Source organism: Carassius gibelio, chromosome A22 (genome assembly GCF_023724105.1).
Source record: "Carassius gibelio isolate Cgi1373 ecotype wild population from Czech Republic chromosome A22, carGib1.2-hapl.c, whole genome shotgun sequence".
In the NCBI taxonomy this organism is placed as follows: Eukaryota; Metazoa; Chordata; class Actinopteri; order Cypriniformes; family Cyprinidae; genus Carassius; species Carassius gibelio.
Window position 1 is genome coordinate 19,380,071 of NC_068392.1, and position 72,089 is coordinate 19,452,159.

General features: G+C 36.1%; 4 protein-coding genes and 2 non-coding genes across 8 annotated transcripts; 2 read left to right on the top strand and 4 right to left on the bottom strand.

Annotated features, from left to right (window-relative positions):
• The first annotated feature begins 1,372 nt into the window (after positions 1-1,372).
• On the top strand, positions 1,373-33,319 carry LOC127942406 (lisH domain-containing protein ARMC9). The gene is made up of 25 exons (XM_052538101.1): positions 1,373-1,457; positions 1,544-1,669; positions 2,543-2,713; positions 2,959-3,114; positions 3,363-3,455; positions 4,389-4,413; positions 6,788-6,945; positions 7,041-7,139; positions 8,788-8,823; positions 10,911-10,945; positions 11,534-11,645; positions 11,812-11,904; positions 12,385-12,475; positions 13,699-13,822; positions 14,092-14,231; positions 14,427-14,503; positions 16,427-16,501; positions 17,233-17,323; positions 17,692-17,759; positions 17,900-17,998; positions 18,721-18,830; positions 20,550-20,662; positions 23,161-23,269; positions 24,828-25,009; positions 32,464-33,319. Exons 1-25 carry the CDS (start codon positions 1,407-1,409, stop codon positions 32,493-32,495), a joined length of 2,466 nt encoding a protein of 821 aa, XP_052394061.1. The 5' UTR covers positions 1,373-1,406; the 3' UTR covers positions 32,496-33,319.
• A 4,530-nt stretch (positions 33,320-37,849) lies between these two features.
• LOC127942588 (UDP-GlcNAc:betaGal beta-1,3-N-acetylglucosaminyltransferase 7-like) lies at positions 37,850-41,189 on the top strand. The gene is made up of 2 exons (XM_052538410.1): positions 37,850-38,039; positions 39,079-41,189. Coding segments are annotated over exons 1-2 (1,206 nt in total). The 5' UTR covers positions 37,850-38,037; the 3' UTR covers positions 40,283-41,189.
• Positions 41,190-44,393: 3,204 nt separating this feature from the next.
• Positions 44,394-51,575, bottom strand: LOC127943057 (nucleolin). Of its 3 annotated transcripts, none has more exons than XM_052539172.1 (17): positions 51,409-51,575; positions 49,956-50,057; positions 49,757-49,877; positions 49,561-49,665; positions 49,335-49,475; positions 49,100-49,231; positions 48,875-48,988; positions 48,388-48,477; positions 48,083-48,206; positions 47,856-47,992; positions 47,547-47,673; positions 47,334-47,464; positions 47,109-47,238; positions 46,229-46,377; positions 46,010-46,136; positions 45,456-45,775; positions 44,394-45,042 (listed from the first exon to the last, which is right to left on the bottom strand). In XM_052539172.1, the coding sequence occupies exons 1-17, from the start codon at positions 51,424-51,426 to the stop codon at positions 44,984-44,986; spliced, it is 2,127 nt and encodes a 708-aa protein (XP_052395132.1). In that variant the 5' UTR covers positions 51,427-51,575; the 3' UTR covers positions 44,394-44,983. The 3 variants fall into 3 exon arrangements, with proteins under 3 accessions (XP_052395132.1, XP_052395133.1, XP_052395131.1); XM_052539173.1 differs by having other exon boundaries at positions 45,525-45,775; positions 48,875-48,991; XM_052539171.1 differs by having other exon boundaries at positions 48,875-48,991.
• Positions 45,849-45,978, bottom strand: LOC127943748 (small nucleolar RNA SNORA75). The gene has a single exon (XR_008149897.1). It is a non-coding gene; the product is annotated as a small nucleolar RNA SNORA75 (small nucleolar RNA).
• Positions 48,272-48,347, bottom strand: LOC127943749 (small nucleolar RNA SNORD82). Its single transcript, XR_008149898.1, has one exon. It is a non-coding gene; the product is annotated as a small nucleolar RNA SNORD82 (small nucleolar RNA).
• A 13,344-nt stretch (positions 51,576-64,919) lies between the features above and the next one.
• Positions 64,920-67,936, bottom strand: nppc (natriuretic peptide C). Its single transcript, XM_052539748.1, has 3 exons — positions 67,781-67,936; positions 66,586-66,884; positions 64,920-65,353 (listed from the first exon to the last, which is right to left on the bottom strand). Coding segments are annotated over exons 1-3 (393 nt in total). The 5' UTR covers positions 67,874-67,936; the 3' UTR covers positions 64,920-65,352.
• Between the last annotated feature and the right edge of the window lie 4,153 nt (positions 67,937-72,089).

Sequence of the window (72,089 nt, forward strand, 5' to 3'; positions counted from 1 at the left end):
TTTAAACTTAACTTTTAGTAATGTTTTAATTTGACTACTGTGCCTTTACTGTTTTTAAAGTGATCATAAAGAAGTAAATTTCTACTTCAGTGATGGATAATTTAAAGAAAAATAAATGAATAAAAAAAAAATACCCTCAATATTTCCTATTAAAGCATTTACATAATAAAACAAGTAAAACCAAAAATATCAATATTCAATTAATATTCCTCAATATTTAACATAAACTCTGTTCAGATGTAAAACCACGAATATTATGGAAATGTTTCATGCAGCCTCTCTCTAACACTACCGTTAATATCATGGGCAGCAGTTAATTGTGTTTTAAATGAGCGATTTCAGCAAATATGATATGCTTTCTCCAGATATAATGCGCGCAGGATCGTTCCAGTTAAAAATACAAAATGACAGACATGTATGTGTGCTTGTAAGAAATGAGTAAACAAGACTTCGAAGTAAAATTACAACAAATACAATCAAAAATAAATAAATTAATTTCTGCTTATGTTTTGCATGAATTATATAGTTATCTGCCTATATTCACGCAACATTTTATATGAGGCTTTAATGTTTTAAAATTGATTATATTAACATTAACAATAAGACAAAAACGCAATACATTTAAAAAAAAAAAGCAATAAAATTGATTAATAAAAGTATGTCGTGTTCTTAACTTCGTTTAAGAATTCTTGAAAGAAATTGATGATTATGATAATTTCGCACTCAAAGAAACAAACAAATAATTTAAAACTCTAACGTCAAAAGGACTACACTTCAGCTTACATAAAACTACATTTCTTTACGACACATATATCCGGCAACCGGCGGTTCCGTTGCGGTTGCTAGGAGAAAGCGTCTTCCTCATGGTTACCGACCGTCGCAGTTAGCCAAACAGCTCGTGTTATCGTCTGGAATAGCGTGCATATCTCTACAGGTTTGACAGAAAACACATCAAACATGTTCAGCGACGGCTGTACGTCAAATATTGTTAGTGAGGTGAGTTTCTATTATTATTATTTTTCGAGTATCGAGTACACGCACGCCTGTTTTCATAGATGTTATAACGTAAATGTTTGTTCAATTCATTATTATTTACGAACAAACACGTGTAGTGTTTTTAGCTGCACATATGAGCCGCTTTATCTTATTTCTGCATAACCAGTTTGTTTTGGCCTCGAGCTGAAGATGGAAAAAAAGGCTCTCAAGTGACTTATTTGTAAAGCAAAATATATTTGTGTCGATTTCCACTGAGCCAATATGCTTTTAACTTGTAATATTAGTATTTGGCAGTGATAGCATCATCTTGTGACCTGATGTTTTCTGTCACAGTATCCCAGTATTAAAATCAAGTTTTTTTTTTTTTTTTTTTAGTTTGTTTATCAGTGAGCTCCAGAAAGTCTGTAAAGATGGGTGAGGATCTTGCAAGTGAAAGTGATCTGCTGTCAGTGATCAACGAGGTCTGCTTCCAAGACTCTGATCACTCTATTTAAATAACATTTCACAAATATAAACAGACAATGACAACTAATGTAACTCTTTACAGTATCTGAGGTTCGCTGAGTTTGAAGAGACTGCGAGAGTGTTTGAAAAGGAGCTCAAGGGCAAAGGCAAACCTGCCCTCAGAAGTGCAGGACACTCCCGGAGAGACTCCAAAACCATCAGCAGTCACGTGAGACTGACCTCCATTATTCACGAAAAAAATTACAATGTTTTTATTAGATTCCCTTGCTTGGATATAATTCTAATAAAAACATTTCTGAAAGTTAACTTTTAAGTTGTCTCTTTAATTACATTTTCCTGTTTTGTTAGTGTTATTAGCCAGAAGTGCCCTATTTAGAAAGCGTAAAATTTGATATATGTAACATTTTTACATCACAGAATCAGTCTGTTGTACGCCTAGTGTGTTTTTTTTTTACAGATTAGCTTGCTTTATTACAATCTTATTATAAACATATCAACGAAAGTTTATTTAACTTTTTAAATAGTGTCTTTTATTTTTAATTATTTATTAGTTTTTAGCTGTAATTCCAAAACCTTTTACACTTTTCAAGAGAAATCATATTTTTAATCATGTACAATTTATAATATACCATTATTAATACAAAATCAGTGTACCCAACACCGCTTATTAACCTTATTCCCCTTCACCTTCATTTTAGTGTAGTTATACACACATAATGTATTTGGATCGTATATATAATTTAAAATATATTACTATTTTAATAAAAATAAATAAATGATGATCTGAGAAAATCTCTGTCGTTACCAAATATCTCAGTATTTGTAATTTTTCATTTAATTAAAAAGATTGAAAAATAAAAAGCAACTGAAATGCTCAGTTTTTATAAATTACTTGACAATTATATGATTTACACAAATTATATATATATATATATTATTTGTATATATGTGGGTGTGTTATACATTTACAGTTATAAAATGTTTACATGTAGATCAGAAAAAGCATTTATTTATTTAGATTTAAAAATGAAAAGCGACTGAAAAGTTAATTGTTAATTCATAACTTGTTTTTTCCCTACAGGATGATCTGCTCAGCTCTTTTAATGATGGCGACTATAAGGTATTCTCTGAGCTGTGGGCTAAAAATATTCCTGCGGAGATTCGGGATTTTGATCCAGTAGCTCAGAAACTGGAATTTTACTTACAAATTCATTTTACAATATACCCACTGAAATCCCCTGTAGGAAGACAAGTAAGTGCATTTTACTGTTGGCAATACCAATAAAATTACCTTTTTTTTTTATTAATTGAGTAGACAAGTCTACGATGCATGTATTCTGTTTGACCAACAGATGTCCTCATAAACTAAAACATTCAGGCAAACCTCTCCTTCAGTCAAATACATGACTTGAATCAGTATTTTAATGGTGTAGTATTAGCTTTCAGTCAAAATGCAAACTCTCTATTTTTTATGTGAAATGTGTTTGCGTAATACAGGATAAAGGAGAGTTTGACGGCAGGATCACACATTTCAGGCACTATCTGGAGACCAGAGGGGCGACACTCAGCCAGACCACTGAATTCCTGCCGTTCTACGCCCTGCCGTTCGTGCCCAATCCCACCGTACACCCGTCCTTCCAGGAGCTTTTCCAGGTACAACATACCAATCCCCAAAACACCAGCTGATTAAAAGTCATTGCACAACAAAACAAAAACCCTCTGAAAACTGAGGTTAGTTCTTAGAAACAGGATATACTGGGGAACACTTTCTTATAGGTACGTCATATTGTTGCATACTGAAAAATCATATTATTCTGTCTGATAAACCTCATGTACACTGAGCACTTGCGTGATGCAGAAGAGGTTTTACAGTGTTGTCATTGTTGTTTACCGGATCATAGGATTCCTGGATGCCGGAGTTGAGAGAAAGGCTGGAGAAGTTTCTCTCAGTGACTCTGAAAGCTTCAAACACACCGAGGCTTCTGACTTTATATGTATCCTTTTTGTGTATACTGTGAGGAAGTATAAAGTAAATAAAACATTTAAATAGGAATGAAGTGTAATATAAAACTATGTGGAGTGTAAAAAAAAAAAAAGTTGTGAAGCCCTGCTATAGAGGAAGCAGCTTTACTCCTGAATCTCCAGTCACATTGTAAATCTTGATCACACATTTCTGTGGGTAATAATTAAATGTGTCACATCTTAAAGATATTTTCTCAATTGAAATGATTAACATTTATTGAATCATTAAGCCTTATTGTAATGTTGCAGTTCACTGCAAAAGCTTCTTTATGTGTCTTTTCTTTAGTTGACATCCATGCATATGAAAAAGGGGAAGTAAAAGCTTTCAAGGTAGAAATGTAAAGCTAAAATATTGTGAACAATTTGAAGATGCATTTCAAAGTGTTTACAGCTGGACATAACAGTAGCCTTTAATGCATAAAAGTGTTAGAGCATGGAGGTAACATATTGCATAAGGATTCAGAAGTTTCATAAAACACAAATGCTAAATTATATTATTATAATATTCAGTATTTTTCTATAGTGTGTGTTTACACGAGCGTTTAAAAGTTGGAGGTGAGTAAATTGGAACAGGAACAGTGCACCTTGGAATTTTGATATCAAACAATTGGAACTTTACAAAAAACTCACCTCACCTATTAATGTCTGAATCTCTTTTGTAAAATAAGAAAGCCTGAGGATTGTAGTTGCGTAATAATTACATATCGCAAGGGCCAAAATGCATTGTTCATTATCATTAAATGTACATGTTCTAATGTTATGTCAGAACAATGGGCTGTGATTGTTGTTTTTGAAGAGCAGACTGGGATGTTTTGCTTGATGTAGTTTGATGGACACTCGTTGACATTAAACAATCAAGATGAACAATGACTTTTTGGCATAACTCCTGAACACCACGAAACCAGAACGAAGGTGGAAAGGGCAACAAAGGTGAATTATTCTGATGCCGCTCCTAAATGTATAATAGTAGATAATAATTAACTAAATAATTGATTAAAATGTGTATATTTTTGTCCCTAATAATTTGATTATTTAGCTGTTTTTATTGCATATTAAACAACAACAGTCACAGAAACATTACAGTTTTGCTCCAAATACTTGATATTTAATGATTTTTGAAAATAATCATAAAGATAATTCATAGATTCTTCTATGGATAATATGCATTGCTAAGTATTTAATTTGGACAAATTTTAAGGCAATTTTCTCAATATTTAGATTTTTTGCACCCTCAGATTCCAGATTTTCAGTCAGTTGTATCTCGGACAAATATTGTCCAATCATAACAAACCATACATCAGTGGAAATATAATTTATTCAACTTTCAGACTGTGTTTCGAGAAAATAAAGTATATATATATGTATATATATATTACACTTAAGACTGGTTTGTTTTCCAGGGTCACAAATATTTATCAGTAATTACCAACTACTTTAAAAGTCATAAAAAAATCATTGGGTGTGTAAAGTAGCATTATTTTCAAATACTATAATGTTATAATTTAATTAATTATTTAAATAAACAATTCAAATATACAGTATATATTGATGACATAATGTGATATAAATGAAATAATGATTTTTGAAAATAATAAATCATAAAATTTAGTAACAATGAGTAAAGTATAAAGTAACAATGAGAACATGATATTTAAGTTAAATCATTGGTCAGAAAAGGGGTAATAATATTGGAAAATAATGTAATATAATCCAAGTTGTTTAAATAATTACAATATTTATAATTGTATCCCTAATAATAGTATTATTTAGACCAGTGGTTCCCAACCTTTTTCAACTCGCGGCCCACACAACCAAACACATATGTTTGCGCGGCCCACTTCAAAAAAATTAACTGACCCCGCTATTGTTGGGTTAATAACTTAGTACTCAGAAGCTAGATTTTAAACCATATTTATTGAATAAACTAGGGCTGTGCGATATGGACAAAAAAAAAAAAAAACTATCGCGATTTTTTTGATCAATTTTGCAATTGTGCTTTTACAGTCATAAATGCATTCAGGATTAATTTGAAACATATTTCCAAAAGAAAACCAATCAGAGCTTTATCAAAAAGTTGTAACATCTCTAGAACAGACATAAGTCAAAATTATCACTATAGTGAAGATGTAAAAAAATGTATAGACTTATATAAATTTCTGTATACAGGGACTTTTTTTTCTTTTTTGCCATGCATTGTTCATAGAGCATAGATTAATTGTAGCGGTGCCTCAGGTGTTTGCAGTGTGTATACAGTATGTGTATGCGGCCAGCAGTGAGAGCGCATAAATATAACGCGAAAGCACATTAAAATAATGCATGAGTGCGAATCTCTCTGTTCGCAGCAGATTTCCTTTGCTCTGTCACAAAACCGGTCGTGCTTGCTCAGATACACGCTGCTTTGCGAGGAGAGAGTGTGCACACTTAAAACGTGTCTCCTCTCACTTAAACTGCATCCTGTTCACTAACAAATTCACTCTATGCTCATGTGTTAGACATGAATTATTTTCGCACATTTTTATTTCTAGCCTTTTACCGCAGTGAGAACGCTCTGATCCGTCAACATTGGCTCAGAAAAAAGGCGCATCACAGACAGTGTGTGAACCTGGAGTTAGGCATATGCGCACGCTCAAATCGTGATTTTAGGACGTTTTCTTTTAATCGCACAGCCCTAGAATGGACTAGAAATGAACAGAAAATAATTGGCGGCCCACCTGCAATACCACCGCGGCCCACTAGGGGGCCGCGGACCACAGGTTGAAAACCACTGATTTAGACGTTTTATTAACATATGTCTTTGTTACCGCTTATACAAATGTTATGGTTTTGTTGTAAATAGTTTTATCTTGAAGGCATAATAGGAAATAAATTATATAATGTAACAGAATAAAAGTGTAAAAATTTTTCACAAAATAAGGGAAGTAGATTTAATCCTGAATCTCCAGTCACATTGTAAATCATGATAACACATTACTGTGGATAATAATTCAATTTGATTTATCTTAATATAATAACAGATAATAGTGTGTAATTTAATAATTTAAATAAGGTATGTATAATTTTGTCCCTAATAAGCTAAGATTAATGAACGTTTTTTTTTTTCCTTGCAAATGACCATCAAACAAAAATATACTTTTTGTTCTAAGTATTGTCATGTTAAGAACATAACCTGAGGAAAATCAGATGCTGGTGTACCTTATGGACCCCGATTATAGGTTAAATGTACCGTATTGTGGCTATATGGCTCTTCTGCATCGTGAGTGTTCACCAGCCCCTTATTTGACTCTGTGTGTGTTTGGTCTCCCAGAAGCAATTCAGCAAATGCAGCTCCATCTGACCGAGGCAGAAAGGAGGTTGGCCATCTGCATGAGGAGATTCGCTGAGCTGCAGGCCGACCATCACAGCCTCATCGGCGTCACGGCCGAGCTGGTGGATTCGCTGGAGGCCACAGTCTGTGGAAAGATGGCAAGCAAACATCAACTCACACATTATCTGGACAATGCCAGCAATGCAGAAAATTCTGCCCAAAGTGCTCAGGGGATATGTCTGATGTTTTGCAGATCTCCCCGGAGTACCTGCAGGGTGTGTGCATGCGGCTCTTCAGCGGTCACATGAGACAGAGTGCTGCTGAGAGCGTGGACTTCACCAGACCTGGCACTGTGAGTCACTGCCTTCACAGAAACTGACTATATATTCATGTGCATTTGGCTTTTTAAAGCATCTACACTCCACTATTTCTTTCTTATTTTGCAAATATACAGTACAATAAAAAAGGTAATTGCAACATTTTATCTCACATTTCACTGAGAGTTTATGTATCATAATTCATATCTTTCTTCTCAGAAGTCTCACAGTTCTGCGTTTGTATCTCACAGTTCTCACTTTTAGTTTTTTTTCTTAGAATAAAAATAAGGATTGTGAAATGACCTCACAATTACCTTTTTCTTTTATTTCGTGGTGGAATTTTTCTTCCATAGAAATATGACTCAGACATCGAAACTCAAAAGCAGCTGTCATTTTTAAAAGCAGACAAACTGGGAAATGTCCGACATGATGAATCTTGTTTGACTCAATTTAAATTCACTCCCTCATTGCGTGAGCATTGCATATGGTCTTGCATACATGTAACATGTACAACGCACTGGGGCTCATTTCTAATCAGATTTGTGAAGTGAAAGTGAAGTGAAGTGACATTCAGCCAAGTATGGTGACCCATACTCAGAATTTGTGCTCTGCATTTAACCCATCCGAAATGCACACACACAGAGCAGTGAACACACACACACACACTGTGAGCACACACCCGGAGCAGTGGGCAGCCATTTATGCTGCGGCGCCCGGGGCAGCCCCAGACTAGAACCCACAACCCTTCGATTTGGAGTCCAACCCTCTAACCATTAGGCCACGACTTCCCCCGTGGAATTTGAATTTGAATTCATTTTCAAAGCACTTGCAAGTGTGAATTTGTTTCACATGGTTTTCTGCTTTGTCATTTGTCAAAAAAAAAAAAAAAAAAAAGCATTTACTTTCCTGTCTGAACAAAGCCTTCACACAGAACAAGTTTTGCATTCCAAAGAGTTTTTTTTTTTTTTTTTGTTTTTTTTTTTTTTTTTGGGACATGTTAGAAGAACACGTTTGACCACTGTTCTGCATGTTTTTGCATTAAAAAATTGTCATTACTCTCAATGGCGATTCATTACTGCAACAATATAAAAAAAATTGTTTGTGTGTGTGTTGATTAAAATCAGCAAAATTTAAAGTGACAAACTACCATAGTTTGTCATTTTCAATTATTTTGGTTATGACCATTTTGATATATCAAGACAATGCATTTTTGTAACAATGAGATTTTTATAGATTATGACATTTGCTAAAATGTCATAAATATAATGTCATATTGGCAAAAATCTAAAATAAGCTTTATTTTAAGCACAATATGATTTTTCTTATTTTTCTTGACATTTTATTTTGTGTGTTTCACATTTTTTTTAAAACATAAGAAACATTTGAATTGCTTTTCTAGTTTGCAATTAATCAATGAATTTTTGTTGCTGGATTTTTTTTTATTTTATTTTTTTTATGGATTTTGTGTCTTATTTTCAGTTTCTATCATGGTTTAGTAACTTAAAGCCACCCAAAATGTTTTGGTTTGCAACATTTTCCTTACAAAACCCATCATTTTTCACATTGGGACCCTATAAAGAGTCACATAGCGGTGGATTATGCTGTTTAAACATGCCTTTCCAGCTAGCGTGTCCTCAGTCATATATATCTTCTGTGTGTTTGTGTGATCATCTGTTCATGAAGGGATATCACTCTATGAGTCCTTACGATGATGGATATGTGAGTTGCTGAATGTTTCATCATCTTTCTTCCTGCCTCCCTGGTCTTGCCTTTATAACCATGGGCCCTGCCTGTCCTCTTCCTCCCTTGTATTTCATCCCAAAGCCCTCTACTTCCTCTAGTTCCCATTAGATCGCCCTAGTGTCACGGGACTAATGTCCTTGTTCACTCTTAAGAATGCTGTGCTTTGTCCGACTCATGTACATTGTAGCAGAATCCCAAAGGAAACACATAGCACAGATTACTTTGAAGACCGTGTTTCACTTGACTTCGGTGAGCAGTAGACATACAAAACTGTCACAGTAAGAACATATACACATACACTCGGTATGGGTCATGTGATTGAATATCTTAAATTGTATTTTACATGTTTTCCTTTTATAAATAATCTGCGACTTCCTGGTGTCAGATTAAAAACACAGGAATGCCTACATTTACATATCAATGTGCCAATGTGTTGTTCAGAAACTTGAGCCACTGGGCCATGGAGAAGGAAGAAGGAAAAACTTTGCCCTTTGCACAGAATTCAATCAATAATACATCAAAAATTAATAATTTGCTGCTTATGTGTTCAACTCTTCAAAACAAGTCTTTTTTAGTTTATTTTTTTAATAAAGGTTTTTGTAAACAATATCAGTGTAAAAGCCTTTTTTGATAATAAGACTTGTTTTCACAAAGTGAATGAATTTGAATCACAATGAATTTGAATTGGGATACATCATAGCCAATTATTATTTATTTTATGTGTGTGTATTATTTGTTATTCTGTGCAAAGTTTTTCCTTCTTCCTGTTTCTGAACAAAAAGTTGCCATGCTAATATGTAAATGTAGGCGGGTGTGTGTGTGTGTGTGTGTTTATATCTGATGCCAGGAAGTCACAGTTTATTTAAAGAGCGGGGAACAATATGATAATATAATACATTTATTGCAATAATAATCATGTATTTATTATAAAAAAAAAAAAAAAAAAAACTTTTAAATGGCAATATGTCACGTTTTCCCAAATAATCAAACAACAAAAATAGTTTTCAGCATTGATAATAATCAGAAATATTTATTGAGCAGCAAATCAGTATATAATAATGATTTCTGAAGATCATGTGACACTGAAGACTGGAGGAATGATGCTGAAAAAACACATACTCAAGTAGAAAGTAGTTACTTTAACTTATATTTTACAATATTACTGTATTTTTTATCAAATAAATACAGCCTTGGTGAGCAGCAGAGACTTCTTTCAAGAACATTTTCAAATAGTTATGATTCCAAACTTTTAATTGGTAGTGTTTAAATGGCTTTATTTATTTAAAAAGATGACAGTGAATCAGCCCTGGACCAGGATACTCTCGTAAAGTTCAACCCCTTGTCATTGTGAAATCCACATACGCCTACAAACTGCAAATATTTAGAGCAAACACTTAAGATTGGCCAAACTTGAGAATGTTGGTGTACATAATGGCGTCTATCGGGAACATTTCCTCAAACCAGTTTGAAGTTAATCTAGCATGACTCACTCAGCCCTTCAGAGAAGGATGTTTATATTTGACAGGAAATTTGGCTTCACATAACTTACCCATAAACTTGAAATCAGACTGATATCACCATTTCTCACACTCCCAATAATGGGGACCACTCTCCTGAGTTTGTGCTCACATGATCCGTCTTCCCGCAGGTTTCGGTGTAAGCCTCCCCCAAGGAATGGCTTCTGATTGCATATTTGAGATGCCTGAATTTGCCGCGCTCTTAAGCTTAGTTGGAAATTAGACCGTGCAGGTGCAGCACAGTAAATGAGCGTAGGGAATTACTTTCACTAACATCCCTCCCTGCTTTGTGAAAGCAGGGTATTCACTGTTTCAGGTCAATCATTGCGTGCCGTGTATCTGCACACATAACCCCACCGCACTGCATGCATTGTATTGCAGAACACATGCTAGTTAATACCGCAAAAGCATGAATACTCACATACTTTAGAGTAACCAACTATAATAAATAACATTTCATTAACACACAGGCATTTTATTTTCATTGGCAAGCCAATATTTCAACAGATTCCAATGACGTACATTTTTTTTTTTTTTTTCGTTTAGGCTTCCTCAATGCTGCGGGCATCGGTCACACCTCAGTAAGTATTTGTTTGTGTGTTTGTTTTTTGATTGATTGATTGATTAAAACAATTTGTAGAAAATCTATTCTTGCCTAGCAGGTCTCTGGATTTTTTTCTTCTAATTACGATACATTTACAGTGTCTTGTTATATATTTGTAGAATATATTTAAAAAATAAAATAAAATAAATAACAATTCAGAAGAAACCTGAACAATAAAGTGTCCTTGTTAATTGGTTTTATTTTATTCACAATAATCCATAAATTCATAATATCCAGATTTATTTATTTATGTAAGATATGCTTTGAATAGAATTAAATAATGGCATTTTAGAGTCTTTAGAAATCAGGGTAAAAGTGTAATTATCTTTTCTTTTTTTACTTTTTTTGAACATTTTTAAACATAAATAATTAATATCTTACATAGCGTGTTAACTTTAGCATCTTATACTTGTCAGGTCATTCAAAAAGATAAATTTCTATAAATGCAAACAAACCAGACTATGGAAACATGACTCTGATCCCAGAGATATAAATATTCCCATCAGTAACCTGATGAGCAGGATCTTGTGCGCCGATTCATCATCCTTTTATTTCCTGCTGTCAGGAGGCCCAAAGACGTGCCATTGTTGCCTTCCCTTGACTACGAGAAGCTGAAGAAAGACCTAGTGAATGGATCAGATCGACTGAAGGCTTTGCTGCTTCAAGCTTTGCGCTGGGTAACTCAGAATTACTGTTAGGAAGCTAAACACATCACTGATGTATCCCATTATATTTTGTTGTTTTATCTCCAACTTTGAAGTATTTCCTGCCCTTTAGAATACACATTGAGACACATACATTGGTTTTCACCTTACATGTCATTTTATTGTTGTTATTGTCCAGAGGTTAACCAGATCTCTGCAAGGTGAGCAAAGAGACATGGTTTTGCAAGCCTTCATCAGTAATGATCTTCTGGAGCGCTACAGTCCCAAACAGGTACATTACAATATATTTACATTGCATTTCTATCCAGATTTTGATACATTTTTGTTTTGCGGTTCAGAATGAGTACACTTACATCAAAACGATTAAAACATTTAAAACGACTTGTGCTGTCTGTGACCTGGTCCTTTTCTAAAAAGTGATTGCCATCAGTCTTTTTCAGGTGTTTAGAATGAACCTGAATGTGGCAGATCAGGTTTAAGCAGATAACATGACATCTTGACTCATAATTTCCAATCATTGTCAGCAAGTTCCTTAAAGCAGTTGAGTCACACATGCTTTTAGGTCACCTTTCAGTTTTTGTGCAGACTGAAAGACAATAGATCATGTTACTTAAATCCAGAATAAACTTAGAAGGAAGACAAAATAGGCCTTTTCACAGTAAGGAACAACTAATTGGGCCAAAAGCAATATGAAACAGCAAGAAAAAATACAAAATAAAATACAACATTTTTGTTGTTGTTTACTTTACAGAAAACCGTTCTTCATCTGATGAAATCCAAAAATGGGATTGTCAGACAGTATATGGCTCGACTGATCAATGCCTTTGCCTCTTTGTGTGGTGGTAAGTGAAAATGTCTTCGCTTCAAGCAGAGAAGTCTGGTTTTGTTTGTTCCAGTCTTCTTCTTTTTCTTCCTTAAACCAGTTTGTGTGTCAGAGGCCGTAAACAAACTTGATAGGATGGCCCCAAATCCCATCCATTCATCATAAATACACATCCCTCCGACGCTCTAGGTGGCGCTATAATGTGCAAGATATTTGTATAACAGGCTAGAATTTAAATTCTGTCACTGAATCAGTTGTGCAGGTGGATTTTTATTTCCACTTCAAACTTTTTGGGGCATTTAACATTTTATGAATACCTACTTTTTCAAAGTGAAGGTGTGATTATTCAGTGAATTCTCACAGAATAAATCTATCTCAACAGGAATTCTCACGATTCCACACAAGATCAAGTTGGTCATGTGGATTGGTCACATTGATCTCTACACTACATTCAGTGCATTGATCGCTCTATTTGCCACTGTGGACCAGGTTATTTCGGTAGGAATTAACAGAAGGGCAAAAGAATTCCACACAATGTCAAGTTGTGGATTTGCACATTGAATGTTACACTACATTCAGCGGATTGATGGCTATGTTCAATAAACAATTGAGAAGAGTCAATGGATTATTCATAATTCATAATAATAGTACATTGCTAATGTGACCTTTATGTGTATCAGAGAATAAACAAACTTGATGGGATAAGATCTCACTCGTTAATCATAAAAACACACCAATCTCCAATACTCTAGGTGGCACTATAATATGCAAAATGTTGCATAACTTCCAAAATGTATAGGCTAGAATAAAAAAATTTGAACCCTACATCAAACTCTGTTTTATTGTTGTTTGGTCAAATTATGTAGATTGTATTTAGAAGTTTTGCCTAAGGGCGAAAGAATTCCCCACGAGTTCATATTGGCCACATGGATTTGTCGCATTGAACGCTACACTACATTCGTCATTTTGATGTCACTTTTGACAGCAGACCCTTCGTGCTGTTACATTTTAATATAAATTTTGCTTATGTGACCCCCACCTTTATTCTGTTTGGCAGATATGAGCAATTAATGAGTTATTAATTGATAATTGATATTGTTTTAAGAAAAATGTCAATCTCTCTTCTGGTTCTCATTTCTCAAATTCTTGGAGCAGAATTTTCACAAAATTGCCATTGTGTAAAAATCATTCTTTACTTCTGAAATGTGTTTTCCATGGACTCATACACTATTGCACACCCAGGACGTATGTACCTGTCTCAGATACCTTCTTTACTGAGGTTTCTGCTCGACTGTCTGAAGACTGAAGACAAAGAGTCTGTAACTCGAGAAAATGTCCTTGGAGCACTGCAAAAACTCAGCCTCAGGTACGTCTTTTGTTCATATATGTTAATAAACCTACAAACTGTAATAATGTGTTTTCAGTTGCGGATTAAAATAATTTAAATTAAATTAATTGCTAACTAAAACTAGACAAGAAGTTTGAATCCAAGTTTTGGTGAAAAGATACCACAATGAGAAATTTATGAGCTGATTTTTGACTGGGGAATGCCAAATGAGGTAAAGGATTTCCAACACGGCACATTTTAAATGGCTCAAAAATACCAAGTGTTTTTGCATATTCTGCTGTGTGCAGGCGAGCACAACAGTCTGCCATGATCAGAGACGGTCTGATTGTCTGGTTGGTAAAAGAGCTCCATGACTTCGACTGTCTGTCTGACTACACGCTTGAATATGCCATCTCCCTCCTCATGAACCTCTGTCTGCGCACTCAAGGTACCAGATACACCACCACAATGATATAGTAATCAATACTTATCAAAGAAATAAAGATATGTGTAAACAATTGCATTGTTGCTAATCATCCTCTATTTAGCCTGTTACAACTTTTTTGTTAGATTTTCTAAAGTAAACAGATGTAAATGGACTATAAGGAGTGCATTGTTTATTGTTGTATGTCTTACATTTCAGGAAAGAAGAAATGCGCAGAGGCGGCCAAGCATGTCCTAAAAGTCCTGACGGAGCTCCTGGGACATGAGAACCATGAGGTAAAACAGTAATTGCATAACCGCTTTATGCACAAACAAGGTGTGTTATTTGAGTTTGTTTACCGCCTTCCTAAATACAGTGACAGTGAATACTAAAGGCGTCAATTAGCTTAGTCCTTTTTACGTCAGACAATTCTCAAAAAAGAACGCTTTTGTCTGCTTTGGATTTTAAAAGTTTGTCTTGCAAATGTACCATAAAGATTTCTCTCCTTTTGTGAAATGTTTGAAATGGATAATCAAGCCTACACTATTATATTCCATACTGAATTTGCTCAGCACCTCAAAACATTTTTTTTTTTAAGATTAAAATTTTCTTTTGAAAAATTTGGATAATTGTTTTATTTCCTTAATTTTTTTTATATATTTTTTTTTTAAATCAGTCATTTTTAATATTAATTGAAAAACTAAAACTTAGTGCAATCAACTATTAATAATAATCATATTTTAAACAATGTTAAAGTTAATACTTTTTTTATGTAAATTAGAACTGAGCAAGACAATTGTTACAACAATGAAACATTTAGTTTATTAAAGAAACATTTAACATGTGGTCAAACATACAATAAATTACAAATGCATTTCTTTAGCACATTTAAAACAACTGGCGTTGACTGAAGTGAATAATAAAAACCATAATAAGTACAACATAAACAATACAAACATCTATGCAAAATAATTAAATCCTGTTCACTCTAATCAGATCTAAGATTTTAAATGCATGGAAGAGAGTTCGACAAGTGAGCAGCAACCACAGAAAAAGTCCCTTAAAAACCCAGCCCTGTACAAGTTCATTAAATGATTAGGAGCCTTTTGGATCAATTGGAATTAATTAATGAGTAACATATGTGTATAGATGATACATAATATTGTATTTACAAAAAAACTGAGCCATAATGGGCACATATACTATGTAAATAAAATAGGGCCGAGTAAAGAGCCCTGTGGCACACCACTATGTAAGTTAGTTGATGTAGAACACAAATTCCCAATTCAATCTGAAAAAGACCTATCCTTTGAATATGACTTAAACCAATCTGAGGCTGTACCCTTAATACCAACAACATCTGCCCAATCACCACAAATAAAATGCCATGATCAGTGGTATCATAAGCAGCTGTGAGATCAAGTGGAATAATGCCGGTTTTCCACCAAAATTACCCAGAACATTTGTACCAGGAACTTTTTTCCCCCAGACCTGTTTCCACCGCGGTTGATTTTGGACATGCATCCTCGGTAGTTCGGACTTTGCACATTCGACTCGGGAGTGTGATGTCCGCAACGACGCAAATCCGGTAATTCTGCAAACAGCAGCGTACTTGATAACATCCGATAACAGCCTTAGCTACTGCAATTTTCCTCTCTGTATAGTTACAATAAAACAAATTATGATATCAAATACCTCTGCCCCCTTTCGTTTTCATTTAAACATAATAACAGCTGTAGAAATGTACTTGGTTCAGGGAAATGTGTATATATACAGTCATTACAAACAAACAAACCAACAAACAAAAAATCATGTAATTTTTGTCTCTGCTGCATTATATAATACAGATTGTTTCAAAACAGCTTCACAGTGATAAACCAAAAAATAAGTGTCAATGCTGGAAAATTCATCAGATATAAAACAATTTACAAAGAAACAAATGTAAGTTCTGCTTTAAAGCAGCTCTGCAGAATACAATAGTGCTATTATTTAGATCAGTTACTTCAGTTCTGATTTAAGTCAGTTCAATCAACAATGCAAAGTTAATCAAATATGAAACAAAGTGTCGTAATTGTGTACAAAGCTTTTATAACCATACAGTTGAAGTTTAGTCGAAAATTATTTTAAGATGCGTGTTTAAACTTCGGCTGGTAGTGGATGAAAGTGTTTCAGATGCAAAGTTTCAAATGGTCATTACATGTTTGGGTTCCTGTTTATAGATTCGGTACTATGTGAACGGAGCTTTATATAGCATCCTGTCCGTGCCAGAGATACGAGAGGAAGCTAAACAGATGGTAAGAGTAATAAAAATCATTCATTGCATTTTTGCGATAACATTTAAAACTTTCAAAGTTAAACAGTGATATATGACGCAACAAATGAGAAGGTTACTGTTTGAGAAAGAAAAAGTTTTATTCGTTTGTTTAAAAATCCTAGAGGAAACACTACTCAACACATAGCTAATCCTTAAGTTAAATAAAAAAAAGTCACTGTCAAACAAAACTACACTCCCTACACTTATTATATAATCAGTAAATTTTATATAAATTATTATATAATTTACCAAGGATGCATTAAATTGATAAAAAATTACAGTAAATGCATTTATAGTATAATAAAAAATATATATTTTAAATAAATAATGTTCTATTAATCACAGAAATGTGTATTACCGTTTCCACAAAAATCTTAAATAGCACAACTGTTTTCAACATTGATAATAATCAGAAAAGTTTCTTTATCAAATCAGCGTGTTATTTTCTGAAGGGTCATGTGGAAACAAAGACTGCATTTTTTAAATTTTTTTACTGCATTTTTGATCAAATAAATGCATCCTGAGCAGAAGAAATAAAAAAAAAAATGTATATATATATATATATATATATATATATATATATATATATATATATATATATATATATTATTGCTATGGAGAAAATTCCTGCAGGAAACAAAGACTATTGGATGAAAAAGTAATTAGTCTCTGTTGTGTTGCGTAATGTGAGGACTTTGTTGTTGTGATTAGAGTATGGAGGAGATCTTACGCTGTTACAGTAAAGAAGAAAATACTGAACTCAACAGACAAATTGAATTCATCATCAGGCAGCTTAACTCAGGTAAGACAAGTAAGAAATATTTACCTGAAAATTGATAAGCAAATGAATAAATCTGTCATCACCCTGTTTAAGCCACATCACTTTTTTCTTCCATGGAGAAAACTACTTTTTCAGTAAAATGAAAGTGAGTGAGAACCAGGTTATCAGATTAAAAGGGAATGGAAAAGCACCTTAAAATATCATAAACTTGGTCTGTATGATGTGAAATAGAGTCATTTGAATTGTTTTTTAATTGCATTTATGATGGTTGTCTATGTTGTTCACAAGTTCACTGAATTGCAAAGAGTTGCTAGGATGTTCTTCAAAAATGTTTCTCATATTTGTCATATTTCATCTTTTATATTCATTAATGATTCTGCCATAAACAGCGGACATCCCTGAACATGATCCTGAGTCAGATGATGAAGAGGAGGATGACGACGACGACGATGATGAGGTAGTTCACTTTGATCATGTCTTGTGAGAAATGATTTCACATAATCTGTGTGAAAGGCTATCGCTGCGACATGCATTTTATTGGCAGGTTTTAAAAGATTTACCACACAGTCCTTTGATCGAACTCTTTTATCTTAACAGGAAGATGTGATGGAGGCAGACCTAGATAAAGAGGAAGTCCTGCAGCCTGAGCCGAAAGAGCTCAGCGGAGAATCTTTGCTGACAGCAGAGTATCTCGGGGTAAACAGTACATCACAGTACACAAGTCTGGCCCAAAACTTCACACACAGGGGTACTGTAGGTCAAGGCCTGTAAAGGATTAATATAAGAAGAATGATCAAAGTCCATTTAAAGGGATAGTGCACTGAAAATGTAAATTACCCCATGATTTACACACCCTCAGGCCGTCCAACATGTAGTTGCTTTTTTTTATTCAGTATACAGTAAAGAAGATTTTTAGCTGAAACTGCGGTCTTTGGTTCATTTTCATTTGAGAGTTAAAAAAGCATATACAGGCAACACAAAATGAATCCCTGTGGCTCCTGATCTTATGAAGAGAAATGATCAGTCTCTGCAAGAAAATAAACCATTATTATCTGTAATCCAGAGCCTCAGGTAGAAGGGTAAGGCAGATTATTTTCAGCAAACTGGTTTGTTTGAACGGTTTGTTTCAATAAACTGGTTTAAATAACCGATTAACCAAATACACAATTATATTATTAAAGCACCTGATAATGGTGTTATGCTATTTCGACTCATTTTGAGCTGAAGTGGCTGGCAGGTGTCTGAAAGTGAGTTTTGATTGAGTAACTTGTGGATCTTGCTGCTCGAGACATAAACTGTTCAGATGCTTCAGTCCAATCTTTTAGTTCACTAAAAAGAACCAGTTCAAAAGAAACGATTCACTTGCGAACAGTGTGTTTGGACAATCAGATGATACGTGTCTCTCTGGGGCTTTGTAGATAATGACCAACACGGTGAAGATGAAGAGAAGATGGTATCCTCCGTCAACACGCAGCACAGACGAGCCACTCCAGAGGCCCGTTACGCCCAGTTCACACAAAAACACCATGTAAGAACCTCTTTCTGAACGCCTGTTACTTTAAGATGAATTTTTGGTGTTATTTTAGCAACAGTTTGTGACTTAAATGTTGAAAAAATTGTTTATCACTACAAAATTTGTTAACATAGTGGAATGGTTTTATATTACGGAAGTTCTAGGCGGCCATGCATTATAATTTTTTTTCTTCTTGTTTTCTCGTTATAACAACTTAATTTTCTCGTTATCTCGACATAACGAAGGTCGTTTTCTCGTTATAACGACTTAATTTTCTTATTATCTCGACATAACGAAGTTCGTTTTCTCGTTATAACGACTTAATTTTCTCGTTTTCTCTACATAACGAAGTTCGTTTTCTCGTTATAACAACTTAGTTTTCTCTAAGAAGTTACAAAACTGCGCCAGCAGGTGGAACTATAGACCTGAATATAACTGATGGGGTGTTGTATACTATCCACTTTACTGTACGCGGACCTTCCTCGTGATCGCTACAATTTGTGCAGTTTTGTTTATTGCTGACATTTAATTAATTCATAAATGTTAAAAGTCAAAAAAATTGTTTAAAATTACTTACAATTTGTTAACAAAGTGGAATGGTTTTATAGAGTCACACCAAGGAATCTATTAATTCAAACTATCTTCTAAGTCATGTGACTTTTAAAATGGAGTTTAGAAACATTCTAACATTAGTATCATTCCAAAATCTTCCTCTCTCGGTCAGAATTCTTATAGAATTAACAAATGCTGAAATTCTGTTAACATGTAACCGGATGTGGTTCATGTGCATGTCGTGTTATTTTAAGTGCAGGTGTACTAGTTTGATTCCTTGTTGGTACAGTAACCACTAATTGTGTATTCTTTTTTTACTTAATGAAGTGTTAAATATTAATTTGTGATGATTATATAAGATACTACACTATACTCACTCTCGCCCACAGCAGAAATGCAAATGCGTCTTTATTCATATTGTTCTTGTCGTCAATGCTGGGGAAAAGTCAATAGTTCTGCCCTCAAGTCAAATAATGTTAAAGTGCAAGCAGGATGTAAGCCTCCATCCTCAGTTGGATATATCCTCATTGTTTCTACTGAAGCCTTTGGATCAGTGATGGCAACGAGTACAGACAATTGATTGCGTGACTCTCGCTACTTTGACCTTGGTGCTTTAAAGTGCTATGAATGAAAGAATATAACATTGTGATCAGGCGCCAACTTATTTGAGCATTTGGATGTATCATTTATCCAAGCTTTGGTTTATATAATAATTTGATAATAATTGGATAAGATAATCTATATATACTACAGTGTCCAAAGGAAGTTTGGAGTAGACAAAGTAAGAATGAATGGCATTTCAAGCTGGGGGGAATGCAGGTGAGTTATGTAATAATAGATGTATTTGTTTTACCTTTTTTTCCAGTCAGAGGAATCAATTTGCCATCACATACCGCTAAAACATATATACACACACTCAATTATCACAAGGAAAAGTTGATATATACAAACAAAACGATATGTATAAGCATCAATAATTACCTAGTTTTAAAATAAAATGTTGGATCACATAAAAAAGCCATACTGAGTCTTTTGTGACAAGCATAGTGTTAGACTGAACAATAATGTTTGTGGAATATCTAAATAACTTAAATAACTTTAATTTTCAGTGTTTTAGCAGTTGAATTAAAACACGCCTGGCCATGGTAATGTACATGTGTGTATGTGTATTTGCCTACACAGAGCTGGAGGTGATGGAGTCTACGCTGTTACCCGACAGAGAAGGGAAGATAGCCCCGCCCACTCTCTATTTAGTTCCCGCCCCAGCACTGCTGAATCCATTCACCAAACCCTGGGTACGTGTGCACTGACAAATATTAATTGAACTCTGGAATGTCTTCATTTTTTTTTTTTATTGTATACAAATTGACTGACTTCCATTTCACATCCACCTTAAAAGTTGAGTTGTTTTGTTTAGTTTGTTTGCCTTTTTTTATTGTCCGATGTCATTGTTTTCTAACCCTTCATAAAGATGAAATTACAGTTTTATCTTTAATAAATATTACATTTTTCTCTGAAATGATTCAATTTCCGAGGGCCTTAGACTGTGCTTTCATGGTCCTCTCACTACTGCTCCAAATGCACAGCCTGATGGGATCACTGTGATGCAGTTTTCTGTGCCTGCAGGCCAGGGTTTGTCTGAGTGTGCTTCCATCCAAGCATGAGATATATACATACATATATGACATACAGTGGGGCTCGAAAGTTTGGGCACCCCTTGCAGAATCTGTGAAAATGCGAGTAATTTTCAAAAAATAAGAGAGATCATACTAAATGCATGTTATTTTTTATTTAGTACTGTCCTGAGTAAGATATTGTACATTAGAGATATTAACATTTAGTGCACAGGACAAAAAAAATTGCTGAAATTATTAAAATAACCCCACTCAAAAGTTTGGGAACCCTTGGTTCTTAGTACTGTGTTCTGTTACCTGATGATCCTCGACTGTCTTTCTGTTTTGTGATGGTTGTGCATGAGTCCCTTGTTTTTTCTGAACAGTTAAACTGAGCAGCGATCTTCAGAAAAATCTTTAAGCTCCTGCAGATTCTTCAGTTTTCCAGCATCTTTGCATATTTGAACCCTTTCCAGCAGTGACTTAATGATTTTGAGATAAATGTTTTCACATTAAGGACAACTGAGGCACTCCAACACAACTATTAAAAAAGATTCAAACATTTACTGATGCTCCAGAAGGAAACAAGATGCATTAAGAGCTGGGGGTGAAAACTTTTGAACACGATGAAGATGGCCAAATTTTCTTATTTTGTTGAAATATATTTTTCTTTCCATTTTAGTTCTGCCCTTCGTAAGCAACAGAAGATACTTGTATGTTTCCCGGTACACAAATTAAGTACAATTTACCTTGATCTTCAAATTCCAAAAGTTTTCACCCCCCAGCTCTTAATTCATTTTGTTATGCAAAATTGGGAAACCTATATAGAGTTTAAAACCTCAATTTGGGTGATTGCAATTATATTTTTAAAATGTAGTAATAATAGTAAATGATAAAAAGTCAATGATTTATAAAAATAAAATGAGCTCAAATGGGTAACAGGGTTGCAGATATAGTTATTGTTTAGAAGGACTTTATTAGTAAATGTTGATATGCTTAAAATTCACATAAATTAAAGAGGGAGGGGATAATTTTGCTAACATTTGAATGTTTGGTCATTTTTTTAACATTTGGTAAATGTTGAATGTTTGATTGTTTTAATAACTCAGGTAATGGCTGAGTATTTGATGTTTAATTTTAATCAACTGGGTTATATGTTAATTTTAATAACTTTTTTTTAGTAAGTTTGGTAACAGGTTGAGTATTTGATCTATTAATGGCTTTTATACAGGGCTGAACGTTTGATTGTTTTAATAACTTTTGGTAACAGGGTTGAATGGTTGAACTTGGTCAGTGGAAAAAGTACAAATGTGATGGCTTTATATATATTGTTATAAAAAAGCTACACAAGATATCAGTCTAAAACCCCCAATCTATAAATTGGCACTTTTTTAAGCAATTGTCTGCAAGCTATGTTAAATCGTCAAAATTATAGGGCAACTGTTTAATATATCTCTCAAGCCCCTTTCACATTGCACGTCGGACATATTGCCGGGTCGCCTTCTGTGTGAAAGCAAACACGTCCCGGGATTGATTCCAGCACTGAATCCGGGTCGGGGGCCTAGTAACATTGCCGGGTTCAATCCCAGGACGAGCGCTGTGTGAACAAAAGCCAGATCTAATGCCGTGTTGTAGTGATGACGCGCAACTCTTTTATCGGCTGTTTTGAAGGAAGATCAACGTTCGCGATGAAAAAATATGTGCAAACTGTAATGAAGCAGAGATCAGTTAGTTCCTCACTATTGGCGCTGACGCCGAGATCGTTCGCTTGCTTCAGTGAAAGTATAACGTGCCTTATGTTTTCGACTCGTACATTACACGTCACGCCCTGATGTCACGTGTCGTTACGGGATCTTTACTGGTTGTGTGTGAAAGCACACACATATCCCGGGTAATCACTGGCAGTGTGAAAGTGCAAAATCTAGCAACCCGGGAACAAATGCTAGAACACTTTACCCCTGTATTTACCGGAATTGCAGTGTGAAAGGGGCTCCACTGACTTTCTCTGTTATCAGCTATTCCTGAATTTCCATATGAACAGAAACGATATAGCACGTCTCCTAGAGCACTTTGCAGTTCCTTGTGAAAGTGATAAACCCTCTGTTCATCACGGTGTGTGTTAATGATGTCAGCCACGTGTGAGGTGTGTGTGTGACATCTTTTGGTCTTTCTCCAATCAGCCTCAGATTCAGAATGCTGGCGTTCCTCTGTGGAATCGGGACTCACGGGGTCCCCGGAAAGACCTGTACCTCTGCCAGGCCAGAACGACACCAGTGGCCACTCGTACAGGTGGGTATGCTGCCCAATCCGTGTATTTTTAGCCCAACATTTCCCATCTCAGGATCTTCCACATAAGTGTTACGTTAACAAGAGGTTTAAGGATCTGGGTGCAACATTCCATGCTCACTGTGGCAAGACATATCTAAAATGTAAGGGTCCGCAGGATCCAGTGTTATCAAGTGTGTCATAGGCTGTAACTTGGCTTTGGAAGGCAGCGAGCTGGAGAGAGACCAGAGGAATTTGGGGGTATCGAACCATGAGTCAGCAATGGCACAGGACAGACATTTCATGAGAATCAAACAACTGCTAAACAAAGGGCTGATTCAGCTCCCTTCCTTCCTATATCCCTGTCCCACCTGACTCCTGGAGGCCCGTGGATGTAATAACCCTGTGAACACACATGTATCACATTTTCTTCTATAAATCTATAATGTCACCCTCATCCAGCAGAAAAACTCCCAAATCGAGTGTGTGAGCTAAATCCTCCATCGTCTTATTTATTCTGTGAGGCTGGAACCATGCAAATACAAGAACGCAAACTTGTCTAAGGTGTTGTTCACAGAGAAAACATTTGTCTTTTAAAAAAAATTTATATATATATATATATAATTTGGGTTTAACAGAAAACTGTTTGGAATAGGAGGAATACTGTTAGCATAGTATAGAAAGCTACAAATAATATATTTCTCACCTCATTCTTTGAAAACAGTTCCACATGGAATCAGTTAAATTAAGTTTTTTTATATATATTTTTTAATTATTATTTTTTTTTACACTCAGTAGGTTCTTGAAGTATATTTTAACCTGTTGAATGTCACCCCGTCCCGTATACGGGACGCCTACGTTGACTATACTATATTACAATCAAATCTAATCTAATCTTGACAACCTATATATCGTTGGAAAGGTGTAAGACTCCTAAATATATATTTTACCAATATTTTTTGTTAAAAATTATGTAGGAAAAGTAATAGATGAATTTATGACAAGAGTGCACCCTCAGAAGTCTACATTACAAAAGGAGCTTTGACTTTAAAAAAAGACTTCCTCGTTGCCTTTTTCTCTATCACATTTTAGAAATCATCAGAAGTTATATATCACTTATATATAAAAGAAACATAAAATCTCAAAATACATCCTTCAAAACCCATTTTAAAATCAGACATTGCATTACCATGTAAATGGTACATCAAAATAATGTTGCAAAATGTTTTCAGTCATGAATTATAAAAATGTAGGTTTGAATCATGCACTTTCATCTCTATCTTCAAAAACGTGAGTGATAGTTAACAGGTTAAGTAGCCAGAAATTTAACTTGTGTACATTTTCTAAACTAAGATGCCATTCGGTATTTTTCGCTTAACTTTCTATACAAACAAAAGAGCCCTAAAAATATTCTTGATAGGAAATTTTGTTTTGTTTCAGAGTTAAATGTAAAAAAAAAAATAAAAATAAAAAAACTTTAACTAGATATATTTGGATTGAAAACAACTGAAGTAATGAGTGGCACTGGATGAAGCCAAATTTTAGATACAAAGTAGTATTTCTTTCGTTCTTTCCTTTATAGTGGCCAAAACGTAGGCTTTGCAAACCATGCAAAGATTCCTCGCACCCCTGACAGTGACGCAGGCAGGACCGGCAGGCCTCGTCTTCCCCCCCTGGCCCCCCAGTTCTCCAACAGTGAGCCCCAGCAGAGCAGCAGCAGGCCCGGTTCTTCAGGGGGCTCCGGCGGGCGGCCCAGCCAACACAGTGAGTACTCCACCTCCCCATCGAAAGTGACACTCTCAAACAAAACATGTCTTTATCTTATTCACACACCAATCCCACCCATGTTTGAAGACTATCTTTGCGAATCCCTTTTAAATTTAAATGTGATGGATGAGTGACATTTTGTTTGCGTGCGGTTTAAATACATATACATTTATTATCATCGTCATGTGTACCGTACGCTGTGTGTCATCATGGTGGGCTCTTATCTATAAAGCAAATACACAATGACAGGCCATTCCTACAGTGATTTTACTATGACTGAAGTTAATGGTTACGGTTCAGATTACTCTCCAAGTAGGGCAATTACTGATTCTTTTAGTACTTAAAGAGGAAAAAAATAAATAATGTATATATATATTTTTATTTATAAAATGATTTTCTGACATTTATAAAGCTAAACAGAGCTAATAAACAACATAAAAGATTAAAATTGTATTAATAAACAAAAAAAAATACATACACATTGATGAATAAAGTACTTTTTAGATGCAAAATAAATGGAATCCAGTGACTCACCTTAACAATACATTAAATAATTAATAATTAATAAAACCAATTTAACAATACAAAAATTGCAGTAGCATATTTCATTTAATTTTATTAAATACTACAGTCAAAATAATCATAATGTGCATCATTTGCACATAAGTTGCAACGTAGGGTTGCCAGGTTTGAGTAACAAAACCAACCCAACTGGTATTCAGAACTAGCCCAATCACATTCCAGGGGGGTCAAAACCTCCTTCCTGGGGTTCCACTGCTGTCGAAAGTGCATTCCAGGCCGGGTGGGGTATTTGGCATCAACCCATGGACAAAAAAAAGGTAAATCAGGACTACCATGGTCTGATGTATGTATTTGATTCACTAAAAAGAACCAGATACTAAGATTCGTTGTTTCAGGAATCAGACTACACTGATGCTGCTGTATGTTTTTGATTCACTAGAGAGAGTCAAAATAAGAGTCATTCTTTCAGATATCATACTACACTGATTGTTGTGTTTACCTTTGATTCATTGGGGTAGTTTATATATATATATATATATATATATATATATATATATATATATATATATATATATATATATATATATATACAGTAGATATGCAACAGACGCGCATTGAAGTTCATTAATGGCAGTGTTGGTGTATTTTTTCGTGCCACTACTGTGGCAATGTCTCAAAACAGTCAAAACCTCAATTTTTTTCTTGTCAGGTATTTTTTGTGTCTCATGTTCTTCATGAAACTTGATGTACTTGTAAGTGATCTCTATATAAATCACATCTGAACAATGAAAGGAATCGGTTTAATGGAAATCTTGTCGTTTAGTTAAACCGGTGTTCCCAGAGTATTGGATTCCACAAGGAAAAGCTTTGATTACAGAAGTAGTTAACAGTTTTAAGCTTTTATTTAATTTTTTTTACATAAAGTGATGATTCAACAAAAATTATGAACTGTAAATAATAGAGCGAAGTAGATTTTTATAAATAGTAATGTAATCTCAATGTCTTTAGGACAGTCAATGGAGATAAAATGTCATAAAAAAAAGAAATCACTATAAATACAAATATGAAGAAATTTGACATGAGACAAGGGAACACTTTAATGTGTCTTTATTTGTTGACTCTCTCATTCAGTGGTTTGTCCTTGTTTTTTAATGGAACAGATGTCAAACAGTATGAAGAACAGCTGCAGGACAGCTGAGTGTTTCGTGACGTCAAACCATGGTGTCTAGAGGTTAACTAAGACATCTTTAACATTTAATTTAAATAACCTGATGTGAAGGGTACCTGGTTTAAAATATTACACTTATACTGTTATTACACAAGTTATATAAGCAAGCGATAATTTCTTTCTAATCAGACTTGAGTTCAATATAATATGATAAATCAATTATCATAATTTGGACACATTTTAAAGACACTTATCCAAAGCAACTGGCAAATAAGGAACATAAATGTGTTTTCTTCTGGATGTAAATTAGATTTCCTGATAATCTCATTTGTACCAATTCTCTTTGGTCATCTGGTGATTGATAGGGTGTTATGAGCAGGTATTTGGATGGTCTGGTTAGTTGTTACAGTTTTTGGGTGGTTGCTAGGATGTTCTGGAATGTTTTAGGTGTTATGGAGTTCTGAGTGATTGAAAGGTTGTTGCTGTGGTATTTTAGGTGTTCTGCTACAGTGTTAATGCAGTTGCTAAGTTGTTGGTACAGTGTTTTATGTGGTTGCTTGGTAGTTCTAGTTTATTGTTACAGTTTTTTGGGTGGTTGCTAGGATTTTCTGGAATGTTTTAGGTGTTATGGTGTTCTGAGTGATTGAAAGGTTGTTGCTGTGGTATTTTAGGTGTTCTGCTACAGTGTTAATGCAGTTGCTAAGTTGTTGGTACAGTGTTTTATGTGGTTGCTTGGTAGTTCTAGTTTGTTGTTACAGTTTTTTGGGTGGTTGCTAGGATGTTCTGGAATGTTTTAGGTGTTAGGGTGTTCTGAGTGATTGAAAGGTTGTTGCTGTGGTGTTTTAGGCGCTCTGCTACAGTGTTGATGCAGTTGCTAGGTTGTTGGTACAGTGTTTTATGTGGTTGCTTGGTAGATTATGGTTTGTTTTTACAGTTTTTTGGGTGGTTGCTATGATGTCCTGGAATGTTTTAGGTGTTAGGGTGTTCTGAGTGATTGAAAGGTTGTTGCTGTGGTGTTTTAGGTGTTCTGCTACAGTGTTAATGCAGTTGCTAAGTTGTTGGTACAGTGTTTTATGTGGTTGCTTGGTAGTTCTAGTTTGTTGTTACAGTTTTTTGGGTGGTTGCTAGGATGTTCTGGAATGTTTTAGGTGTTAGGGTGTTCTGAGTGATTGAAAGGTTGTTGCTGTGGTGTTTTAGGCGCTCTGCTACAGTGTTGATGCAGTTGCTAGGTTGTTGGTACAGTGTTTTATGTGGTTGCTTGGTAGATTATGGTTTGTTTTTACAGTTTTCTGGGTGGTTGCTATATCCTGGAATGTTTTAGGTGTTAGGGTGTTCTGAGTGATTGAAAGGTTGTCGCTGTGGTGTTTTAGGTGTTCTGCTACAGTGTTGATGTGGTTGCTAGGTTGTTGGTACAGTGTTTTATATGGTTGTTTGGTAGTTCTGGTTTGTTGTTACAGTTTTTTGGGTGGTTGCTAGGATGTTCTGGAATGTTTTAGGTGTTTAGGGTGTTCTGAGTGATTGAAAGGTTGTTGCTGTGGTGTTTTAGGTGTTCTGCTACAGTGTTGATGTGGTTGCTAGGTTGTTGGTACAGTGTTGTGTGTGTGGTTGCTTGGTAGTTCTGGTTTGTTGTTACAGATTTTTGGGTGGTTGCTATGATGTCCTGGAATGTTTTAGGTGTTAGGGTGTTCTGAGTGATTGAAAGGTTGTTGCTGTGGTGTTTTAGGTGTTCTGCTACAGTGTTAATGCAGTTGCTAAGTTGTTGGTACAGTGTTTTATGTGGTTGCTTGGTAGTTCTAGTTTGTTGTTACAGTTTTTTGGGTGGTTGCTAGGATGTTCTGGAATGTTTTAGGTGTTAGGGTGTTCTGAGTGATTGAAAGGTTGTTGCTGTGGTGTTTTAGGCGCTCTGCTACAGTGTTGATGCAGTTGCTAGGTTGTTGGTACAGTGTTTTATGTGGTTGCTTGGTAGATTATGGTTTGTTTTTACAGTTTTCTGGGTGGTTGCTATGATGTCCTGGAATGTTTTAGGTGTTAGGGTGTTCTGAGTGATTGAAAGGTTGTCGCTGTGGTGTTTTAGGTGTTCTGCTACAGTGTTGATGTGGTTGCTAGGTTGTTGGTACAGTGTTTTATATGGTTGTTTGGTAGTTCTGGTTTGTTGTTACAGTTTTTTGGGTGGTTGCTAGGATGTCCTTGAATGTTTTAGGTGTTAGGGTGTTCTGAGTGATTGAAAGGTTGTTGCTGTGGTGTTTTAGGCGTTCTGCTACAGTGTTTGTGTGCTTGCTAGGATATTATGGCTTGTCGCTACCTAGTTTTGATTGGTTGCTGGGGTTTTCTGGGTGGTTAGGGTGTGCTGGTGATTTATAGGGTGTTCTGGGCAGTTATTTGGATGTGCTGGGTTGATGTTACAATGTTCTTGGTGTCTGGAAGGGTGTTTAGTTTGTTGTTAGGGTGGTTTTCTGAGAAGTTACTAAGGTGTTATTGGTTGTTGTAAATGGTGTTCTGGGTCCTTGCAAGGCTGTTGTTGTGCTATTTTATTTCAAAAGTTATCGGGGTTGTTGCTACAGTGCGTTGGGTGGTTGCTTGGGTGTTCTGGAATGTGTTTGGGTGTTTGATTGGGGATTCTGGGTGGTTGGTAGGATGATTTGTTTCTTCCAATGTGGTTGATAGGACATTCTTGGTAATTCATACGGTGTCATGGTGTTTTGGGTGGTTGCTAAGGTGTTCTGTGTTGTTGCTGGGGTGTTCCGATTGTTTCATATGGTTTTCCAGGTGGTTTTTAAGGTGTTCTAGTTTGTTGTTTACTGGGTTACTCTGAGTGGTTGCTAGAGCGTTGCAAGTGGTTGTTAAGGTGGTACAGGTTTTTTTTATATAAATATACAGCAGTGGTTCTGTGCATTTGATGGCTGAAGTAACATAATAAAAGTCATTATGACTTGATATTTACAATGTCAACATTTACTGTATTAATTTAATAGTCAATATTATAATCAGACAATGAAAGAAAAGTTTACATTCATTTCATCACATTTACTGATTATATGTTCTCTTATTTGTTCCTGTTCTCAATGTCTCAAATAATGATTTTTATATCAGTCCACTGTTAGTTCGGTCTGTCTCAGAAACCAAAATGACTTTGCAGGTTCATTACTGGAAAATCGATTTTCCTCTATAATGCACACATACTTAATATTTACTTCCTGTTATGCGATCCAACATCTTTTCTATCTCACTGATTATAATGTTACAAACAGGAAAGTGCACCCAGTGTGTCTGTTCAGACCACTATCTGATTAGTCACAAGCACTGAAAATATGTCCATTGTCCATCATGAGATCATGAAGGTGAATCTCAGCAAACATGTCAAAAATATGTACGGCACTTATTTAAACTCAAATTAATGACAAATAATTGATATAATATCTTATTTTTAATTAATACGGATATATATCATTGACAATTGAGAAAAATCATTACATAGACAATATTAAAATAAAAGTTAAAAACAATCCAAAAAAAGTACTTTTTTTAAACTTTTTTTATTGTTCCAATTGTAGTAACATTTCCATTACATATTTTAATGTACAAACCAAAATACATAACTATACATTTAAAAACTATTTAACTATAACAAATGTGACATTGACAAATGAAATACGCCCAAAAATTAGCCATTGTTGCTAGGGCTGCTCTGATCATGATCGGCCGATCGTTTAATGTGCATCTCGTCAGTAAGGCCTGTTCTGTAATCAGCCGTTAATTCCATCAGGTGCGTGATTTCACATAGAGCAGCTGTTACTACACAGAGCTGTTGTTAACTGAGAAAATTCGCAAATAAACGCTGAAAATGAAGTGGATTTGCGCAGTTTCTCTGTTAACACCAACCACCCCTAATTGCTGCATTATTTTCATGTCAATTACACTAATTTCTCCCAATGAGAATTTTGGTGAAATAGTTCCACAATGATAATCTCAATTATCTTAAAACTAACATTTTCCACTATGGAACATGAAAATTCTTTGTTATTTTTGATTGTGGATCTTTCTTAATGTGTGTTGTATTTCACCATATAATCCTGATGTTATGCTGCTGTGTCTGTGCCGCAATTTAATAGGTGCATATTATGTATCTGGTATCTGAATCGCTTTCTGAAATATGATGATGATTGATCTCTTCAAATCGCTGTCTTAAGGTTTATCTGGAAATGCAATAATATTTTACAGTGTCTGACTAATTATGTTCTTATTGGAGCAAAAAAATATATATCTTTATGGATAGGGATAAACAGGTTAACCACTAATTAGAGTGACTAAACCAGTTTTAAACATGCCACGCTTGCTTATGATATTCCATACCTTCTTTTCACCTTCTAGGCAGCCAATCACATAGAAAGTGAAAAAAGAGGATCTTTCAGCTGGAGAATCCTATCGCCAGAGGAGCATCCTACTTCCTGTAACATCATCCAAGTCTCTTATCACAGTCAGGCCAACAGAGATGCCCGAGGGCCTGTGGAACAAAGCTGAGGATTGTGGTTTCGGAGGGCCTTTCAGCCCCTGCCACAGAGTGCCTCTGTAACACAACACACACAAGCAATAATCACAACAAGTACTTTCATTGTCCCACAACCTCCCAAACACCTGGCGCTCCGCTCCTGCTTTGTTACTCTTGAACCTCGACCACCCTCGCTCAGCTGAAGCAGAGAGATTTCAAATCATACAAGAATTAAGTTGTTTTCGGTCTTGCTCTTGTGATTTGATGCCGTTTTATTGTTGTCGCCATTTTTTGTGTACATTTTAGTCATAAAACTTCATATTGACCTGTAGTGCTGTGTGAAATAGGCCTGATGGAAGAAACTAATGCTGGTAACTTTGAATATTCAGATTAACGTTTACACCTGTAGGTTGCAATTGTAGGTTTGGTTTGTGCAATGAAGTGTTTTAAAGTCATGAATTGTGTGAGTGAATATTTTTCATAAAAAATATATTTTAGTCATATAACAAAATAAAACCAACAAAAAGCTAGGGGAAATACTTCTGGTGATCTTTTAAAACGATTTGATTTTATAAGTAAAATTGATATTTTTGTTTTATGCATATTGCTTAAATCTTTGTTTTATTTTTTTTAATCGAAACTGGCAAAAGATGAGAAGTTCTCGTGTCTTTCCCCAGTCGGCCTGGACATCTGCACGAATGAAGCTCAACAGTTTTGAAATCTTAAGTGAACACATGTTGATACACATCTGTAATGCTTCTATTTCAGGTCCTTAATCCTCTTTCTTTTGATTGTTCTCTCATTTCTCATATGTTTGTCTCAAATATCTCATGTTTGTGAGGCGTGAGTTCCAGAAGTACTTGGAAAAAGCATTTGAATAGATGGTAAATGAATGTAAAGTACCTTCTCTAGAAGGCCAAATCAGCAGCAGGTCAAAATGTCCATAGCAATGTGTTAAAAAACTGATCAGAACACCATCACAGTGCCCCAAAACAACCAATCGGACCATGCTTGCAAATTCAAATTGATGTGGTGAAAAGGATCAGAACAATATTAAAGACATATTAGAACACATTAACAACCGACTAGATATTGACTGAAAAAAAAAAACAACAACACTGTAACCGCCATTGCAAAATGTTAAAAACCGACCCCAACAATCATATTGCAATGTGCTGAAAACTGACCAAAACACTCCAACCAAACCTAGCCACTGGAAAGTTTTCTTCAGTAAATGTAGTTTAACTTAAGTGAATAATGTGTTTAATTTGGCAGGTGTTGTGCCATCTACCAGTCAACAGTTCTGACGACAGCACCGTTTCTCCAGCTTCCTGGATGGTGCGCTACAACAACGGCACACAAAAACAGCCCTGCAAAACAGGAATTATTTCATCTAACTTCAGCTGCATCCCACAATCCTCTCTTCCTTTCGTTCTCTCTCCATATCCTGCTTTATTCCAGCTGTCATGGTCTGTCCATGTGCATCCTGCGCTCCAGGGGGATTTTTCCTGTTTCCCCTACCTTTGGCCTGAGAGTGTAGCATGGTTGGACCATAAGTCCCTCTGTTTCTGTCACCTAAAACAACACCACCTTTGCAGCCAACTCTTGGTAGACATGAGTGTGCCCTGCAGATTGTGTTGCCCAATCGGCCCCTCGGGAATGAGGAAGTCCAAAGAAAACCATCAAAGAGCAAGTTATCTGTTGTTAAAGATGGACGAAGCTGGGCTTGTCTTAGTAGATCCCAAAGCATGGTTGGAGAGTTACTAGATCATGTCGAGTTCTTCTGGCAGAAAGTGTCCTGTTTACGGGACGCTGTGCTCTTTGGAACAGAACTCCTGGTGAGGTTAGACCTGTCCACAGGGGACGAGCTCTGGGGATATGTTTTTATGACTCAAGCTGAGCTGTTTTGAGCTCGGTATGATGGAGTACCAAACATCTGAGTCCTCAGCTGTGTTGTACCTCGCGTTTGCAGATTTCCTGCAGGCCTTGGCGTTGTGACAACCCTGCGGACAAATGCTAAAAAAGAAAAAGCAGCTGAATCCATGTTCAACCTTTGTGTTTATGTAAAACCTTACGTAGCGATTAATGTTACCTCATACCATATTAATAAAAAAATAGTTTTACACTAAGAGTGGAATCGCACCTTGCGTTGTTTACCCAGCAGTTTCAAGCTAATTACTAACTTTTATTACTTGTTGTTTAATACGCTATTTTTATATTTTTGTACAAATGTCATGGTAATGTCACAATATGCTTTGAAGTACCTTGGTATATAATGTAGCTTCCTTAAAAGGAAGCCAAAGGAAAGTTCCCGTGTCTATGTTCTGCCTTGTGACTGTGTAATTCAGGCATCACCACACAGGTGGTATGTCCAAATACCAACATTTGTTGTTTTGGTCATGTGAGAGCATGTGCACACAACAGGAAGTGCATGCACAAAACTGTCACAGGTCTTAAAAACGCAGTGCCCTTGATGCCCATCCACGTATTCAAGGCTAAGTCTATCCAATCATGCATAATTTGCAGGAACTCGCGTGCCCTGAAATGACATGATATCCAGGAAACATTTCACGTTACGTTAAGTTAATAAGATATTAATTTGGTAGTAAAGCATAAATTGCTGTATATTTTACTGGTGCAAATATGAGTATGTGTATTTTGGACATAATTTATAACTTATCACTTAATTAGAAGCAACACAATAACTAATTGTGTTGTCCGTTATAGACATTTAGAAGTTTATTTGAAAAGTACAAAGTATGAAATGACTAAAGTTCTTTGAAAATATAACCTAGATTTTTACAACACTATCCCTGCGTTCCATTCGGAAGCTTATGCTCTAACCCCTTCAAAGGTTTACCCTCCTCAGTGAGAACTTCAAACTTATTTGTTTAACGTCATTTTTATTTTTAGTTTATTGCACCAAGTCCCAATGGTATTGCTTCATAAACAATTGGTTTTAAATGGACACATTTTGCTTGTGCATCATTCATGCCATGGTTAAACTTTATGCCATACAACTTATGTCAAATACACATAAAAACGCCAAACAACTTCTGTTTGTAAAGGATCATGGGGGTCTGAAGTGTCCATTAGTTGTGCTCTTCGAAATCCTTAAACATGAAGGGCCATTTGAAACTGGCTAGTCTTGAACACTTCGGTTTGGAAGGGCCCTTCAATATGGCAGCCATGATTGTTTTCACCTCGAAGTGCCCTTTGAAGGGAGATATATTGTTGTAAGTGTGACCAATTGGATAATGAAAAGTTACACTAAAAGTGGAACACTAAACATTTACAAAAGTATACTTCCCATGTCCATGTTCCACTCAGCCTCAGTAAGTGTTATGCAAACTCATGTCTGCGCACAATGTCTGCATGCCGCCTGGATTTTGTTTCCTCACGGACAACAGCGCAAGCACAGGTGATTTGAATGTTAGAAAACAAAGGTTAACTGGATAGTGCACTTTTGCCGAATACGTCAGTCTGTACTCAAGTTCCCATGTTTAAATTCACGTCTGTACAGTAGAGGACGCAAACAAACCTTCCAGCTGTGCTGCTATTCTGGATTGCATGAAGAATCGGACGCAGGAAAAGAAAGTTCAACACTTTTCAGCAAGAAAAATGCGGAGCCCCACACATGGCATGTAAGGAAAATAGCAGTCTAAATTGAGCATAATTTATAAATAAAGAGAACTAATTAGTAAATTGTGCGCATGATTTATTTTTTTCTTGCATGTCATGTGCGGGGCTCAGTAGAATATCAAAGACTACTAGGCAACTAGGGTAAGGGCACATGTGCCCAATGTGTCAGTCTGCAGTCATTGTCAGTGGACTGTGTCCTTTGAATGGCTTTCACACTCAACTATTTGTTAGATGTAGTGGAAAAGCGAACAGATGTTTACTTCCTATGTCCATGTTCGAGTCTGGCTGATTTCCATGCACACCATCCAGGGACAAACATCCTCCTGGACAACAGCGCATGCACGGCTGATTTGAGTGCACCAGTCTGACCTCACATTTGGTGGACTGTGCTTTAAATGGCTTGCCCACTTGACTGTGCACTAAACTGACTGAGCTAAACTCAGAAAATGAAGTGTACCTGTACCGATGAGGAGGCATGTGAACTAAAATTGAAGTTCTGAAGTGAACGATTTGAAGCACTGTACATAGATGGCAACTCTGTGTGTCATAGAAATGGCGCTCCTCACGAGAAGTGGCTTGACTCCAATTAGGTTTATTGTTAGCATTGATAGTTTGGTTTAAGGATGGAGCTTAATGCTGCTTTTCTCAAAATAACTTACATTTTCATTCAAATCACATCATGAATAATGAATTCATTAACTTTACATAAACGTAAAACAGTAAGCTTTTCCCCCAAGAGCAGGTTTGAGGGCCACTGATCAGCTTTCAGGTTCGTTAAGGCTTGACACATGTTCAGATCTCATTTGTTAGCAGGAGATTAGCAGTCATTTGTTTTCTGAATTACTGAATTAATGTTCTCAGATCACGTGTTTTGTACAATAACATGCTGTGGGGGAAATTTTTGGAATAATATTTTGGCTGATTATGTCTTGTTAAGGCTGATTTCATAACATGCTAATAGAGTTTTAAAGATGCACAATTAATTTAATGGGTCTGGGACAAGGGTAAAACCATACAATCTACACATGACACATAAATCAAGGAGTTTAATGAACATCATATAACAGAAAGAAAATCTTCCGAAGGACATAAAAGCTCCCAAAGATAAATGACACACACACACACACCTCTTCCAGAAAGTGAGTGTGTGTTGGGACAGAAGGGAAGGGGAAGTGCTGGCTCTACATGACAGCGTCTGTTATCAGTAAAGCACACCGCCGTCTCCAGATAAACACGGCTGATGGAGTGACAGCGAGCCCGGTGACATGATCTCAAACTTGCCTCTGTACTTCAAAGGATACACTTCAATGACTTCAAGTGAATAAAAAACAGATTACTGCTGGATGTTGTGCTCTGCTGCCGACTCTCACTGCTCTGGTTTGTTTTCATGACACTTGTTTCTAGTCCTTGTTTCTTTCCACGGCCATGCCATGCAACTCTAGACCACCTGCACAGTGACTCATTTTGTCATGTGCTGCTGGTTTCCTCATATTGTCTTTGACTTCATTCTGTGATGGTCAATCAGTAAGCAGCACAGCCAAACACACTTCATGCACTAGGGAGGTGAAACTTTATTAAACAATGTTTAAACCGAGCCATTAACCTTAGCATTTAAAATGACCAATGTTCACAAGCATTACTACAAGGGTAGCTACTTTAAGGAAAATTTGATTTTTCTGGTATGAAAATATATGATCAATAATAATAATAATAAAAATATGCATATAAATTAATATATATGAATGCATTTATATGCATGTAATATTAATGCAAAATCATTTTAACAGCACTAATTTTATTAATGCAACGATTAATGGTTCCATGGGTCCTTAAAAAGTCTTTATTTTTTTAAGGCCATAAAAAAAGTCTTAAATGGTAGGCTACAAGAAAGTCTTAATTATGATTTCAAGAGGTCTTAAATTTGGGGAGGGAAAGACAAGAATTATTATATGGCTTAATGTGACGATTAAACGTCAAAAGGAGATGATTTTATTGAATTAATATGATTGCTGCACATTTCAGAGTCTGCGCTGCTTTGTTTACAGTCAGAGAAACCTGCTTCTGCATTCTTTATGTTCTATGTTGAGTATGGTTTCACTAATAACAAACAAACATTTGCATAAAGCATCCATATTTGTCCACACCCATGTTGATTAGAGTATTAAAAACTTGAAGAGTATTAAAGGTACACTTAGAACAGATAAAGATGTGTTATCTCAATTATGCAATTTATCATGATTAAATATTTTAAAATATTGACAGCCAATATATTAGTTAATATTGATTAACCAATATATATATATATATATATATATATATATATATATATATATATATATATATATATATATATATATATATATATATTAAAAAGATTTTAATAAAACTATATTTTTAGTTAATAATAAAACTTTTTTTATTCAATGAAAGAAAAAATAATAATTATAAGAGTTATAAATCCTGTTTTAAATGAGCCACAAAATGACGCAGGTTTTTGCCTCAATCCCAATTCTTTTTCTGTTGATTCAAACGTGGTAGTATTAAAACACACAAGGAGTGTTTGAGGAACAACCTTTTGGTAATTGACACACCCTCATAAAATAAAATCTGACGACAACGGATATTAGAGAAAACATTCATAGATCATATCAGACTGCTAAAGTAAATTTTCCACTGGTTTAGATAAAAAAAAAAAAAAAGTAAATTAAAATCAGATGTGTGAACATTTTTGCAGTTGATTGAGTATTATATTAGCTTACTAAATTACCGATGAAATACACGCAAACATATGAAAATAGGTTATTATTGTACAGAATTAACTTCTTTAGTTCCATTGTGAGCTAGTAGTCCATTCGTGACTGCTGTGAAAGCAACAATACTTTAATTGTTAAATGTAACAGCTCGTGTAACACGGAAAGGCTCGCTTCACGTTGGGCGTGTGCGTGGGCGTGCGGTGGGCGTGGTCATCCATACGCTCATTTGCATATGAGTCACGCTCGCTTTATAAGAAGCTGACGGACGTTTCAGGGACGGTTTTCACAACTTCAAGAGAAACTCCGTGCTTCGCGGTTCTAATGCACGTTTCTTTTCATTGTTCTGGTTCAGTTATGAGCAGGATCATCTAAAGACACCCCTTCATTCATCTGAAGAGCAGAAGACCGCTTTCACATTACTTCTAGAAGATAAAACCGTCAAGGCACTCTCAAAATGTGAGTATACATTTTGTGCGTGTTAGTTTCGTTATATTCTAATCTTTTAGAGTAAAAAGGATTTTATTTTTATTTTATTATATTATTAATTTCATTAGTATTTATATTACCCACATACTACTGGAAGCTTGGTGACATATACATATATATATATATATATATATATATATATATATAAAACAATGTAATAAAAAATCTCTAATAGTCCATGGGTTAGCAACAGCACCTGTGGTTTGTAATCTTTAAATCCTCACCTCATTCGGTTGAAACATCCATTATTGTGAAATAATATGACAAGTAGATACTTCATTGTGACGCGGTCATAAAGATATATTTCCATAATCCTATTAGTAAAAAACATTCAAATAACTGCTTTGTATATACTGTAAACAAGATATGAATGTCATCTTCGTCTATATAAATAGATATATAATTTTTCAATAAAACTGCTATATTTTTCCATATTCACCTTGATTTGATGGCATCATGATCAAATAATCACTTTTGACTACAACCTTTATGTATTGTTATGATACCTTTTACTCTGCAGTCTTATATGTATCTGTAGTAAGACTGAAACTATCTAAATTGTGTTTGTATTGTTATGTATTGTATTTACAAAAAATAATCTATTCCATGTAAAATAAATGAAACAAACTCCTGCTGCAACGCAGCCCACTCGATTATGCAAAGCGGAGATACAAAACTTCACATTTTTATAAGTAAAACCACATTTGAATTTAATTCTTTACAGTTTGTTTTAAAGTTTTGGTCACACTTTAGTTTGAAGACCAATTCTCACTATTAACTGCAACTTTTGCCTCCATAAACTCCCAACTTGCTGCTTGTTAATAGTTAATACGGCAGTTGTTAAGTAGGATTTATCTATTCGATTTATATCTATTCGACGTCCAAACTAGGTCCACTATCTCGACGTCCAACCATGACCCAACTTGGACATTTTTTTAAGTTTTTAATATTGCTGAAGTGGTTTGTTCACGAGTTCACATTTCGCTCTTCTCTCGTTTTTCTTACCTAGGATGACTGCCAGAGAGCGATGGCGAGTTTACAAGCGCATCAGCTTCATGTTCTTCCTGGCTGTGGTCGCACTTACTGTGGTTCACAGAGGAAACATCACCTCCATGCAAGCTGGGATCGAGAGACAGGCACGGATGGAGCTCATGGTGGAGGGCGGGAAAAAGGACCTGATTAGTGTCAGCTTCTGGAAGAGCGTTCAAAGATCCACCACAGAAAGTCCGGGAATAACCCAAACGCAAGGCCCCAAGAGCTGGGACGTCACCATCTCCAACTGCAGCGTCAACCTCAACTTCTCTTCCTCGGAGTGGTTCACGGGTCTGGAAGACAACTTCAAGCAGTTCCTGCTCTACAGACACTGCAGGTACTTCCCCATCCTCATGAATCACCCAGAGAAGTGCGCCGGAGACGTAGACTTATTGATGGTCATCAAGTCGGTAATAACACAGTACGATCGACGGGAGGTCATCCGGCAAACTTGGGGCAAAGAACAAGTGGTCGACGGGAAAAGAATCAAGACGCTCTTCCTTCTGGGAACATCTTCCAATGAGGAGGAACGGGCGAACCATCAGAAGCTCCTGGAATTCGAGGATTACATCTACGGAGACATCCTGCAATGGGACTTCATGGACAGCTTCTTCAACCTCACCCTCAAAGAGATCCACTTCCTCAAGTGGTTCTCCACCTACTGCGGAAACACCAGCTACGTCTTCAAAGGCGACGACGACGTGTTCGTCAACGTTCCCAACATCTTTGAGTATCTGGAAGACAGCAGAGACTTGAAGGACCTCTTCGTCGGCGACGTTCTCTTCAAAGCCAAGCCCATTCGCAAAAAGCAGAACAAGTATTACATCCCGCAAGCCTTGTATAATAAGACGCTCTACCCGCCGTACGCCGGCGGAGGCGGTTTCCTGATGGACGGACCGCTGGCTCGGAAACTCTACGGGGCTTGCGAAACTCTGGAGCTCTATCCCATCGACGATGTGTTTCTTGGGATGTGTCTGGAGGTGCTTCAGGTGACCCCAATAAGGCACGACGCTTTCAAAACCTTCGGGCTGGTGAAGAATAAGACCAGTCGACTCAACAGGGAGCCGTGCTTCTATAAGAGCCTGATAGTGGTGCATAAACTGCTCCCGCCGGATTTGATAGACATGTGGAAACTGGTCAACAGCGACTTGATCTGTTCGCAGAAAACGGACTTCTTGTAGTCCAAGACTTTGAGAGGGTTTCTGAATCCAAAACATGTCAGGATTCATTCATAGATGAAGGAAACAAAATGAAGGATCTGCGGAGAGGACTTTGAGGTTCCTCAAAGATAACAAGCTCTCCTTTTTTGAGGAGATTTCTGAACAATATTTTAACTTAATTTATGTACCAAATGACATGGTATAATAACGTGAATAGGGTTCATGTTATGCTGGTTTTTGGGAACATTAAGGCTACAAAACTAGAAATTTCATCCCAAATGAAAATAATCTACTCGTCATCATGTTCATCATTAAAGTCAAAGTGGTCTTGTTGTTTTGGACCCCGATGACTTCAACTGTATAGACAAGATGAAAATCATGGCAGATTATTAATTTGAGTGAAGTATGACTGTATGTCACAAGACAAAATGCGATTGTCCCAAACAGAAGGAAATGAGTCTCTACCTCACCATTTTTGTTTAACTCTGCCCCTCTGTGGACGAATGTTACCTTAAAAGGTTTGTAAAGTGCATTCATCAAACAAGACCATGTTATTTCTGCTGCAATGACATACATTCATGAAGTTACAGTATATATTTGAATGATCAAGAGGTTTTATCTCTTAGAGCTTTTATTTTATTTATTTGCCCATAGATTTGAGATGGATTTGGTAGAGGGTTTACTTTAAAACTGTGAAAAAAAAAAAATCACACTGTCTGGTACATGTAAATGTTGACTTAATTTATGAAATATCTCCTTGGATCGGAGCAGGCGGAGTCTGGTGTAGGATATTTAATTGTACTTGAACGTTACGCAAAACAAGGACATTTGTAATCCAAACTACACGGTCTGAATGTGTAAAAAATGACTACACTGACTGAACAATGGATTAGTATTTGTAAATAAAAAATTCTTCAAAGCGACAAAAGTGTTTGATTATTCCTGATTACATTATACCTTGTAACAAGAATTCAAGCAAAAGAACAAAAATGAGCATCTTATTTGAAAAAATAAATAAAATAATCCTTATTTTTACGTATGTGTACACATTTTATTTCATTTCTACAGTAAGGTTTTGTGTTCTGATGTTTATGATGAAATTTCACTGTATAATAATATGCACATAATGAAGAAAGTATCATTTTATATATAAAATGTACAGTATGTTGTCTCGGGGGGAAAGTCTAAATTTAACAATGAATATATTTCAATAATTCAAATATACATAATTTATAACAAGTTTTTATGATATCTCAGCTACAAAATACAAACTATTTTGTTTCAGATTTGATTTCAACATGTCATATAATTTGCATATAAAATAAATGATAAATACTAAAACTAAATACAGTGTTAAAGTAGATACATATCAAATACTATGTTGTTTTGAATACTAATATCACTGATAAAGTTGACTATAAATGGTGTATGATTTCTTGTTCAATGTTCTTTTCTTTTTTTTTGGGGGGGGGGGGGGGGTCTTTGTTTAAAGTCAAAATGCTGCTGAAATACAAAAAGGGAAAACTGAAAAAAATAAAAACAATTGTATTCTAAAAACTGCAAAAGATAGACATCTTGACATCTGACACCAGGATTCAGTAATCCTTTATTTGACTATAGACTTGTATGCGGTATCTATGAAAGGCAGTTCCGTAAACTGAGATCAGGTTATGCACGAGAGCTCAAAGCCACACGTCACATGACCGTGCATTCATAAGATCAATGGATCAAGCGGTCCAAGTTTGACAGTTAACCTAAATCTCAAGAGATAAAATAAGATGTGTGACTCCACTGTAAACTCATGTCTTATTATCAGGTTTGGCAATGCCTTTTCATTCCAGAACGAATGTTCAAATGGCAATAACATTCTTGAGAAATGGGTTTTCACATTTCTGTCAACATTGTGAATAGAGCTCAAAGCGATGATCATACAATGTCTGGTTTGAAAAATAAATAAATAAAAAAAAAACATGGATTTTTAACATGAGCTACCAAGTTTTTAACATAAAAAGTTGAAAACCGCTCCAAAATCCTAAACACTGTTAAGACAACACGGTCTCACTCCAACTCCTCATATATTGACACTTGGGTCAGGACAGCTTGGCATCACTGTTTGACACATAGGGTACCCCTTTAACATCATTTTTAGAAGCAAAGGGTCCTTCATTGTTTTCGGTTGTTTACCATAATTTAGTGGTTTTCATGCATTTGTATTAAATATAAATAATTGTATATAAATGTATACTTTCACTGGAGCACGTACCCCCACCCCTACCCTTACCCTAAACCTACCCACTTCTGAACAATATAAAACAAGTAACACAGGCAAATAAGAGTACAGTCACAGGTATTTTTTTTCAAAAGCCCACCCATAAACCAACAGTGTAAACCATTACAAACACGTGGTGTTGTATTCCAGTCTTCTGAAGCCATACCATACCTTTATGTGAAGTAGAGGGTAAAACTTAAGGAACAGCATTTATTTGAAACCGAAACGTCTTTACAGTTCACTTTTGATCAGTTAAATGCATTAATGATGATTAAAAGTATTATTATTACATTTTATGGATCTTAAACCTTTGAACAGTAGTTTATATACATTTTTTTTCATAAATGTCGAATTTAAAATCAATAATTTGATTGACTTTGTGAACCAGACAGGCTTTTGAAGCTGAAACACTCTGCAAGAGAGATCTTAAAAAGATATGATACAAAGATGTGATCAATGAAAGAGTAGAAACAGGGTCAAATATTCACACGGAGCCTCTTCAAACCTGCTGAACGATCGCCTCTGGGAAAATCTGACCGGTTTCGTCCCATAGAAATGCTGGAAATCCTGTCTACTAACAGTCAAACTCGACTAACACGAGCAGAATGGAGGAAATCATCGGCTCAGAGTGACTTATGTCAGCCGAGGATACATGAAACCTTCTTTGCAGTTTGCGTGTGTTTATCTAATGGTTAGAAATATTAGTTAGGACCGAACAGAGCTTCAACGTTAACACTATAAAGCCAAGATGTTTAACCGCATTACACAACATTTTGCATTTTGGCGCCAACACTTAAGAGGCGAACTCGAGGCGGCCGCGTGCTCTCACAAATAGACATGAGGTTAATAAACTGAGGGGAAAAGCGGGAAAAATTAGTTAATTTACCTTCCACACAAGGAGCTGAGATCGCAACGCGCCCTTTCTGCAGTGTTTCAGTCGTCTTTCTTGAGGAGTCTGCCATCATCTGGCAACCACTGACATTACAGCAGGGGATTATGGGTAAGAAGATCGGAAAATCTTCAGAAAACAAAAGTTATTCCCCTATGGTTATTACTTTCTTTTTGAGGGTCATTTAATCTACATTACTCAAGAACAAAAAAACTGCCAGTAATCGTGCTTCGATCAACAGAAGCGCAATTTACAAGTAGTTGTTTCTGATTACAAATTACATGACAAATTCTTTAAGATTTGACTCAACTCCTTTATCCCATTAATTTAAATATATTGTGTAATATATTGTAGCATACGGATATAAAGATAAGATAAAGAAAATGTATTAAATTAGTTGTGATCTATAAACAGCATTAATCATTACACTAAGGTTTCCGGCTAGTAAAGTAACTGCAGGGGATTTATGAGTTTAATGAAAGGTTAGTTAAATCGAGATAAATGTCAAATGAAAATATAACATTTTAAAATCGCATTAATCGAAATAAAACACTTTATGATTGTATATGGTATATATTTGTTCACCTGCATGGCATGTGACCATTAACCAACGTCACAGAACCGCGAACATGCAAATTAGAATATTTTAAATTCTCAGGGGAAGTTCAAATAAATACATCAGTTGAATGAGGTTCAGCTGACCAAAAAGGATTGGGAATCCCTGCTTTTCATGTAAGAAACAAGAATTTGTGCAGTTTATTTGGAAAGACCAAAGCAGTTACATTAAGGCGTTCATTAGTTAAGTTACACACTGAAGGACTGAATAATATTAATTCACTACATGCACTCACTATAGGGTTAGGATTTGGCTTATGGTTACTCACATCCAAGTATGCATAATTATAATAGTTTGTTTCATTTGTAAAACAAATATCTCAAAACACACAGACTTATAAGAATCACAACAAACCAGAGAGTTTAAAAACCATGTTTAATCAAAATGGTTCTTTACATTATGAAAAATCTGAACTGGAAAAGAGCAAAACCCTCAGTCACAAGCCAAATTTGGTTCATACATCTGACGTTAGCCTTACAACACACTTGTTATCCATCTTAATCCCATTCAAATATTTCATATACATTTACACCTCTAAATACTAAATCGGCGTCAATTCCATGTATATGTTACAATATGCTTTGCACATTAAAAAAGGTACAGCACATTAAACTAGCATCTAAAGCAAACTTAAACAGAATAGTGAAAATTAAATAAAATTTAGAGGTGAAAGGAAGGGTGGGGAGAGAAACCGCATAAAAAAACTAAACAAAAATAAAACAAACGACAACAACCTGTTGCATGTACAACATGTACCTAAACCAGCAGAGCATAATTACAACATTCACATTTAATCTTCACGTGGATGGCTGGGACATTTCAGAATCACACAGTTAAGAGGGAGTGAGGGGTCAGGGGTCACTGTACAGTTACTGATGATTCCTGGAATGTCCTAGAAACGCTCTGACAAAGTGGATTTAAGCAAATGGAAACAGTTCAGTTACAGACTTAATCATCAAACTTGATCTTCTTCCCTTGTGGTCGGTCCCCGAATCCACCTCGTCCACCTGAAAAATAAAAGACCACAGGTTAAATTTATAGAGTTCACTTAAAACCTAAAATCTTGACCTTCAAAATGGCTCACTGCCAAATCAGTAATGATTTGCGTTTGCATTCACTAGTGTAAATCCTCAACAAATAGAAATACAAGAAAAAGAAAAAAAAAGTAATAAATACAGAGGTATCATTAACATTAGATTTAACTAACAAGGAGACATGATAAAAGTTGATGCAACTAAACTCACATATAGAAATAAACTTACAATAAAACTGAGATTTAATTGAAATACTAGATTTAAAACTAGACAAACTATAGGCAAAAAAAAAAACATTTATAGAATACAGTAACAAAAACTAAACCCACCCCCAATTAAAATACAGTATAGATTGGTATTGGTCTACATCACTAAATGACACCCACCGCCTCTTCCTCCACCAAAGCCGCCGCCTCTTCCTCCTCCGAAGCCACCTCCTCTTCCTCCGAAACCACCGCCTCTTCCTCCTCGTCCTCCCCTGAAGCCACCACCTCTTCCTCCTCCGAAACCACCGCCCCCTCGTCCTCCGAAACCACCTCGTCCACCACCACGTCCTCCGAAACCACCTCCGAAACCTCCTCGGCCGCCCTCGCCCTTGGGCTTGGCGTAGTCCAGAGTGACTCTGTTCCCGTCGATCTCTCCGTCATCCATGGCTTCTTTGGCTGCCTTGCAGTCTCCTTCGCTGTCGAAGTCTACGAAGCCAAACCTGGAGTGGGAAGAAACAGTTTTCAGTAAAAATCCCAAAGGAAAAGCATCAGCAGTTTACACATCAAACAGCATCATGTCTCACATCAGACATGGGTACATCCCAATATGGTGGAACCACCTGTTTAACTGCGATTTCAATCTACTTCTCGTGCGAATCCATACACCGCCACTGGACTGACAGAGAGGAGCTCATGAGAAGCAAAGAACATGAAGGTATCAAACACGGCCGTACCCTTTCGATGATCCGGTGTCTCGGTCCATGACGATTCTGGCGTTTACTGCTCCGTCAAAAGCTTCTTTCAGAGACTGGTCTGTGGTGTCCTCTGACAGACCTTTGACAAACAGGGTTTTTGTTGGCCCTACAAACAGAGGGAAAGCAGTTAGCATTCATGAAAAAAAAAAAAAGTAAAAAGCTGGTAAAGCTGGAGTGAATAAGCAGCAATCTACAAACCAGAGCCTCCTCTTCCTCCTCCACTGCTTCGGTCTCTGTCGTTCTGGCTGTACTCTAATCGGATACTCCTGCCCTCGATTTCTGTGTTGTTGCAATTCTCCATCGCCTCCTTGGCATCCTCCACGCTTTCGAACTCCAAAAACGCAAATCTGAAAAATTAAAAAGAAAAGAAAAAAAAAGACATTAGACCAAAGCAAAGTAGGCACATCAAAAACAAGACACTTGAATGTGGATATATTCAGGGATGATAGCATAATGTTTAAATTTGTTGCGCTGTAAAAATTATGTCCCATTTACACAAACAAAACTGGTGTGAAATTAATGAGCAAATGGCTGTTAACGCCAACTAACATTTGCATGTTACCAATGCAACTTTAAAATCGTTTTTCTCCATTAAAATGTGAGAAACTGACCCAATCAATAAGATTCAAAGCTTTTCGGTCAACACAAACAGCAGAACATTCCAGGTTTCAAAGAAGAAAATTTAGAAAGGTCCCTTTTTCTTTTTCCCCCCAAACGCCACCTAGTGGCAGAGTATGATCGAATTTGGTCAAACTTGTACTTGTTTTTTTTAGATACTGGTCTGAATATAGCGTGTAATAAAGAAAGAAACAGCATTGGACATAAGCAGCTATAAAGTTCAAAATTTCACAACCTCATAGAATCTGAATCAATTCTAAACCAGTTCAATCAGGAGTCAAACATTCTTCCTTGTGTTCATTTAGTGAACAAAGAAAGAAAAACTGACCTTCAGTTTCTACAGCAAACATTTTTATCTAGACTCAAAGGCCATTTAGGCCAAATACTTCATAGGCCTTATTTAACGGTCAAATCACCCGACTCAAACCGTCTACACGTGTGTGACTTGCGCCTGACGTACCCCTTCGGTCTGCCGTTGTTCTGTGGTACTCTGATGGACACGGCCTTCTCAAACACACTCTGGAGGGACTCTTCACTCGCGTTGAACGACAGGTTGTTCACAACCAGGATTTTGTTTGCATTACCAACGGCTAAATGAACAGAAAAGACATTGTGTTAACAACATTCACGATGAATAGAGCTAGAACAGATCCAGTCCAGAGTGAGACGAGTCTAAAGCGCTCACTTCTGCCGCCCTGCCGACTCTTCTCTCCAGTGAAGTCTATGATGATGGAGCGGCCCTGGACATCTGAACCCTGCGCCTCCTCCAGCGTCTTCTCAGCGATCGCCTCCGTCTTGAACTCCAGGTATGCGATTCTGCACCCAAAGAGAGCGTCAGTCAAGCATTCGGTTAAAAGAGGTATTTTTAATAATGCAATCAGCCAGGGCTCAGTCTTACCCTCTGCTCGAACCGTTGCTGCCCATCGGGATCCTGATATCAGTGGCCTGCTCAAAGACTTCCTGCAGTTCCTCCTGCGTTATGGAGTACGGCAGGTTCTTCACGAACAACGTGCGTGCATCTCTCTCTGATGGAGGAACAGTGATTAAACGTTAGCATCCGCACGCTCGGTGTTTGACTAGCACTTAATCGACGGCTCCAGATCAGCACTAGACTATCGTAGACCCACACGGGAGTTCAGGAAAGTGAAAAGCTGTCATCATTTCTGGTTGGATTTATGTACAAAAGCGGCAGCTGAGGGGACATTACCTTTCTTGTTTTCCTGGGAGTCTTCTTTGCTTCTGGCCTTGTCCAGTTTCAACGGTAGGCCCATTAACTTCTTGCCATTGAGCCCCATAGCCTTCTGCAGGTCTTCCTCTGATGCAAAGTCCACATAGCCAAATTTCCTTCAAAAGATAATTGAATTAGGAATGAGTCACAACTCTTTTACAATGACAACTGACTTAAAGTATATGCAACACCAACTGTGTCCTTACTTGCTCCCGCCAAGTCGGACGTCCTGAATCTCAAGGCCTTCCTTCGAGAAGAACTTTGTGATTGCGGACTTAATTTCATCAAAGTCTTTATTGGAGTTCAGGTTACCCAAGAAGAGACTGAAACCTGAAAATGAACAGCAACGTCAGTTCGCCAAACCAAGACAAAGAATAACTCTTTTCCCTCTTAAACCAGCATCAGAACTGATATGAAAGCTCACATCACAGGTTTCAGTATTAAGTCCCTTAAATCATCATCATATGTGGTTAATGCTCAAGAACCCAAGCGTTGAGAACAGAAGTCTCACCTTCGCCATCAGTTTTAGCTTTCTTCGCTGGTGGTGTTCCCTTCTCTTTTTTGGCCTCGGCCTTCCGTTTCCCTGGAGTGACCGGGGTCTCTGAAGAACAAACCCAGAACAACTGAATTAGAGAACAGGAAGTGACCGGTGCAGTCAAGCTTGAATAACACAAAACACTGTGAAGCCATCACGAGTCAGGAGCACGACACACAACACTGAAGAACGGACACATTGGGACTTGATTAAGCCTTTTCAACTAAAAAGGAGAACTATTTAAATTGTCTAGATGTAAACATATATCAAGTTTAAAACCAAATGTCCACCTATTGATCTATTACTGGAATTATTGTTTCTGTTCTTAACTGCATAAAACACTCTCTGAACTCATCACAATCTGTATCCTAACAGTCATGCCTTAATATTTTAAACCACACACCTGATCAGCATGAAAATCATAAACCAAACTCAAAATAGACTAATAACTTGACTGCCATACCGTCTTCCTCTTCATCATCCTCATCGTCGTCATCATCATCCTCTTCTTCAGACTCCTCCTTCGCCTTCACCAATCCTGCCTTTTTGGCCGCAGGAGTCGTGTCCATTTCCTCCTCTTCTGAATCAAGACAAACATACAGGACAAAGGTTAAAAACTATCAAAGAGGAAAACATCAGGTCACAGAATCAAACACGTTCAGTATTAATTCCATCCAGTCACACACACCATCATCATCCTCGTCGTCGTCATCCTCATCATCAGATTCCTCCTCCGCTGCGGGGGCTTTAGCAGCAGGGGCTTTGGCTGCGGGTTTAGCTGCCTTTTTAGGAGGCGGGGCTTCTTCCTCTTCAGATTCATCTACATTCAAACAGAGACCGTGATTAACACAGCAGACACACTCATAGTGAGAACGAGTTCACTTCAGAACGAGTCTTTGACTCCTCCTCAGTGTATTTCGCACCTTCATCCTCATCGGACTCCTCGGCAGGAGCAGCTTTCTTGGCCGGAGCGGCCTTCTTTGCCGGAGTGGCTTTAGCAGGTGTGGCTTTAGCGGGCGTGGCCTTCTTGGGAGGCGGAGGCGGCTCTTCCTCAGATTCGTCATCTATGAAGACAGGAAATGGAGTTGAATGTCAAATGGTCTCAAAAACACTTAGACACACACCATCAATCCTGAGACATTATCCTACCATCCTCGTCGTCATCATCGTCGGACGACTCCTCAGCAGGTGCTGCCTTCTTGGCAGGAGTCGCCTTGGCAGGTGCGGCCTTCTTTGGAGGAGGAGCTTCCTCTTCTATGGAGAACAATTGGGAAATTATTCAACTTTGACCTTCAGACTAAGAACACGGCCATGAGAAGACAGTCATGAAAATCAAGGGGCTTACCAGATTCTTCTTCATCGTCGTCATCGTCACTCTCGCTCTCCTGTTTGGCGGCAGCTTTCCCGTTCTTCACTGCCTTCGCCGGAGCGGCTTTCTTCTTTGCTACAGCCTTGACTGGCGGCGCCTGCCGAATTGAAATTTAAACCTTAGTATTAATCACTGTGCGGATGAAGAAATTGTGATTTCTAGATCGACTCCTCACCTCTTCTTCCTCATCCTCGCTGTCCTCCTCGCTGGAGTCCTCTTCCACTTCCTTGGGAGGTGGAGGTGCCTTTTTCTTAGGAGGCGCCTGCTTTTTAGCTGCCTGCAAAGATTGATTTGTGGAGACAGAAAATTTAGTGAGTCTTTTTAAGTAATGCAATTATACTGCTGTTTATCATGTTTTGAGAAACATATGTAATGGGTTTCACTTGAAATGTGCTGCGACTTATTCCAAAACAACTTTTAGTTTCGCTTTAGTTTTGACTTTTATAATGGCACTAGACTTTATATATTTTTCCATTCCCGTTTCTTAACACCATTAAAGACTTACAGTGGATAGAAACTGCTTTAATAAAAGCAGGTTTTAATTATTATTGTATTAATGCAGTGAACAAACTATATTTAATAAACATGCATTTATCTCCAGGGCAAGTTTGAGACACAGAAAATGTTTGGAGGTGTGGCCTAAACAAAACACTTTTTCCTTCCGTTTCAACTTAAAATCGTCAAAAGAACAATAAATACTTCTCAAAGTTATTTTTAGATAATACATACGTCGCGATTGGTATTCGTGTAAAACTTCTGCGCCGTGGAATTTGGTAATTGGACATGTTTGCAAGTTATAACATCTTGTAGGACTAGTATTAAATAACTTGTCACAAACAAAAACTAGTAATAATAATAATAATAATATTACGTTCGGGTATATAAATGAGTAATGTTAAGTTTATTTAAATGAATTCGAAAAGCACCGCATTGCGCGTGAAAGTCCCCGCGTGGACGAACCCACGTGGGGTTCTCGTTACACGTGGAAAACCCACATGCACTCGATCATACCGACTAGTTTACGAGTCTATGTATACACACGTGGCAGGCTCGAATAAAATACACGCAAATCACACAATGTGCATTAACTGCGAGACGCGGGTTAAAGCAGCGTGGTAAATGTCCGCTCATCCGCTTCAAAGAGCCAAAATGGAGGCGTTTAGCATCGAGCTAACATCGCTACACGGCTCACGTGGCGAAGGCGCGATTTAGCGCGAAACCACGACACTGTAAAAACTCGGAAAACCTCGCTTGCAAACTATTGCTTATTTTAGAAAACTACAAAACGTGTCACATACACATGAAAAAACACTTCATCATGCGTGTCAGCTGAGGCCTATGAAAGAGAAGCGTGGCCCGTCCGTGTGAACCGAATAACTAACAAAAACGGCTATTAGATAAGAATTAATTTATTCTAGAAGCAACTATTTAGCATTATAAGTCAACTGCATTCTTTGTGTTTACCTTTGCAAAGTTAAAATACACACATGATCGATATTCATGTTTCGCACATGTGGGCCTTCTTCACCTTAGAAGGCGATACAACGGAAAACAGAACATCTCGCGTTTCGACCGTTTACATTTAAATCTAAATATGAATTGTTAGAATGTGTTTGCAGATATCTTACCTTGGCAAGCTTCACCATGACTGAAGGTTGTTTTTTGGGTTTTTTCTTAACTGTAAGGCTGATAACGGGAGAGTGGCGCAGGTAAAAACCGTTCAGTCACACGTGGTTCTCTGTACAGGACGGAAAAGAGCGCTCGCATACGCTTTTAGTACGTCCAGAGAAGCCCCGCCCACCGAGCACGCCCTCCAATGATATTCAACGACGGGAGGTCCGAGTCGTTTCCGCGAATCGGTTATTTTGCGATTCAGTGATTCTTTAATGACACCATCACGGGGTCCATAACATTCTGTAGCAGATGGCAAATAAATACAATTGACAATATTTCGTTGTAATTTATCTAATAAAGCTAGGAAAAACGGCCCTGTCTGCTTTTAATTTTAAAGTCTAAGTTAGGAATGAAAATAATATAAAATGATTACTAACCCGATATTGTTATCGTGTAACATGAAAATGTTTTTTATTTTTTTATTTATTTTAATTTTTTACTTTCTGTCGTGTTGCCGAACCGGTTAATTTTAGTGAATCAAAATTATACATGCAGCAATACAGATGCATTGCTCGGTTCTCAAACAATCGACTCCTTTGAGCCGGATCTTTGTTGTGTATTATAACATTTATGAATCATTTTGAGTGATTACTGAATAAATCAGACTTATTCGTCAAATGAAAATGAACCAAGTTGTGTCATGTTTTATCTGTCTTCAACCACACTTTGTTTTATTAAACAATATACAGTCTCAGTTTACTTTATATATATAAATATATAAATATAAAAAAAAATAAAAAAAAAAAAAAAAAAAAAATATATATATATATATATATATATATATATATATATATATATATATATATAGATAGATATACATATATATATATATATATATACACACACACTGTATATGATATGATATATCACAATATAAATTGTTTAAAAATCATGATTTTAATGTTTGAATAGCAACGCCCAACTGAAAATTGTTTTAATGAATTTGATGACTCAAATGGCTCCTTTTTTGTTGTTGTTAGTTCAATTAGCATACTACTAGGCCTCTTACCCTTTTATTATTTCTCATGTTCATATTTATTTTTAATGCACATTAGCTGAATATGTTAACATTGTCTTAGAGTCGTTTCTATTCAATGAATGCATCAAGCTTGTTAGCAAAAGGTTCATAGGTTCACTCTTCAATCTGAATCACTCGGACAGTTCATTCACTCACTGAGGCATTTGAAGCACTCAATACTTACCAAAAGCACAAATATAAAGAAGCTGAACTATTTATTATTTAGTTTTATTTAATCATCGAAAACTTATGTGAAAAGTATCGAAATGTTTGATGAAGCGATGAAGAGTTTTCATCTGTGTGCAACTTTATTCAACATGACATGTTCACACAAAATATTAAAACACTGTAGGCAAATACACTAAAGAACTTAAGCTTATAATAATTTAATACTGTAAAAAAATATTAAATTATATTTTTAAATTATGAATTTATATCCTGTAATTCTGAGTTTATATCTCAATTCTGAGTTTATATCTCTTGATTCAGAGTTTACATCTGAATTCTGAATTTAAATATCTCAATTCTGAGTTTATATGTCTCAATTCTGAGTTTAAAAATCGTAATTCTGAGTTTATATTTCTCAATTCTGAGTTCATAAATATCAATTCTTAGTTTATATATCTCAACTATGAGTTTAAATCTCAAATCTAAATTCTGAGGTTAGATCTCAATTCTGAGTTTATATATCTCATTTCTGAGTTAACATCTCTCAATTCTGAGTTTATATCTCACAATTCTGAGTTTATATTATGCAATTATGAGTTCATGTCTCAATTGTGAGTTTATATATCTCAATTCTGAGTTTATATCCCTCAATTCTGAGATAAGATCTCAATTCTGAATTTAAATATCTTAATTCTGAGTTTATATCTCTCAATTCTGAGTTTATATATCTCAACTATGAGTTTAAATCTCAAATCTGAATTTATATATCTTAATTCTGAGTTTATATCTCTCAATTCTGAGTTTAAATCTTGCAATTCTGAGTTTACATCTCAATTCTGAGTTTATATCTCTCTATTCTGAGTTTATATCTTGCAATTCTGAGTTTACATCTCAATTCTGAGTTTATATCTCTCAATTCTGAGTTTATATATCTCAACTATGAGTTTAAATCTATCAATTCTAAGCTCAATTTATATCTCACAATTCTGAGTTTATAACTCTCAAATCTGAATTTATATATCTCAATTCTGAGTTTATATCTCTCAATTCTGAGTTTATATCTCAATTCTGAGTTTATAACTCAATTCTGAATTGATATCCCACAATTCTGAGTTTATATCTCAATTCTGAGTTTATAACTCAATTCTGAATTGATATCCCACAATTCTGAGTTTATATCTCTTAATTCTGAGTTCATATCTCGCAATTCTGAGTTTATAACTTGCAATTTTGAGTTTATACTGCATCTCATAATTTTTAATATATCATTATTCTGAGTTTATATCCCTAAATTCTGAGTTTATATATCTAAATTCTGAGATTAAATCTCAAAATTCTGATTTTATATCTCTCAGTTCTGATTTTATATCTCTCAGTTTTGAGATTATATATCAATTCTAAGTTTAAATCTCAAAATTCTGAGTTTATATCTCATTTCTGAGTTTATATCTCGCAATTCTGAGTTTATATCCTGCATTTATGAGTTTATATCTCCATTCTGAGTTTATATCCCTCAATTCTGAGTTTATATATAAATTCTGAGTTTACATCCCTCGATTCTGAGTTTATATATCTCATTTCTGAGTTAACATCTCTCAATTCTGAGTTTAGATGTCACAATTCTGAGTTTATATCCCTCAATTCTGAGTTTATATCCCTCAATTCTGAGATTAGATCTCAATTCTGAATTTAAATATCTTAATTCTGAGTTTATATCTCTCAATTCTGAGTTTATAGATCTCAATTCTGAGTTTATAGATCTCAATTCTGAGTTTAAATCTCTCAATTCTGTTTATATCTCTCAATTCTGAGTTTAAATCTCAAATCTGAATTTATATATCTCAATTCTGAGTTTAAATCTAAAATCTGAGTTTATATATCTCAACTCTAAGTTTATATCTCTCAATTCTGAGTTCATAACTAAATTCTGAGTTTATATCCCACAATTCTGAGTTTATCTCTCAATTCTGAGTTTATATCTCTTGATTCAGAGTTTATGTCTCTCAATTCTGAGTTTACATCTCAATTATGAGTTTACATCTGAATTCTGAATTTAAATATCTTAATTCTGAGTTCATATCTCTCAATTCTGAGTTTAAAAATCTTAATTCTGAGTTTATATTTCTCAATTCTGAGTTTATAAATCTCAATTCTTAGTTTATAAATCTCAATTCTGAGTTTATATATCTAAACTATGAGTTTAAATCTCAAATCTGAATTTATATATCTCATTTCTGAGTTTATATCGCAATTCTGAATTTATATCTCTCAATTCTGAGTTTATATATCAAATCTTAGTTTATATCTCTCAATTCTGAGTTTATGTCTCTTAATTCTGAGTTCATATCTCGCAATTCTGAGTTTATAACTTGCAATTTTGATCTTATACTGCATCTCATAATAATTTTTAATATATAATTATTCTGAGTTTATATCCCTAAATTCTGAGTTTATATATCTAAATTCTGAGATTAAATCTCTAAATTCGGATTTTATATCTCAATTCTGAGTTTATATCTCTCAGTTCTGAGATTATATATCAATTCTAAGTTTAAATCTCATAATTCTGAGTTTATATGTTATTTTTGAGTTTATATCCTGCAATTATGAGTTTATATCCCTCAATTCTGAGTTTATATCTCAATTCTGAGTTTAAATTCTGAGTTTATATATCTCAATTCTGGGTTTATATCTCACAATTCTGAGTTTATATATCTCAATTCTGGGTTTATATCTCACAATTCTGAGTTTATATCCTGCAATTATGAGTTCATATCTCAATTCTGAGTTTACATATCTCAATTCTGAGTTTATATATCTCAATTCTGACTTTATATCCCTCACTTCTGAGATTAGATCTCAATTCTGAATTTAAATATCTTAATTCTGAGTTTATATCTCTGAATTCTGAGTTTATATATCTCAATTCTGAGTTTAAATCTCAAATCTGAATTTAGATATCTTAATTCTGAGTTTATATCTCTCAATTCTGAGTTTATATCTTGCAATTCTGAGATTAGATCTCAATTCTGAATTTAAATATCTTAATTCTGAGTTTATATCTCTCAATTCTGAGTTTATAGATCTCAATTCTGAGTTTATAGATCTCAATTCTGAGTTTAAATCTCTCAATTCTGTTTATATCTCTCAATTCTGAGTTTAAATCTCAAATCTGAATTTATATATCTCAATTCTGAGTTTAAATCTAAAATCTGAGTTTATATATCTCAACTCTAAGTTTATATCTCTCAATTCTGAGTTCATAACTAAATTCTGAGTTTATATCCCACAATTCTGAGTTTATCTCTCAATTCTGAGTTTATATCTCTTGATTCAGAGTTTATGTCTCTCAATTCTGAGTTTACATCTCAATTATGAGTTTACATCTGAATTCTGAATTTAAATATCTTAATTCTGAGTTCATATCTCTCAATTCTGAGTTTAAAAATCTTAATTCTGAGTTTATATTTCTCAATTCTGAGTTTATAAATCTCAATTCTTAGTTTATAAATCTCAATTCTGAGTTTATATATCTAAACTATGAGTTTAAATCTCAAATCTGAATTTATATATCTCATTTCTGAGTTTATATCGCAATTCTGAATTTATATCTCTCAATTCTGAGTTTATATATCAAATCTTAGTTTATATCTCTCAATTCTGAGTTTATGTCTCTTAATTCTGAGTTCATATCTCGCAATTCTGAGTTTATAACTTGCAATTTTGATCTTATACTGCATCTCATAATAATTTTTAATATATAATTATTCTGAGTTTATATCCCTAAATTCTGAGTTTATATATCTAAATTCTGAGATTAAATCTCTAAATTCGGATTTTATATCTCAATTCTGAGTTTATATCTCTCAGTTCTGAGATTATATATCAATTCTAAGTTTAAATCTCATAATTCTGAGTTTATATGTTATTTTTGAGTTTATATCCTGCAATTATGAGTTTATATCCCTCAATTCTGAGTTTATATCTCAATTCTGAGTTTAAATTCTGAGTTTATATATCTCAATTCTGGGTTTATATCTCACAATTCTGAGTTTATATATCTCAATTCTGGGTTTATATCTCACAATTCTGAGTTTATATCCTGCAATTATGAGTTCATATCTCAATTCTGAGTTTACATATCTCAATTCTGAGTTTATATATCTCAATTCTGACTTTATATCCCTCACTTCTGAGATTAGATCTCAATTCTGAATTTAAATATCTTAATTCTGAGTTTATATCTCTGAATTCTGAGTTTATATATCTCAATTCTGAGTTTAAATCTCAAATCTGAATTTAGATATCTTAATTCTGAGTTTATATCTCTCAATTCTGAGTTTATATCTTGCAATTCTGAGTTTACATCTCAGTTCTGAGTTTAAAATCTTAATTCTGAGTTTATATCTCCCAATTCTGAGTTTAAATCTCAAATCTGAATTTGTATATCTCAATTCTGAGTTTAAATCTCCAATCTGAATTTATACATCTTAATTCTGAGTTTATATCTCTCAATTATGAGTTTAAAATCTCATTTCTGAGTTTATATATCTCAATTCTAAGTTTATATCTCTCAGTTCTGATTTCATAACTAAATTCTGCATTTAAATCTCTAAATTCTGAGTTCATATGTCTATTCTGATTTTATTTATCTCAATTCTGAGTTTATAACTTTCAATTTGGATCTTATACTGCATCTCATAATTCTTAATATATCATTATTTTGAGTTTATATCCCTCAGTTCTGATTTTATGTCGCAATTCTGAGTTTATATCTCAATTCTGAGTTTATATCTCAATTCTGAGTTTAAATATCTATTCTAATTTTATATCTCAATTTTGAGTTTATATCTGGCAATTCTGAGTTTCAATTTCTAAATTCTGAGTTTATATCTCAATTCTGAGTTTATATCAGTTCTGATTTTAAATTCTAAGTTTATATCTCAATTCAGATTTTATATATCGCAATTCTGAGTGTATATCTCAATTCTCAGTTTCTAACTTGCAATTTTGAATTTACACTGCATTTTATCATTTTTAATATATCATTATTCTGAGTTTATATCTCTATTCTGATTTTATATGTCGCAATTCTGAGTTTATATCTCAATTCTGATTTTATATGTTGCAATTCTGAGTTTATAACCCAGTTCTGATTTTATATGTTGCAATTCTGAGTTTATATCTAAATTCTGAGATTATATCTCTCAATTCTGAGTTAATATCTCAATTCTGAGATTATTTCTCTCAATTCTGAGTTTATATCTAAATTCTGAGCTTATATTTAAATTCTGAGTTTATATCTCAATTCTGAAATTATATCTCAATTCTGAGTTTATCTCTCTCAATTCTCAGTTTATATCTCTTAATTCTGAGATTGTTTCTCAATTCTGAGTTTATAGCTAAATTCTGAGTTTATAACTTGCAATTTTGAATTTACACTGCATCCCATTATATTTAATATGTCATTATTGTGAGTTTAAATCTCTAAATTCTGATGTTATATCTCAATTCTGAATTTGCAATTCTGAGTTTATAGCTTGCAATTTGGAGCTTATACTGCATCTCATAATTCTTAATATATCATTATTTCTAAGTTTACATTCCGCAATTCTGAGTTTATATCTCAATTCTGAGTTTAAATCTCAATTCTTAGTTTAAATCGCAATTCTGAGATTATATCTGGCAATTTTGAATATATAGCTCATAATTCTTACTTTATATATCGTACATCTTAGTATATCTCTCTCAATTCTGAATTTATAACTCGCAATTCTGAGATTATATATCTAATTTCTGAGTTTATATCTTCCAATTCTCAGTTTATATCTGGCAATTCTGAGTTTGTATCTCTCAATTCTGATTTTATATCTCTCAGTTCTGAGTTTGCATCTTGCAATTTTGAGTGATAATCTCATAATCCTTACTTTATTCATCCATCCATCCATCCATCCATCCATCATCTTCCGCTTATCCGGGGCCGGGTTGCGGAGGCAACAGTCTAAGCAGAGACGCCCAGACTTCCCTCTCCCTAGCCACTTCTTCCAGCTCTTCTGGGGGGACCCCAAGGCGTTCCCAGGCCAGCCGGGAGACATAGTCCCTCCAGCGTGTCCTAGGTTTCCCCGGGGCCTCCTTCCGGTGAGACATGCCTGGAACACCTCCCTGGGAAGGCGTCCAGGAGGCATAAAAAAAAGATGCCCGAGCCACCTCAGCTGGATCCTCTCGATGTGGAGGAGCAATGGCTCTACTCTGAGCTCCTCCCGAGTGACCGAGCTTCTCACCCTATCTCTAAGGGAGCGCCTAGCCACCCGACGGAGAAAGCTCATTTCGGCCGCCTGAATCCGGGATCTTGTAAGAGTAGGAACATAGATTGACCGGTAAATTGAGAGCTTTGCCTTACAGCTCAGCTCCTTCTTCACAATGACAGACCGGTACAGCGACCGCATTACTGCAGAAGCTGCACCGATCCGTCTGTCAATCTCACATTCCATCCTTCCCTCACTCGTTAACAAGACCCCAAGATACCTGAACTCCTCCACTTGAGGCAGGAACTCTCCACCAACCTGAAGTGGGCAATTCACCCTTTTCTGACTGAGAACCATGGCCTCAGACTTGGAGGTGCTGATTCTCATCCCAGCCGATTCACACTCAGCTGCAAACCGTCCCAGTGCACACTGAAGGTCCTGGTCTGAGGAGGCCAACATGACAACATCATCCGCAAAAAGCAGCGACAAAATCCTATGGTCCCCAAACCGGAAACTCTCCGGCCCTTGGCTGCGCCTAGAAATTCTGTCCATAAAAATTATGAACAGAACAGGTGACAAAGGGCAGCCCTGCCGGAGTCCAACATGCACTGGGAACAGGTCTGACTTACTGCCGGCAATGCGAACCAAGTTCTTGCTCCGTTCGTACAGGGACCGAACAGCCCTAAGTAGGGGGCCGCCGACCCCATACTCCCAGAGCACCCTCCACAGCATGTCGCGAGGAACACGGTCGAATGCCTTTTCCAAATCCACAAAACACATGTGGACTGGTTGGGCAAACTCCAATGAACCCTCCAGCACCCTGGAAAGGGTATAGAGCTGGTCCAGTGTTCCAGGACAAAAACCACACTGTTCCTCCTGAATCCGAGGTTCCACTATCGGCCGAATTCTCCTCTCCAGTACCCTGGCATAGACTTTCCCGGGGAGGCTGAAAAGTGTGATCCCACTATAGTTGGAACACACTCTCCGGTCCCCCTTCTTGAAAAGAGGGACCACCACCCCGGTCTGCCAGTCCAGAGGTACTGTTCCCAACCGCCATGCGATGTTGCAGAGGCGTGTCAGCCAAGACAGCCCCACAACATCCAGAGACATGAGGTACTCGGGACGGATCTCATCCACCCCCGGTGCCTTGCCACCGAGAAGCTTTTCAACTACATCGATGACTTCAGCTCGGGTGATGGACGAGTGCTCCTCCGAGTCCCCAGCCACTGCTTCCTCAACGGAACACAAGTCGGTGGGATTGAGGAGATCCTCGAAGGATTCCTTCCACGGCCCGACGATATCCCCAGTTGAGGTCAACAGGTGCCCATCTCCACTGTAAACAGTGTTGGTAGGGCACTGCTTCCCCCTCCTGAGGCATTGAACAGTTTGCCAGAATCTCTTCGAGGCCAACCGATAGTCTTTCTCCATGGCCTCACCAAACTCCTCCCAGGCCCAATTTTTTGCCTCCACAACTACCCGGGCTGCAGTCCGCTTGTCCTGCCGGTATCTGTCAGCTGCCTCCGGAGTCTCACAAGCCATCCAGGCCCAATAGGACTCCTTCTTCAGCTTGACAGCATCCCTTACTTCCACCTTACTTCTACCACCGGGTTCGGGGATTGCCGCCTTGACAGGCTCCGGAGACCTTACAGCCACAGCTCCGAGCAGCTGCAGCGACAATGGAGGTGGAGAACATGGTCCACTTGAACTCAATATCTCCAGACTCCCTCGGGATTCCGGTCGAAGCTCTGCCGGAGGTGGGAGTTGAAGATCTCTCTGACAGGGGCTCAGCCAAACGTTCCCAACAGACCCTCACAGTACGTTTGGGTCTGCCGAGTCTGTCAAGCTTCCTCCCCCACCATCGGATCCAACTCACCACCAGGTGGTGATCAGTTGACAGCTCCACCCCTCTCTTCACCCGAGTGTCCAAGACATATGGCCGAAGGTCTGATGACACGACCACAAAGTCGATCATCGAACTCTGGCCTAGGGTGTCCTGGTGCCACGTGCACTGATGGACACCCTTATGCTTGAACATGGTGTTCGTTGTGGACAAACCGTGGTTAGCACAGAAATCCAATAACAGAACAGGGTTCAGGTCAGGGGGGCCGTTCCTCCCAATCACGCCCCTCCAGGTGTCACTGTCACTGCCCACGTGAGCGTTGAAGTCCCCCAGTAGAACGACGGAGTCTCCAGTCGGAGAACTTTCCAGCACCCCTCCCAGAGACTCCAAGAGGGCCGGCTAGTCCGCACTGCCGTTCGGCCCGTAGGCACAAATGACAGTGAGAGATCTATCCCTGACTTGAAGGCGCAGGGAAATGACCCTCTCATTCACCGGGGTGAACTCCAACATATGGCGGCTGAGCTGGGGGGCTATAAGCAAACCCACTCCAGCCCTCCGCCTCTCAACATGGGCAACTCCAGAGTGGTAGAGAGTCCAGCCTCTCTCAAGAAGTGTGGTTCCAGAGCCCAAGCTGTACGTGGAGGTGAGCCCGACTATCTCTAGTCGGTACCTCTTGACCTCCCGCATAAGCTCAGTCTCCTTCCCTGCCAACGAGGTGACATTCCACGTCCCTAAAGCCTGATTCCGTGTCCAGAGATCGGGTCGTCGAGGGTCTTGCCTACGACTCTCGCCCAATCCACTATGCACCTGCCCCTTACGCTCCCTCCTGCAGGTGGTGAGCCCACAGGAGGGCGGCCCCACGTCACTCCTTCAGGCAGAGCTCACATACGATCCCCAAACCTGGGCCTGGCTCCAGGGTGGGACCCCGGCTGCGCCATGCCGGGCGACGTCACAGTCCTTGATTTGAATGTTAACATAAGGGGTTTGGGAACAGTGTTGTGGGTAACGCGTTACAAAGTAACGCGTTAGAGTACTCTAATTACTTTTTTCCTGAAATGTGTAACTTAACGCGTTAGTTTCGTGCGTAAGTAATCAGTAACTTCGTTATTTTTTTTTAAAAGTAATCCGTTATTTTAAGGAAAGGAAAATCCCGACTGCAGCCTGCTTTTTGTCAAACAGTATGCTCAGGTCTACTGTGCCACCTGCGGATGTATCAGCGGAGCCGAAGCTCTGTGATCGTAAAGTCAATGGCTGTGATACGTCTGTGCCCTGCGCCTGACCCTGTGTGTGTGTGGTTTTTTTTTTTTCGAACTCCCGGCAAGATGGCAGAGAGGACAGCGTTTGGTTTATGGAAGTACAAGTACGCACATTATTTTCAATTTGTCAACGAAAAAGAAATCGACTGTCGGACAAACGTTTCGAAAATCTGCTTCTGCTACGTTTTAATCACTACTTTGAAGAGTAAATGTAAGAGGACTGTGTTACAGCGAATTTAGGCTTGTGACTGTGAGTGACACTTTAATAATAATTAGTTCGGCTATTAAGCGATTTGTCATTTGCCTGTGTGGCAATGAAGGATTTAATTCGGTTTGTTATCATTTTTGTTTGACAGGCAGCTGTTAATTTCTGTTAGATCGTTGGCTGGCTGATTGTTCATCATTTCTAAATGGATTTAAATCTGCAAGCCTGTTTAAGGTTGTGTTTACAAGTAAGCATACTTGTACTTTGATAACTGCAATATTTAAAGTTAAAGAAAAATCAGGAGTTATCTTGTGGTGCTCATAATATACAGTAGCCTAGGCTACCCGGGCTGGGTAACGTTAGGTGTGAATTTTGATTAATAATATGTTCTGTGATAATAAATAAATAAAACGCCATGTGGAATAGCCGATTGCTGACCGTCTTTCCTGTTATTGTTATCCTGCAGTGTTAATTTAGTCGGATGACTGACGTTATTCATTGTCGGGAGTCACGACTTCTAGGTGCATTTAAAGGGGCCGGGGGCTGTGTCTGTCATGTGTGAGCCGCTGCAAACTGCTTTTAATTTTTGGTAACGCATGAGTACTCTAACGCGTTACTTTTATGAATGGGTAACGCTGTATCATAACTGATTACTTTTAATTGATAGTAACGTTGTAACTTAACTAACTACTTTCCAAAGTAACTATACCCAACACTGTTTGGGAACTGTTCTTAGTCTGGCCCGTCACCAAGGACCTGTTTGCCAGGAGCATATAGCCCCAGACAACATAGCTCCCAGGATCATTTGGGTACTCAAACCTCTTCACCACTATAAGGTGACAGTTCAAGGAGAGGCTTACTTTATACAGTATATCATAATTCTGAGATTATATTTAGCAATTCTGAGTTTTATATATTGTAATTCTGAGATAATATTTCATGATTCTGAGATAGTATTTTGCAATTATAAGTTTATACCTCACAATTCTGAGTTTAAATCTTGCAAATATTACTTAATATATCACAATTCTGAGATAGTATTTCGCAATTCTGAGCTTACTTCTAACAAGTCTGAGGTTATATCTCTTTTCTGAGTTTATATCTTAAAATTCTGCCTTTTGGTTTCAATCACGAAATACTAAATAAAAATCACGAGTCGACTTTCTCTCACAATTTTTATATGTATATATAGTCATTCGTAATTCTGAGTAAACATCTCATGAAATGAGAACAACAGTCTGAATTGTGATATAAAAAGTCACAATTACCTTTTTTAATTTATTTTAAATCCGGCAGAAACAAGCTCCCATACCTCACAAAGTATTTTTTCTTCTTCCATGGAACATAAAATAAGATATTTTGAGAAATACAGTGTCTATAATGGAAATCAATAGGAACTAAAATAGTTTAGTCAATAACAAAACAAAATAACTTCTGTTCTTAAACCGTGTAGTCTGTAAACCCCTATAAACAGAGCATGTAAGATGTTCACTCTGAAATCTGACTCATCTCATCCATGCCTTCAGTTCTCCATCTCCTCTTATGCAACAGGTCTCTGTCCTCAGCAAATCCCACACATACAACATCAATCACCACACAGCAACATCAGTGTCAATGAGGAATCTTTAATAGAGATTATCAGTGGCCACAAGAGGGCATCATTGCAATGTAAAGAGCAGTCGAAGCATGTTGAAGGTGCAGATGTAGGAGTGACCGCCTGCAGGCTATCAGTGGTACTGCAACTTCAGACCAAACATGTATTTCTTCCTGTTCCTTCTGTATATTCTTAGGTGGAAAGTCTAGTCTTTATTAGATTTTTTAATCTTTAATTTAGTTTTCTCCAGTTCATATTTTCTGGATATGGTTTATACGCTTTCTAAATGTGTTTTGGACAAAAAGTCGTGGTTTGATGTCAATATTAATACAATCTAATACATTTTAATAATAAAAAATATATAATATTTATACTTTTTAAATAATCAAGTTGCTGTATACACTACAGTTCAAAAACTTAAGGGTGAGTAAATTTTTTTCTTATTATTTTTTAAAAATGAATACATTTTATTCACCAAAGATTTTCCACCAATCTATCAAAAAATGACAATAAGGACATTTATATTTAACAAAATATATTTCAACTGTAATATTTCAAGTAATTATATATATATATATATATATATATATATATATATATATATATATATATATATATATATATATATATATCTTACTGACCCCACACTCATGAATTTTCTTTTCTTTTCTTTTCTTTTCCAGTGTTAATCCAGTGTTAATGATTACAAATATAAAACGTTATTCTATCAGTATATATAGTTACCGTATTTATATAGTGTGTGTGTGTGTTTTAAGTCTTGCCATGCTGTAGTCCTCCCAGTTTCTCTATAAGTTCAGTTGACAGAACACTGTTTTTTTTTTCCTTCTCTCTGTAATTCTCCTTTAAAAGCACTCTACAAATATATACAGCACTAATTCATCGTAATAAATCTGCTGTTTTGGCCACTTAGTGGGTCAAAGTTAATCGTAGTGAGCAATGTTTTTGGACTCTTTTTTGCCATTTCAGTTAAAATTCAGCTAAACGCTTGCCTAATGTCTGAGAGATTCATCTGAACATAATGCTCTCTCATGTCCCCGCTTAGATTACACACACACACACACACACACGTCATAATTTGCACAAAATTAAATAGTAAAAACTTTACTGAACCGTTTAATTTTTTTTGCATCTGTGCATTTTTAATGATTTTTAAAACATTTACAACTATTAGAGACAAAATAGTTACAAACAGAATTGACCTGCAGTTTGCATTCGTTTCAAAATGTTACATAAATAAACTCATATTTATAAATATCTCTTTTATAAACATATAAATAGTTTTTAAAACATAAATACATTTATGCGAGAATGAAATACATGAATGTACAACAGCAGCAACAATATACAGCTTCTATCCACATCATCCGCCGTGTGTTTCTTTTCTTTTGCATGTATATGTTATTGAATTATTTCCTCTCGGTTGTGTGTTTCACTGTCCTCACAAATGGTTGTGGTAGTGGTTCATACCATGAGTCTGATTCTCTAGGTTTCTCCTCAGAAGAAGAGCAACTGAGTCTGTTCTGTCCACAGTGAATGACGTCCGTGACTCGTTCTGAAATCAAGAGCACATTTGGTCACACAGTCCGATCCTCAAACTCAAACGAAACCTGTCCGCTCCATAGTTAGTTATACACCACACTTACACACTCAGATCTGTTCAACCCACTGCACAGATCACATTGAGATGAACACAATAAAGCTCCATGCAATCATACAACAAATGCTATAATCTTATGTAAAGCCTTTTGCATATAAAAACTCATGATACTACATGATACATATGATATACATATACCGTTCTGTATGTATGGGCACAGAAAAGGTAATATGCAACACAAAATTGTATACCTATAGTAAAAATTAATAAATGCAATTAATTTGTTTGAATGAACCCCCCGCCCAAAAAATGCCTACAAATATCCAAGATTTAGATAGATAGATAGATAGATAGATAGATAGATAGATAGATAGATAGATAGATAGATAGATAGATAGATAGATAGATAGATAGATAGATAGATAGATAGATTAAAGAGTATATTTAAAAATACCAATGATTTTGACTATGTAGAATCTCCAGAAATAAAAAAGTGATAATTCAATAATATATATATATATATATATATATATATATATATATATATATATATATATATATATATATATATATATATATATTTATATATATATATAGTAATAAAAAAAATATTACCCTAAAATGTAGATACCTCTCAGAAATAATATTTACATATATTTAAATTATATATAATAATTAATTTAATATTAACATTAGTTTAAAAATGTGCTTTTTTATATTTGAAAAACTAATTAAAAATGTAAAAAATAGTTTACCCATAAAGAAAACAAACAAACAACAACATCAAAAACAATCATGACTTAGAACTTTCAGATATTATATATATAATTTGTAGAGATCTAAATCTAAATGTATTTATTTATTTATTTATTTAATATCTGTTAAGTTCTAAGTCATGCTTGTTTTTGTTGTTGTTGTTTTCTTTATGGGTAAACTCTTTGGACATTTTTAATTAGTTTTTAAAAAATAAAAAAGCAAACATTTTAAACTAATGTTAATATTTAATGAATTATTATATATAATGTAAATATATGTAAATATTATTTCTGAGAGGTATCTACATTTTAGGGTAATATTATTTTTTTATATTTTTTACTATATATACGCGCGCACAAACACGTGTCTAATTAAATGTAATTCATGTGAATATGTATTATTCATATTAAAGGATCTGGCGGGACACTCACCATGAGAGTTTATTGCCGGGCTGGTAATGAGAGGGCTGGCAGCCCATCCCGCTCATGGTTCCTATCCTGTCCATCTTGTGTCCGAAGCAGCCGCTCCGGGCCGTCGTTCCTCCCTTCTTAGATCCGGCTTTGAGTCTGCGTGAGCCGGGCTGGTCGTTCAGGATCCGAGCCCACGGGCCCTTGGCTCGAGTGTCCATGCGGAGGTCCCGGAGCAGACGGACTCGGTTCTCCATCCTCCTCTGGCTCTCATCGGACGCCAGGATCTCAGACAGATCCTCTCCCAACAGCATCCGCAGGGTCTACGGGACGGGACACATGATGCAGCACTTCAGAAACACTCTCAATACTCTCACCAGCCTCACAACTCAAAGTGCGCTCTTACTACTCGTGCGTGTCCTCAGTTTCATTTACTAAACATCCTTTTTTTTTTTTTTTTTTTTTTTGTCTATGTACACCGTAAAAATCTAATCTGGTACATAAGATATTTCAACCTGATCTGATTCTTAAAAAAAAAATATGTTATCGATTTTAGGTTTTATTAATATTAAACAAGATTTCTGACTTGAATAAACTAGTCTCCACGTTTAGTTAACCTGACAAAAAAAAAAAAAAAAAAAAAATAATAATAATAATAATAAAAAAAATAAATAAACGCACGATCCGGTTTGAGCTCCTCGAGCAGGAACTTTAAACTCTTCCCCAAAGTTCCATTTCAGCCTAAAATGGTTCGTCAGCTTCTGAATCAATCTATTAATATCAACAGAGACCTGTCAAGTGTTTAAATGTTAAAGTTTCAATAACAGCTCGATCGCGTCCAGTGTGGAAATGCACTTCTTTGTCGTGTCTGAGAAAGAGAAGCTGTTGACACATAAGCCTCAGAAATGAATGAATCAAAAGTTTTGCGCAAGTGTCCGAGTCTCCTGTAGCTCCTGCGCTCTAATGATGCTCCCAAATCGTGATGATGGGGAGGAGAAGGACACTGAAAGATGAACAGCAAAAAGTCCATTCTCTCATAGACTGCGCGCAACTGCGTATCCAAGCTTTCGCGCATCTTTTACCCAAGTTAAAATGATCTTATTATTAACTTTTATATATTAAACAGTGCATCATACATGCTTTAGGATTTGTTTCAGCCTGCTATATACAACACTAACTTTTTCAATTTGCTACATAGATGTCTAAATACGAAGCTCACCCTCTGTTCTGCCTGGGTTAGTGGTTTAGTCTCCGTGCTGACTGACAGAAGAGTCAGAATAAGTCCAGACGCCAGCAGATGCGAGACGATCATCGTGATGCTGCTTCAGTGCGAACACGAGCACGACTGTATTCACTCCCACAGGTGTCGAGCTCAACTCTTTCTCAAGGCAATTTCGGCTCAGGGTTTTATAGTCGTTGTGACATCATACCCCCCCCCCCCCCCCCCCCCCAATGGCTGCGTCATAGGTTACCGTTCATGATATCAATGACCAATAGGGTGTTTTTGTAGCTGATCAGAAGATATGTGTGCTGTAAGTTTAGTTTATTCATCGTTTGTCGTGACCACTTCAGTGTAAAGTGGGAAGTCAGAGAACAATAACCGCGAATCACCGGACTGCATCTCATTGGAGAGGTAAAATAAGTTACATTTGGTTTTAATCCCATATGACGTCTAAAGTCCTGCAAATATAGAAACAACTTAACATTCTGATAGACAGAAGGAAAAAAACAATTATTTGCATATTGGCATTATACACATGTATTTATGAAAACATTGTAAATTCGTTGTGAAAAATAATTATAATAATCTCAAATAAATAATACACTTATTCAAATTGCATTCATTACATATGCCATATGTAACTGACACTAAAATGTCAGCTGGAGTTAAAAAATAACACATATTGATGAGTAAAATAGCGCATCTGTGCGTGTTCAGAGGAAGGCAGACGTGAGAAGCAGTTTCTGGCTCGTGACACTGTGTGGCAGTATATACCGAATCAAATGTGTTCAGCAGCAGAGACGGGATAATCGTTTACAAACGAGGATTTTAAAACCAGTTTTAATTACACGTCGAGATACTTCAAGATGAATTTGTTATTAAGCTTGAGAGAAGTTGACACACTAGCCCAAAATAAAAAGACAACAATTCTTTCTTTCTTTTTTTTTTTTTTTTTTTTTTTGCTATCTCTCTTTTTTAGAATTGTTTTCATTTTTAAATGTAGCTAAAATACATTAAATAATGCACATGTGATGATGCATTTATGATGCATGACAATTTCCCCTCCCGATTGTTCACTTTAGGAGCAAGAAAATGTTCTCAGTGAAGATTTTCAAAGGCGAATGCTAATTGTGCAGCTCACTAGGGGTCCCTGATGTTAAGCTGTTGCACGCTGAAGGCATGGAAATGTACTTCAAACGTATATTTACAAAAATCTGAGTTGAAACCATCTTTAATGGATCAGTTCACCCCAAAATGTCAATTAGCTGAAAATGTATTAATATTCAAGCCATCCAAGATGTAGGTGAGTTTGTTTCTTCATCAGATTTGGAGAAATGTAGCATTGCATCACTGTCTCACCAGTGGATGCTCTGCAGTGAATGGGTGCCGTCAGAATGAGAGTCCAAACAGCTGATAAACACATCACAAGTGATCCACACCACTCCAGTCCATTAGTTAACATCCTGAGAAGACAAGACATGCATGTTTGTAAGAAACAAATCCATCATTAGGATGTTTATAATGCTGCTTCTGGCTGAAGAAACTCGTCTTGGATGGCAAGTTTTTTATTTATTTATTTTTTGACAGTATTGGTCAATAAGCATAGATGATTGCAACTATCAGTTTTATATTAGCTGTTATTGTTATAAAACGGAAAGGGAACAAAATATGACTTTTAAGAACATGGTTGTTTCCTTTCATAAAACGGATCTAAAATGTGTGACCTTTCAAAAAGCATCAGCCTTATCCTTCAGACAATTCCCCAGATGCAAAAGGCAGTATAAATGTTCTCTAACAGTCTTAAAATGGAAACACAAGATATTTGGTGGTCGTATTCAACAAAGGAAATCATACGGATCACAGATTTGATGTTTAACTGTTATAATGAGGAGCTCTCTTCCTCAGTTCTGTAAAAGTCCCATCAAGCCTGACTGCTCATGTTTTCCTCCATGATTATTATACCTAACCTACCATTACACATTAACATTTAGAATAGAAAATGTAATGAAATATATGCAAAAAATATTTGCAGTTTATTTTTCTGATGACAGACCATATAAAAATAACTGATAATAAATAAATGATAATAAATTGTCATGATCAGTGTTTTTTTAGTACAATTAAAATACACTATTATAGTTTTCATTGACAGTTTGAATTAGTTTATATATATATATATATATATATATATATATATATATATATATATATATATATATATATATATATATATATATATATATATTTTTTTTTTTTTTTTACATTTTAGACATTTTTATTAATTATTATTATTATTCTTTAATGATTATTTCTTTAAATATATTTATTTCAGTTTTGGTTTTAGTTATTTCAGTACATCAAAAAAAAAAAAAAAAAAAACGAAAATGAGAAATGTTCCTTGGCAATTGCTGAAATGAAAAGTTTTATTTGTAATATATTTTTTTTATATAGCAACAAATATGTTTTTTTTAATGGTTTTAATTTTATTTAACTATACTATCCCTGCCATAATAATAATAATAATAATAATAATAATAATAATCCTTCATAAGCTGCGAGATGAACTGACCTCCTAGATAGTTATATTCAACCCCTCTCTTCTCTGTATTTGTGTGTACTTTATTTTTTATTTTTTTCAAACCAACTTTAAAACTTCTAATGCAATTTCCTGCTCAAGACGAATCGCTTTTGTTAAGTCGCTTTGGATAAAAGCATCAGTAGATGTAAATGTCTTCAAGGACAGGACTTGCACTCAGAAAGATTGTGGCCATTACTCTTGCTTATGTAGCTTTTTCGAAGCATTGTGGTTGAGTCTGTCGGTCTGTCTGCAGAATTTTCTTGAATGGCCATCCGGAGAGATCCAGGAGGTCTGTAATACCTGGAGAAAGCCATCCATTAGCATTCCCATTCAGTAGCAGCTGCTTGGCCATAAATGCAGAGGGAAATGATGTCATGTGGATGCTGATTGGCTGATAGCACCGCAGGAATGTGCACAGTCACAAGTCATTCACTGGTGAGCGGCCTGAGCCGTGACGTCAGCGGCAGCGGTCAGGGAAACCTATCCATTTCATGCCTTGAAGAGCGCTGGCTAAACATCTACTATAATATAATACAATATTTATGATTTATATGTTACTTGGTACATTATTAATTCATAAAATACACATGTTTCTGAATGGAGAAAGATGCTTTTTGCCAGCAGAATGGCTGATGAGTTGATTTCATAAGTATCTAGGCCATTCATTTAGCAAAATAAGGTAGGTAGCATTCAAAGAGAAAGCAAAGAAATATTATTTCACTACATCAGTAACGAAGGTGTTAAAGAAATCGTCTGCTTACTGAAAGCTCTGAGGTTCAAACATGGAGGAGTCAATGGATTTGATTGTTTTACACTTTCTAAGACCCAGATTTTTAATCTTAAACTGAAAATCCATCATAAAACAGGTTATGTTATGTAAACTATGAAAAGGCAAACAAAAAGTAAAAAAAAAATGTTAAAAAGCATAAACATTGTTAAAAAAACATAAAACATTTCAATATTTACTGTGAATATATATATATATTTGTGTGTGTGTGTATATTTTGTGTGTAAATAATTTTTTTATCCATCATATCGACCACAACCAACAATTTTTATTTTCATTCCAATATTTGTTTATTTTTAGGTGCATTGTAATTAGGTCGATGCAACAATTTTGACCCTGATAAATATTTGAGTTTTCATGTAAGAGACAAAGAAAATCACATCTGTGTAACTAGTGAACAGATTTTTTTTCAATATGTATCAACTCTTGCATATTCAACTCGAGCGTTAATTTAATCAAATTATGTAAATAAAATATATATAAATAATAATATTATGATATTGTTTATATTTTGGATACATGAAATGCTAGCTATGAAATTAGCTTTAACAATACTTGAGGCATGGTCATGTTTACCGTGTTTCCGTTTTCCCCGATTAGTTACCTGACCTAGTTTCCCATTTGAGTCTTTATTAATTAATCTTCCTCACCTGTTTGTACCTCATTAGTCACCCTACTTAACTTTTACCCCATTATATTTTCAGTTTTTGTTGTCTGTTATGATGGATTACTTCGCCGCTGTCCGTCTGCTCTGTCTGGAGCAGGGAAGCACCAGTCTCGCACATCAGACCACCTTCCCAGACACGGCATATGAGCATAGTTGTCCATGGAGGGCCTTCGAGGGAGCTTTGCAGTCTACATGGAGTGGGTACTGGTATCCCGATGATCACCTCTGACCATCTGTTCTGCTGACGTGGATGATACGAGCCCAACTCCCAACC

Bases quoted from the DNA above. Each gene is read 5' to 3' on its own strand.
- LOC127942406 (XM_052538101.1), top strand. From the start codon at position 1,407: ATGGGTGAGGATCTTGCAAGTGAAAGTGATCTGCTGTCAGTGATCAAC. The intron at 2,714-2,958 runs GTAAGTGCATTT...TGCGTAATACAG, and splicing joins AATCCCCTGTAGGAAGACAA to GATAAAGGAGAGTTTGACGG. The intron at 17,760-17,899 runs GTAGTTCACTTT...TTATCTTAACAG, and splicing joins ACGACGACGACGATGATGAG to GAAGATGTGATGGAGGCAGA.
- nppc (XM_052539748.1), bottom strand. From the start codon at position 67,873: ATGATCGTCTCGCATCTGCTGGCGTCTGGACTTATTCTGACTCTTCTG. The intron at 66,885-67,780 runs GTGAGCTTCGTA...CCCGTCCCGTAG, and splicing joins TAACCCAGGCAGAACAGAGG to ACCCTGCGGATGCTGTTGGG.
- LOC127943057 (XM_052539171.1), bottom strand. The intron at 48,478-48,874 runs GTATGGCAGTCA...TTTGTTCTTCAG, and splicing joins GGATGATGAAGAGGAAGACG to AGACCCCGGTCACTCCAGGG. The intron at 46,137-46,228 runs GTTTGTAGATTG...CTCTGTTTGTAG, and splicing joins AGGAGGAAGAGGAGGCTCTG to GGCCAACAAAAACCCTGTTT.